Raw genomic sequence first — 72,089 nt, forward strand, 5'->3', positions numbered from 1 at the left:
TAAATAAAATGTGTCTCAGACAACGGGTGCATTTCATGTGGTGTGGTCCAAAGACGTGTTTTAGATGACGTTGACATCTTCCTTAAAATAATTAAAAGCAGTTTCAAAGTTTAAAATTACACCATAGGCTAAAACATGTACTAAAATCAGATAATAGACCAATTATAATACTTGAGCGACCATGCTAGAACCACGGAATCCGGGAATGCCTAACACCTTCTCCCGGGTTAACAGAATTCCTTACTCGGATTTCGGTGTTCGCGGGCTGTAAAACAGAGTCAATCTTTCCTCGATTCGGGATTTAAAACTGGTGACTTGGGACACCATAAATATCCCAAGTGACGACTCTGAATTTAAAATAGATAATCCCATTTCGGTTGTCACTTTAATTAGAAAAAACTCCCTTATATACCCCTTTCTAGGGGTGTAGTAAAAAGGAGGTGTGACAAGCATAACTCTTTTTCCTCGACACCACTGTACGAAGCCTCTCCTGAATCGCCTTCACCTTCTCCAAAGCATCCTGTACCAAATCAGTCCCCAATAGCCTAGCCTCTCTGGGCTCAAACCAACTAACATGAGATCTACACCGCCTCCCATACAAAGCCTTATATGGAGCCATCCGAATACTCGACTGGTAGCTGTTGTTGTAGGCAAACTCTGTGAGCGGTAGAAACTCATCCTAGATTCCTCCGAAATCAATGATACAAGCATGCAACATGTCCTCCAATATCTGAATAGTACGCTTGGACTGCCCGTCCGTCTGAGGATGAAAGGCTATGCTCAACTCCACCTGAGTACCTAACTCTCGCTGAACAGATGTAATGACCCGACTGGTCATTTAGAGCTCCGGCATGTCATTCAGCAGTTTGAGGCCATGAGCGGCTTCATATCAGGTATATTGACTTGTGTGTATGGTCAGAATTAAAATTCAGGAAGTTTGGAGTCAAATCTAAATGGAAATTCTCATTTTGAAAGCTTAAAATTGAAGAAATGAACTAGGATTGGAATTTTGAGTAAACGACCTCGGAATTGGGATCCGAAGGTTCCAGCAGGTTCGTATGATGATTTCGGACTTGGGCGTATGCCCGGATCGGGTTTTGGATAACCCGGGAGCGTTTTGGCGCCTATTGTGGAAGATAGCATTTTAGAAGAAATTGCATCAGTTTGGTTTAAAATGCATTTCAGTGTTATTGATGTCCGTTTGGGATTCCGAGACTGGGAGTAGCTCCGTATGGTGATTCTGGATTTGGGAGCGCGATCGAAAGTGAATTCGGAGGTCCGCAGGTCATTTTGGAGCCGTTCGGCTAAAGATTGAAAATTGAAGGTTTTTGAGAAAATTTGGCCGGAAGTGGAAATTTTGATATCGGATTCGAAATGCGAATTTTATGGTTTGGATAGCTTCGTTAGGTTATTTGAGACTTAGGAGTGTGTCCGGAATATCTTTGTGTTGAAATATATGAATTATGGAAAAAATTTGAAAAATTTTGATATTTAATATTGTTAAAGTTGACTTTGGTCAACATTTTTGGTAGACCGGACCCGGACCCGTGCTTTTTCGGTCTCGAAAGGTCCATAGAAAAATATGGGAGTTGAAAGTGTTTCCGGAATCGAATTCCGAGGTCCCAGGCCCGAGAAATGAATTTTTTCGTGAAATTATTTTCTGAAAATGTTTAAGGAAAATGAAAATGAAATTTGATCAGAAAGTAATGGTATCGGGCTCGTATTTTGGTTCAGACACCCGATACAGGTCATATATGTTGGTTAAGCGTTTCCTGTAAAGTTTGGTTACAAACGGACGTTGTTTGACGGGTTTCGGCCTTAAATTGGAAAATTTGAAAGTTTATGAAATTTGAAAGAATTCTTGGATTTAAGGCTCAAATCATTGATTTGATGTTATTTTGGCGATTTGATCGCTCGAGTAAGTTCGTGTGATGTTTTAGAGTCAGTGTTCATATTTGGTTTGGAGCCCTGAGGGCTCGGGAGTGTTTCGGAGGTGTCTCGGAGTAATTTCGGACTTAGGAAAAATTGCAGAAAATTCTGTTGTGCCCAGAAAATTTTAGGTGCGAGTAGTCCAGTTTGGAAGCTCATATCTTGTAATCTATAAGAAATAAGAAAAAGTGCAAAACACGAAAGTTGTAGCCCATACATTCTAGTTTTCGGAAAGTTAAACCATTTGCGATTTGGTTATCATCTCAGAAAGTTACGATGGATCGAAAAGGGCTGCTGGAGCAATTTCGGCAGAATTTACGATGCACTTTAGAAGCTCATATCTCGGGATATATAAAGAGTTATATGGTGTTCAACCTATAAAATTAAAGATCTTTGGGTCTAGTTTCTAAATCTTCATACCGTTTGTCATTTGGATATTTATACAAGAAGTTATGGGTGTTTAAATAGAAGGTGTCCGACAAAGAACAATTTTAATAGGATGTACAACTTGTATAGCACAAGTGCAAGGTACAACTCGACGAAGCACAGGCAGATTCTTTTATACACGGATTTAGCTCACTTTTCTTCATTTCTTCAAAGTATGGACGATTTTTGGGGAGCTTCAAGAGGGAATTTTCATCATCAATGTGAAGGTAAGTTATCCCCACCTATTTTGAGTTAAGTACATCAAATTATGTATGGATTTGAGCATGAAAATTGTAGAAAAATTGAGGATTTAGGCCTAGGGATTTGAAAATAAGATTTGGTGATTTGAGGGGTCAAATGAACTCCGATTTTGGTAAATTTTATATGTACGGACTCGTGGAGAGACGAGGAATCCGGTGATGTGACTTTCGTAATTTTTCGAGAAGTGGGCCCGGGGCTCGGGTTTTGCAAATTTTGTGATTTTCGATATTTTTCGAGTCTTTTCGATTGGGTTATATTCCATTAGCCTATTGTAATATATTCCTTGTGGTTTTGGCAAGATTCGACATGCGAGGAGGTCGATTCGAAAGGAAAGGGCATCGCGGAGTAGACTTTTGGCCATCTTGAGGTGAGTAATAGATGTAAATGTTGTTCTGAGGGTTTGAAATCCCGGACTTTCACATCGTAACGCTATACTGAGGCGTGACACGTGCTCCATGGCGAGTGCGGGGTTGGATACTATTGGGAATTGTGACTTGGTCCATCCCGTGTGATGTTTATACTATACTGGTGATTGATACACATACTTCATTGATATTACTGGGCTTGATGCCATGTTTGGGGCCTTGTGCCGATTTGTAAAATCCTTCGAGGATTGATATTACTGCTTAGCATGATTTGCATATCATTTAATTTCAGTCCAAGGTTTTAAATGTTGTTTTGCAAATCCAGCCTCTAGGAGTATCGAGGTAGCTGCACGGCGTTCGCAGCCATTGATCTTCTCCCTCCTATCCTATCTCTTTATTTCCGCATTATCGGACTTTGGATATACCGTGTATTAGGATGATATTCTGTATTCTAGAGGCTCAGATTCGTGACACCGGGTCCTAGTGAGATTATATTGTGTATTTTGTTAAAATCTTCAGTACTTTAATCTTGCTTAATTGATATTTCTTTCCGCTATTTTTGATAAATTGGGTTAAGTGTTGAATAATGGTCGGGCTTGCCTAGTAGTGTGCTGGGCGCCATCAAGACCGGGATTTGGGTCGCTACAAGTTGGTATCTAAGCCTAGGTTACTTGGTCTCGTGAGTCATGAGCTAGTTTAGTAGAGTCTCGCGGATCGGTACGGAGACGTCTGTACTTATCCTCGAGAGGCTGCCGAACCTTTAGGAAAACTTCACATTCTTGAATTATTATCGTGCGTCCTTGATTCAGCTTGAAAAGAAACTTTTGAAATTCCTTCCGCGTGATCGTATACACCAACGGGCGCTCAGTATCAGATGTGTCTTGATGGCTTTTGATTCCCCGATCGAGGGGCGAGGTGTAATCTCTGTGAGTTTGAAGTTAGACCAGTCTGGAGGACTTGAGGCCAAATCTTTGCCAATGGCTTGAGCACCGAGGTGCTGATTTTGTGAGCAAGTGTTTTGAACTCATATGTTCATTATTGTCCTTGTTAGCCGGAATGGCGGTTGGATATCCACGTGATGAGTATGTTAGTGTTGCGAGGTGTATTTGTACGACTTGGTAGTGGCGAAGAAGCCTACTGGATAGTAGATGAACTGTTAAGTGATTCGTTTCTTATTGTGATTTGTTGAGTAGCCCGAGTTATGGGCGCGTGAAGAATATTTTTCGTGTCTCCTAGTTAGATAAGTCTGGGAGCTGAGATCGCTTCCGTAAATGTATTATGACGAAATCGTTGAGTCAAGGAGACCACCTTGAAGGTCGAAAATATTAAAGGAAGAATATGTTCCTACTTGGTTGAATAGCCCAATAATGGAGGGTTGAAGGGTATTTTCTATGTGTTATGATTCAAATAGGTGCAACGCATGTCCATGTATCAATTTAGATTTATGTAATTGATATGCATTGTGATGCTTTGTCAAGTTGTGGATGTGTTGTTAGGATGGTTTTGGTGATTCTCTGGCAGGTGGATAGGACCAATTACAAAGGAGGCTCTGCCGAAATTTTTGAAAAATTTAGGACTTAAAAGAAAAAAAAATATATTGGTCGCCTAGAGAGTGGGCTTAACTGTTGTATGAGTAAATTCAAGAATTGCAGAAGAGTTAAAATTCCAGATGATTCGTGTTTCCACGAGTTTATGATGGAGTGAGTTTAATCTCACCATGATATTACGACAACAATAGAGTATATGTGTTGTGATCTATGGCTTCGAGCCAAGTTGGGGAGCTTGCTGTTGATTAGCTGATTGCACGGTTTATTACCTGCGTGAATTCTGGTTATTGGCGTATTGGTGGGTTATTGCAGCTACGAAAAAGGACCATGAGTGGTAATTTGAGTAAATGAATTGTTGGATGCATGCTATGGTTAGCCTTATTGGCTCATGTTCAGACTTGAGGGAAGATTCATGATTTATGCCTCGTATAGGTGCAGGCTTCGAGGGAAGTGATCCCTCTAGGTGCTTTATCGAGAGGGTATTCATATGTTATAAAATTCAGTAGAGTTGGTTGCATTCGGGGCCAAGTCAGAGCTGGGTGGCTCTCAATAGCGGTCCTAGTTAATTCAAGAGGTAAAGTGTGGTGCCTAATGATTTTGAGTCTATAAGTACGGTTAAGAGTCAAGCTTTTGAAGCAGCTTATGAAGAAAGGCACAGAATGTTCTATGATGTTTTGACTTGCGGTGTAGCATTTGAGAGACATGAAATGGTCATGGTATTTGAGACAGCATGGTCTCGTGATTTAAGGTCACTCGGGGTGAGTTTGGTTGAAATAAGTTAGGTGTTAAAGGGAGATATTATTATTTCTAAGGCAATCAAGGATAAATTGGAAGGAAGTAGATTGATTAGCCATAGTTGAGTTGGTATACTGGTGTCAGTGATCGGTTCGTTCAGCGTGATCGAGTTATGCATGTGAGGCTTGTCGGCCGCAGTGATTGATGTTATTCTGAAGCATTCTTTTGTTAGGGCCTATTATGAGTAGGCGGATCCCAGAAAGTGTTATGGTGGCTTGGACAACTACTTAGAGATTGGCATATTCGACGATTATGAGGATTCGCCTGTATGCTGCTATAGTTCTCCTGAAGTGAGTTAAATGGAAAGTCTTATGTGATGAAGTATTAGCCTATCGGCGGTTCCAGAGTTGTGATGGAAATCGCGTCTATCGTATATTGGCACGTGAGGTGCAGTGAGTGGTATGGAATTTGAAGTAAGGACCAAGGTTGCAGTTTGGTCAATGACTGTGATGTCACGATCTCGGATGAGCAGTATATGAGTTTCAGTGTTTTGAGTAAGATGGGTATTGACGTCAGTATCACCTGAGGTCGGTGTTCTGTGAGAAAGGCTTTGCATCCTGGTTAGGGATTCTTGATCGCTTTTCAGCGTTAGTGCAGCCGGTGGTTTGGATGTGCAGACCCGTTAATTATTTCGGAAGATGGTGGGAGCTTGTCCCACAGGAATATTGTATAAGTGTGACATGTAGTCACTTGATTAGTTAGAAATTTAAACCAAGTATGAGGATTTTGGTAATATCATCCATTTGAGAATTTATGCCTAGAGGGCACTCTGTTTATTGGGTTATGGACCTATGAAAGATTATTGGCCTAGCTTGACACGATCCGGATCGACTTGAGGTCGGTGGATAGATTTAAATGTGGAAGTGAGCCTTACGTCAGGCCAGTTGTGTTTATTTCAGCAATGCGCTCTTTATAGAAGGATAGTCGCGGTCTATTATTTCGTGGTCAGTTAATTCATGTAAAGATATATTGCACCGTATGAGTTGTGAGACGGTTTGGTAAATTCCTTATGTGTTGAGGTTTCACTCAGCGGTGATGTTATATGAGCAGGATGAGACTTAGATCATGTATCACACCTCAGTTGTGCTTGAGTTTGTAGCCTATAGCGCTATATGTTTCCTTGGGAATGATATTATGCACCTTAGTGTGTTTATGACCGATATTCGGTATTTTGATGTGATGAGCTATTCAGCTCGACGTATATCTCCTTATGTGAGTTCTATATGTGGATCGGGTGGCACACCGCCATGGGTATGTTGTTTGGATCGGGTTGCACGCCGCAACAGTGTGATGTTCAGTTCAGTGCCCATATTTGCTTTTGTGTGTTCTGTTTCCCTGTTTTCTGAGGAAGTCTATGTTAGTGTGCGAGTTGAGTAGTTCCTTATAGAGTTCGCCTTCCTTTTCTATCACGTTCGAATTGATAGCATACTGGCACATTGTGGCGTCTTGTGGGATTTTTGATTATGTCTGAGGTGGCTTATTTCCTGAGCAGTTCGTACTGGGTGAGACGAGGTTACTAGATTTGGGGTCAGTGCAAACTGATTATATGAAGTATATTATAGAGCAAAGATCATTCTTTGGTTTGGGACAAGGTAATGGAACTTGTCAGGAGTGTAGATCCAATGAATTGTTGATTCAGCAGTTGGTTGTGAATTTCGGCACATCTCTTCAGTCGTATCGGTGTTGAAAAAAAAACTAGAGCAAGACCTGTGTAGATCATGAGATGCAATGGGAGCATCAGATTCGTGGAATTTCGACTATTATGTTTAAAGAATGTTATTGTGGTTCTATGAGTAAAGTGATGCAAAGTGTGAATTCAGCAAAGTTATGCAGTCATGTTTGGGTACAGCGTGTGGAGATTGATATGGTGGTCGTATGATGGAAACAGGCTTGGCAGGGAAATTCAGGATGTTGGAATTGGGCCTAATGGCTTATTTGCTTGAATAAATAAGTATATCTACAGAATTATCGAGCTAATGTGCTCAACGGAGTAGTGGTAGCATGGGAAGGTGCATGATGTGTTAAACAAGTGATTTCAGACTACTTCAGTGTAGTTCTCAGCACGTTCGAGGACGAACGTATGTTTAAGTGGGGGAGATTGTAACGACCCGACCGGTCATTTTGAGCTCCGGCGCGTCATTCAGCAGTTTGAGGCCATGAGCGGCTTCATCTCAGGTATATTGACTTGTGTGTATGGTCAGAATTAAAATTCAGGAAGTTTGGAGTCAAATCTAAATGGAAATTCTCATTTTGAAAGCTTAAAATTGAAGAAATGAACTAGGATTGGAATTTTGAGTAAACGACCTCGGAATTGGGATCCGAAGGTTCCAGCAGGTTCGTATGATGATTTCGGACTTGGGCGTATGCCCGGATCGGGTTTTGGATAACCCGGGAGCGTTTTGGCGCCTATTGTGGAAGATAGCATTTTAGAAGAAATTGCATCAGTTTAGTTTAAAATGCATTTCAGTGTTACTGATGTCCGTTTGGGATTCCGAGACTGGGAGTAGCTCCGTATGGTGATTCTGGATTTGGGAGAGCGATCGGAAGTGAATTCGGAGGTCCGTAGGTCATTTTGGAGCCGTTCGGCTAAAGATGGAAAATTGAAGGTTTTTGAGAAAATTTGGCCGGAAGTGAAAATTTTGATATCTGATTCGAAATGCGAATTTTATGCTTTGGATAGCTTCATTAGGTTATTTGAGACTTAGTAGTGTGTCCGGAATATCTTTGTGTTGAAATATATGAATTATGGGAAATATTTGAAATTTTTTGATATTTAATATTGTTAAAGTTGACTTTGGTCAATATTTTTGGTAAACGGACCCGGACCCATGATTTTTCGGTCTCGAAATGTCCATAGAAAAATATGGGAGTTGAACGTGTTTCCAGAATCGAATTCCGAGATCCCAGGCCTAAGAAATGAATTTTTTCGTGAAATTGTTTTCTGAAAATGTTTAAGGAAAATGAAAATGAAATTTGATCAGAAAGTAATGGTATCGGGCTCGTATTTTGGTTCCGACGCCCGGTACAAGTCATATATGTTGGTTAAGCGCTTCCTGTAAAGTTTGGTTACAAACGGATGTTGTTTGACGGGTTTCGGCCTTAAATTGGAAAATTTGAAAGTTTATGAAATTTGAAAGAATTCTTGGATTTAAGGCCCAAATCATTGATTTTGATGTTATTTTGGCGATTTGATCGCTCGAGTAAGTTCGTGTGATGTTTTAGAGTCAGTGTTCATATTTGGTTTGGAGCCCTGAGGGCTCGGGAGTGTTTCAGAGGTGTCTCGGAGTGATTTCGGACTTGGGAAAAATTGCAGAAATTCTACTGTGCCCAGAAAATTTTAGGTGCGAGTAGTCCAGTTTGGAAGCTCATATCGTGTAATCTATAAGAAATCCGAAAATGTGCAAAACACAAAATTTGTAGCCCATACTTTCTATTTTTCGGAAAGTTAAACCATTCGCGATTTGGATATCATCTCAGAAAGTTACGATGGATCGAAAAGGGCTGCTGGAGCAATTTCGGCAGAATTTACGATGCACTTTAGAAGCTCATATCTCGGGATATATAAAGAGTTATATGGTGTACAACCTATCAAATTAAATAACTTTGAGTCTAGTTTCTAAATCTTCAAACATTTTGTCATTTGGATATTTATACAGGACGTTATGGATGTTTAAACAGAAGGTGTCCGACAAAGAAAAATTTTAATAGGATGTACAACTTGTATAGCACAAGTGCAAGGTACAACTCGACGAAGCACAGGCAGATTCTTTTATACACGGATTTAGCTCACTTTTCTTCATTTCTTCAAAGTATGGACGATTTTTGGGGAGCTTCAAGAGGGGATTTTCATCATCAATGTGAAGGTAAGTTATCCCCACCTATTTTGAGTTAAGTACATCAATTATGTATGGATTTGAGCATGAAAATTGTAGAAAAATTGAGGATTTAGGCCTAGGGATTTGAAAATAAGATTTGGTGATTTGAGGGGTCAAATGAACTCCGATTTTGGTAAATTTTATATGTACGTACTCGTGACGAGACGAGGAATCCGGTGATGTGACTTTCGTAATTTTTCGAGAAGTGGGCCTGGGGCTCGGGTTTTGCAAATTTCGTGATTTTCGGTATTTTTCGAGTCTTTTCGATTGGGTTATATTCCCTTAGCCTATTGTAATATATTCCTTGTGGTTTTGGCAATATTCGACGTGCGAGGAGGTCGATTCGAAAGGAAAGGGCATCGCGGAGTAGACTTTTGGCCATCTTGAGGTGAGTAATAGATGTAAATGTTGTTCTGAGGGTTTGAAACCCCGGAATTTCACATTGCAACGCTATACTGAGGCGTGACACGCACTCCATGGAGAGTGCGTGGTTGGATACTATTGGGGATTGTGACTTGGTCCATCCCGTGTGATGTTTATACTATACTGGTGATTGATTCACATACTTCATTGATATTACTGGGCTTGATGCCATGTTTGGGGCCTTGTGCCGATTTGTAAAATCCTTCGAGGATTGATATTACTGCTTAGCATGATTTGCATATCATTTAATTTCAGTCCAAGGTTTTAAATGCTGTTTTGCAAACTCAGCCATAATTCTAAGTGTTGAAAACTTAAATGATATTTTTAAATGTATTCCGGGCTGGGAACTTCTGTTTTGTAAATGCCCAAGGGGCTTATTATATTATTTTCTGGACTGATTATAAAGTGACTTGAAACAGTGGTAACAATGACACTGTGTGATATACTTGAAACAGTGGTAACAATGACACTATGTGATATACTTGAAATAGTGGTAACAATGACACTGGATGACATACTTGAACAGTGGTAACAATGGCACTGTATGATATAAATTGGTCAGGTAACAATGGCTGACCGGTCATGTAACAATGACTGACCAAGATATTGCGCTTGGGCTGTAGGAGTCCCTCCGGAGTCTGTACACACCTCCAGTGAGTGCCGTCGACGATAAATAAATATGGATGCCTCGGGCTGCACGCCGCAGTGGGTACTAGAATGTACCATCATATGCATTGCATTGCATTCATGTATTTGTATTTATACTAGTGTTTAGCTGCTCAGTTCCATATGTTGCTGTATATTCGGATTGTAGCTTACTTTGTGTATTTAGTGGATTTTCTTATCTTCGGAATGTAGTTACTTTTATTACTCACTGGGTCGGAGTACTCACTTTACTCCCTGCACCTTGTGTGCAGATCCAGGGCAGTCTCAGGCTCAGTAGATCCAGTTGGTCAGCAGATCCAGCCTCTGGGAGTATCGAGGTAGCTGCACGGCGTTCGCAACCATTGATCTTCTCCCTCCTATCCTATCTCTTTATTTCCGCATTATCGGACTTTGGATATACCGTGTATTAGGATAATATTCTGTATTCTAGAGGCTCAGATTCATGACACCGGGTCCTAGTGAGATTATATTGTGTATTTTGTTAAAATCTTCAGTACTTTAATCTTGCTTAATTGATATTTCTTTCCGCTATTTTTGATAAATTGGGTTAAGTGTTGAATAATGGTCGGGCTTGCCTAGTAGTGTGCTGGGCGCCATCACGACCGGGATTTGGGTCGCGACAACAGACTTCCAAAACTAGTAAGTAAATTGAGTACCCTGATCTAAAATGATAGAAACTGGTACACCATGCAGCCGAACAATCTCCCGAATGTATAACTCTTCTAACCGCTCTGAAGAATAAGTAGTACACACATGAATGAAGTGCACGGACTTGGTCAGATGATCCACAATCACCCAAATAGCATCGAACTTCTTCAAAGTCCGTGGAAGTCCAACAACAAAGTCCATAGTGATCCTCTCCCACTTCCACCCGGGAATGACCATCTGCTGAAGCAAGCCACCCGGTCTCTAATGCTCATATTTCACTTGTTGACAATTGAGACACCGAGCTACAAATCCCACAATATCTTTCTTCATTCTGCTCCACCAATAATGTTGCCTCAAATCCTGATACATCTTTGCAGCACCCGGATGAATAGAATACCACGAGCTATGGGTCTCCTCCAAAATCAACTCTCTAAGCCCATCCACATTGGGCATACAAATTCGGCCCTGCATCCTCAACACTCCATCATCACCGATGGTCGCATCTCTGGCATCATCATGCTGAACTCTATATCTAAGGACAAGCAAATGCGGATCATCATATTGGTGCTCTCTGATGCGATCATATAAGGAAGACCGAGAAACCACACACGCCAATACCCGACTGGGCTCCAAATATCCAACATCACAAACCGATTGGCCAAGGTCTGACATCAACTACAAGAAGTCTCTCCCCTACTGGAATATATGCCAAACTCCCCATACTCACTACCTTTCGGCTCAAAGCATCGGCCACCACATTGGCCTATCCTGGATGGTACAATATAGTGATATCATAATCCTTAAGCAACTCCAACCATTTCCGCTACCTCAAATTAAGATCCTTTTGCTTGAACAAATGCTGAAGACTACGATGATCAGTGAACATCTCACAAGATACGCCATAAAGTAGTGCCTCCAAATCTTCAATGCATGAACTATGGCAGCCAACTCCAAATCATGAACGAGGTAGTTCTTCTTATGGGGCTTCAACTGACGAGAAGCATAAGCTATAACTCTACCCTTCTGCATCAACACACAACTAATTCCAACTCTCGAAGCATCACAATACATGGTATATGAACCTGAAACTAATGGCAAAACCAACACTAGAGCTGAGGTCAAAGCTGTCTTGAGATTTTGAAAGCTCTTCTCACACTCGTCCAACCATACAAATGTAGCACCCTTCTGAGTCAACTTGGTCAAGGGCGATGCGATAGATGAGAATCCCTGAACAAACCGGCGATAATAGCGTGCCAAACCAAGAAAACTGCGAATCTCTATGGCTGAGGACGGTCTGGGCCAACTCTGAACCGCCTTTATCTTCTTCGGATCAACCTGAATACCCTCGCTGGATACCACGTGCCCCAAGAAAGCCACTGAACCAAGCCAAAACTCATACTTTGAGAATTTTGCATAAAGCTTCTCCTCCCTCAATCTCTGCAATACAACTCTCAAATGCTCCGCGTGCTCCTTCTGACTACACGAATGCACTAGAATATCATTGATGAAGACTATGATGAATGAATCGAGATAAGGCCGGAACACGTTGTTCATCAAATGCATGAAAGCTGCTGGGGCATTGGTCAGCCCAAAAGACATCACCAAGAACTCATAATGACCATATCGGGTCCTAAAGGCCATCTTAAGAATATCTGAGTCCCTGATCTTCAACTGGTGATAACCTGAATGGAGATCAATCTTGGAGAACACCCTTGCTTCCTGAAGCTGGTCAAATAAATCATCAATGTGAGGCAAATGATACTTGTTCTTAATTGTTACCTTGTTCAATTGCCTATAATCAATGCACATTCTCATTGTGCCATCCTTCTTCTTCACAAACAGAACCGGTGCACCCAAGGTGACACACTAGGCCGAATGAACCCCTATCTAGGAGCTCCTGAAGTTGCTCCTTCAATTCTTTCAACTCCACTGGTGCCATACGATAAGGTGGAATAGAAATGGGCTGAGTGCCCGGCACCAGGTCAATACTAAAATCAATATCTTTATCCGGTGGCATGCCTGGCAGGTCTGCAGGAAACACATCGGAGAATCCCTCACAACTGGAACAGAATTAATACTAGGAGTCTCAACTCCGACATCCCTTACAAATGCTAGGAATGAAAGACAACCCTTCCTAACCATATGCTGGGCTCTCAAGAAAGAGATGACTCTACTAGGAACGTAATAAGTCACACCTCGCCACTCTATCCGTGGCACACCCGGCATAGCCAATGTGACTGTCTTAGCATGACAGTCCAGAATAACACGACACAGAGATAACCAATCCATGCGAAAAATGACATCAAAATCCACCATGCTCAATAGTAATAGATCCACTCGGGTCTCCAGACCCCCAATAGTCACCACACATGACTGGTACACACGGTCTACAACAACAATATCACCCACCGGGGTAGATACATGAATAGGTAAAGCAAGAAACTCACGGGGCGTACCCAAATAACAAGCAAAATATGATGACACATAAGAAAAGGTGGAACCAGGATCAAATAATACAGAGGCATCTCCGTGGCAGCCTGAAACAATACCTATGATAACAATATCTGAAGCAACAACATCGGGTCTGCCTAGGAGAGCATAGAAACGAGCCTGGCCACCGACTGATCGACCTCCCCCTCTGGGGCGACCCCTGGCTTCCTAACCTCCACCCCTAGCTGGCTGGGCGGGTGGTGAAGTAACTGGAGCAGAAGTCGAGGGCTGACCCCTCTGCTAGGACGAACTAGCAACACGACGAGGACACTGCCTCCACACATGCCCAAACTCTCCACACTCAAAATAACTCCCAGGTGCTGGAGAAGGAGACTGAAGGGAACCCCTCGCACTGGAGTGACTAGCTGATGCACTCGGCATAGAAGAAGCCTGAGCTGACGGGGCACGAGATGAACTCTGAGCTGGAAGGGCGCTAAGTGAAGGCTGGCCCTGCTGAGACCCATGATAACCACGACCTGAAGATGCCCTGCGATACTCTAGACGGGTTGACTGAGCAGACCTGAAAGAACGACCTCTACCATGCTGGCCCCTCGAAAGAGCACTACTATAACTACCTAGTCCTCGAGGCCTATTAGCCTCCCTCTCCTCTCGCTCCTAACTGCGAACCGTCTCACTCTCACGGGCGATATCAACCACCTCCTCGAACGTAGCACCCATCACTCTCTGTGTGGTCATAAGAATACGAAGATGATAAGTAAGGCCATCAACAAATCTCCTAATCATCTGACGATCTGTCGGAACCATTCAGACGGCATGACGAGCCAACTCAATAAACCTCGACTCATATTGTGACACAGTCATATCCTCCTGTCGTAACCACTCAAACTGCCTATGTAGCTCCTCTCTGCGAGACTGCGGCACATACTTCTCCAGGAAGAGAATGGAGAACTCCTGCCAAGTGAGGGGTGCTGCTCCCACAGGCCTACGCCTCTCATATGCCTCCCACCAAGTGAAGGCAGCCCCAAAAAAGTGAAAGGTTGTAAATGCCACACCACTAGACTCGAGAATCCCTACTGTATGGAGCATCCGCTGGCACTTATCCAAGAAACCCTGGGCATCTTCGCCTTCTGCTCCGCTAAACGTTGGAGGCTCGAGTCTGCCAAACCTCTTAAGATGACGCTGCTCATCATCCGGCATAGATGGCACAACAAACTCCTGAGCTAGTGCAACCAACTGGGCTAGAGGTGCCCATGGCATATGAAGTCCCTGCACTACCTGCTCAGGTGTGCGAGTAGTGGGGGTCTGACTGCCTCCCCCGTCCTGTGAAGTAGCTACTGCTGTGGTGGCTAAAACTGCCTGAGCCAGGCCAGTGCAAATTGATAAGATCTGTGCCAAGGACTCCTGAAGACCTGGAATCATGATGGGCATAGCTGGTGCCTGAACTGGTGCTGCTAGAGCATCCATAGCTGGAGTCTGATCCGGAGCTAGGGAGGCTGGTGGATCCATAGGTGCTGCCCTCGCTGCTCTACCTCTGCCACTACCATGACCGCATCCACGGCCTCTGGTGGTTTCAGCTGGTGGCGTTGGTGGTCGTCCACCTCGTCCGGTAGCTTGCGTCCACACCATCTATGAGAGAATAGAATAACAGAAGTTTAGTACTCGGACCAACAAATTCGCACGACAAGAATTTCAAGAATATGAAGTTTTTCCTAAAGGTTCTGCAGGCTCTCTAGGATAAATACAAACGTCTCCGTACCGATCCAAGAGACTCTACTAAACTTACTCATGACTCGTGAGACCTATGTAACCTACGCTCTGATAAAAACTTATCATGACCCCAACCCCGAACCCGGTCGTGATGGAGCCTCTCGTGAAGACAAAGACAGCCAGTCTAAGCCAATTCGTCCTTTTAAGCGGTTAAATAGCATAAGAATTATTTAAACATGATTTAATAGCACAATTAGCGGAAATAGAGATAACAAGGCGATAATACAACCCGACACAGCCTTAACCCAGGGTGTCACAAGTCATGAGCAACTAAGGAACCTGATACGAGTTTACTAAATACAATATCTGGTACAACTGTTTGAAGAACATAAAAGTAATAAGATAAGGGAGACACGGGGGCTGCGGACGCCAACAACTACCTTGTAGTCTCCGAAACACCGCCTGGACTGGAGGGATCAACACTTAGGAGTGGGACCTGCTGTGCCTGAATCTGCACATAGGGGTGCAGGGAGTAAAGTGAGTACTCCAACTCAGTGAGTAATAAATATAAATAATGGCTGAAAGCAAGAAAACACGTGAAAACAAAAAACAATCTATACCGAAGCAGTACAATCACTTTAAACAGTAAATCAGTGAAATATCAAGTAAACTTCCTTTTTCGACCAGTAAAACAAGTAATTTGGTAGGTAATTAACAAATAGAAATCTTCCCCTCGGGAAACAACTCAGAACGGTACCAGCCCCTCGGGCTCACTCTCAGAACAATATCAGCCCCTCGGGCTCACTCTCAGAACCGTATCAACCCTTTGGGCTCACTCTCAGAATAGTATCAGCCCCTCGGGTTCACTCTCAGAACAGTATCAGCCCCTCGGGCTCACTCTAAGATCACAATGGGTACCCGCGCTCACTGGGGGTGTGCAAACTCCGTAGGGGCCCCTTACGGCCCAAGTGCAATATCAAGCCATCTCATGGCATCAACTCTCGGCTCTCGGCCTCACATCACTCAAGCCACCTTGTGGCGTATAAATGTATCTCAGGCCCTCAGCCTCATATCACTCAGTGTATCCTCACCTCTGGCCCTCGGCCGCACTCAGTCCAAAAAATCATCACAAGCCCCTCGGGCATTAGTAAAACAGTAGATCTCTCGGTGGGAAGTATGATAAGAGCATGACGGACTAAGTCGATGAATCTGGTCTCATATTGAGTAACAGTTATAGAACCCTGCTGGAGACGCTCAAACTACCTCTCATAGATCTCTCTCTGAGCGATGGGGAGAAACTTCTCCAGAAATAGCTGAGTAAACTGCTCCCAAGTCAAAGTTGGTGATCTGCCTGGTCTAGCCAAACAACAATCCCTCCACCAAGTTTTAGCGGAACCAGACAAGCGAAAAATAGCAAAATTGACCCCATTGGTCTCCACTATCCCCATGTTCCTGAGAACCTCATGATATCTGTCTAAATAATCCTGGAGATCCTCAGAAGATGCACCGCTGAAAGTAGTAGTGAAAAGCATGGTGAACCTGTCCAACCTCCACAAAGCATCGGAAGACATAGCTGCTCCATCACCGATCTGAGCTACCACACCCGGCTGAACTGCTCTAACTGGCTGAGTTGTTGGAGTCTGAAACTGGAGAGCCATCTGCTCCGGAGTATGAGTATCAAGAGTTTGGGCTCCTCCTTTATCCTGAGAGACGGCTGGTACTACAGGAAGCAAGCCTGCCCGGGTGACACTCTCCATAAGGCCCACTAGACAGACCAGAGCATCCTGGAGTATGGGGTAGCAATAAACCCCTTGGGGACCAGAGCTGGGCCTCGTCATCAAAGTCAACTTGAGGGTCCGTCACTGGTGTCGCTACTCTGGGCTTAGCTCTGCCCCTACCTTGGCCTCGCCCTCTGCCCCTCGTGAGAGCTGATGCTGGGGGCTCGGGCTGCTGGTCAGTGGATGAGGAAGCACGTGTTCTCGCCATCTGCAAAAGAACAAAGTAGAAATCCAATTAACATTGAGAAACCAAATCGCACGACAGGAAAGAATAAATGTGAAGTTTTTCCTAACTCTGTAGCCTATGGAGGATAAATACAGACGTCTCCGTACCAATCCCTCAGACTCTACTAAGCTTGTCTGTGAACTGTGAGACCCATGTAACCTAGAGCTCTGATACCAACTTGTCACGGCCCGGATTTCCCACCTACGAGAGTCGTGATGGCACCTATTGGTGAAAGCTAAGCAAGCTAAATTATTCTAATTACTTAACCTTTTCTAGTTTTAAACCATTATCAGTGATGAGTAGATATCATACAAATATCGAAAATAATTAAGCAGAAGACAAAATTTGATAATTTATCTTAATACAAGCTGTGGAAGTCTAAATACAACTCTACCCAGAATTTGGTGTCACAAGTTCACAGACTGTCTAAGATACTACAAATAAAGTCCGAATAAAAGTACACGAATCTGTCTCTGAATAAGTAAAAAAATAGAAAGAGGAAAGATAGAAGGAGACGCCAAGGCCCACGGACGCCTGCAGGACTACCTCAGGCCGCCTGTTGGACTGAAGGCAGCAACCTCACTGCGGTCCAAACGCTTCGGTACCAATATCTGCACACACTGCAGCGTGTAGTATTAGCACAACCGACCCCATGTTTTGGACCGGAGGGAGTACCTTTTAGTTTTATGAGATTTTATTGTTGTTAAATTTTTTTGCTTAAATCTCACATGCAATTTCCTTTTCTTTTAGGTTAGGAGTCTTTATTATTTGATGAAATTCACAGTACCTCTTATACGCATGTACCTAATCTCAATATGTAAATATACTTACTACAAGTTATATTTAATTATAAAATAAAAAATTTAAATTTTTGAATTTGATGAATGTTGATCATGTATATAGCTAACTCAATAAAGGAAGAAATTGTACCCCATAAATTTCCACAACCATCATTCAATATGTTCAAATTAAACTTAGTTCCAATTCTATATGTTTAACTTTTCAGTTTTAGCAAGAATACATAGCTTTTGAAGATCTAAGAGTTTTTCAACAAAAAAAAAATGAAAAGCGATTTTCAAGTTCATTTTAATAGACAAAAGACAATCTTCTTTCTTTCTTGCGCGCAAAGTATATGTTGTTATATTTATTTAATCAATAAAAATATATATGAACTATTATAAGAGCATATGCCTCAGAGCTAAATATTAGTAACACCTTTAGCATTTAAAAATAAATTTTAAATAGGATAAAATTAACATTTAATTATTTTTCTCAATATTAAATGATTAAAGTATTAACTTAATTGTCCATTTTTATTGATTACTACATAACGAATCATTATATACATGGTTATTAAGACAAAAGCAATATTCATAAGATATTCTAATTTCAAATTACTAACATATTTTCTTTTGTATACATTAATTTAATTTGTTACTTCAATAAATATTATGAGACACGATCATGAATAAATGAATATAATTCATTATATGAGTGTCAATTTCATGATCAATATTTATTATTTTTGAGAAGTCAAAGTTTTACTTAATATTTATTTTGTGAGTAAAATCATGCTTTGAGTGTTATTTATATATTTTTGTATAATTATTGTCATTAATATAGGGTACACCCGCAACACGGGTAACCTAAGATTAGTTCTATAAACTTTCAACTGATGGAATTAATTGTATGGGCCAACCCAGCATGCATAAAGGCCCAAGTAAGAAGATATGGACTTGATTGTCGTTACAGTCTTCATTTCTAGAAGATTATGAATTATGTTCGAGAAAGTTACAGAACCAAACATTCTTCCACAAAATTTGATATTCAAGAAAAGATCAGAAAAATCTTGAAGTTGCCGGACTCTTTTATTTCCTCCTATATATAACTCACTTCTCTTGCGTTCCAAATCAGCAAACATCTAATAACAATCGAAGCAATCTCCGACTCTCAAAAGCTCTCTCAGTCAAGAATGTCTCTTATCCCAAGCATTTTAGGCGGTCGACGAAGCAACGTCTTTGATCCATTCTCTTTTGACATGTGGGATCCCTTTGAAGGTTTCCCCCTTTCCAGCAATTTGGCCAATGTCCCCAGCTCGGCTCGCGAAACCTCTGCCTTCGCCAACGCTAGGATTGATTGGAAAGAAACTCCAGAAGCGCACGTTTTCAAAGCTGATCTTCCGGGGTTGAAGAAGGAAGAGGTGAAGGTGGAGGTGGAAGAAGGCAAAGTGCTGCAGATTAGCGGAGAGAGAAGCAAAGAGCAAGAAGAGAAGAATGACCAGTGGAACCGTGTTGAAAGGAGCAGCGGCAAATTCCTTAGGCGATTTAGGTTGCCGGAGAATGTCAAGATGGATCAGGTGAAGGCTAGTATGGAAAATGGTGTGCTCACCGTTACAGTTCCCAAAGAGGAAGTGAAGAAGCCTGAGGTCAAAGCCATTGAGATATCTGGTTAAATCTTTCTTTCCTTACACATTGCAAGTGTCTCTCCTCTGTTATAGATTCATAATGTATAATCTGTGTCTCTGTGAGCTATGCTCCTTATAATGTAATCTGGTTGGTGATCGGGTGTCAAGTTTGTTTGTGAAAGATGGTTGTAATGTTACTATAATAACACTTCTTATTTTATTGTTGTATCAATTAATTTGTCTATCATTCACATATGAGATTGCTTCGTGAGTTGTGCTTCGTGGCTGCGCCTGAATCATCATCATCAAATGCGCTGCAGCATCGATTGCAAACTACAATTCGAGTTTGTCGAGTCTGAAACAGAAGCACCATTACAAATCGTACATGAAGCTAGTGATTTTTCTACTATATAGAAAAGCCTTGATGGTCGGCCAAGGACAAAGTGGTAATTTTACATTGCTAATTTTAATTTTAATTTTTATTGATCTGATAATAGTCGTGTCCTTCCTCACTGCAAGCTTCTTTCAATTGTACTTTGTTAATCATCCACCATTGCTAATCAGTTCTTGATGCAATCATCCTCCATCAGCATTAGACATTTCTAGCCTTTTCTTATCCTTCGTATCCTCTTTTAGGAATTCGCATTTCCTTATCTCCAATTAGACTTGGAATACAACTCTGTGTTTCCCAATTTGGGATAAACTTCATCTGCTACTTCTTTCTGAACGAACCCTTTGAGCATCAAGTACTGACATGTCATAAAAGGCTTGTTGGTCGGTCACGGGCATAAATGTTATTTTACTTTGCCATTTATTTTTATGTATAAACTGTGTGGCTTTTGCCCCCAAATTGAATTGCCACATACCCCTCTCTTTTTTTTGTGGCTCTAAATCTTCTACAGTTTTTCCGTCCATCGTGTCTGGGTTTGTTATTTGTCATTTAATTTCAAATAGATAGTATTTTAGATATTTTATCTATTTCTCTCTTTTGCCTTCTCTTTCTCTATTCCTATATCTGTATGTTTCTTTCTTCAATCTCAAATTCTAGCTTCTTCCTATGGCGTTCATCTTTCAAAGTGTAAGCTCTTTATTTTGGTGGGTTTTTCTGCAATTCATTTTTTGCTAACAGGATGTTTACATTGGATTTTTTACATACATGTGAATATTTTTTTCGTCAATTTTATACTATATTTCACTCTCAGATTGAATTTCCCCCATTGAGCAATACTCACAAACGCTATATTGCGAGGTATTTGGATGCTTTTTTTTTCTGCGTAGGCTCGTGCTGAAAGATATACTAAAGTTGAAGCTGCTCCAAGTTTTGAGATTCAGTATAGTCTATACTTTTTGTCACGGTAATTAAATTATGTGGTCTTTTTGGTTCTATTAATGTTGTCTTTTGAGGTTTATTGTTCTCTTTGTATTAAATAAACAAAGTATGTTTTCTGCTTTAGCGCTACAAGAAAAAGAATTGGAACTATTTTTCCTTAATGATGTGGTCATCAAAGTATATATTTTTAAACTCCTTCAAATTGCTCTTCATATAAGGGGCAGAGATGCATTAGGTACTACGTGTATGCTTTTGGGTTTTATTCTCTTTTAGATCAGATTAAGTTATAAGCGTTTGATTTTTTAAACATTCAAATTCACTTTAGGACCATGCATTATATATCGTAAATGGTAGAATGTATTTTCAGTACCATCTCATACTTTTGATGTCGGATAGTCGTGCAACAACATATATTATCTTGGCATTTTTAGATTGTGTCTCCTAATACAAAGAATTTATTTGTATTGTCTGTCGATTTCTGTTTTGTGTTTCATTTTATGTGAGGATGAGGCTGTAACATTGCCTCACAGTCAAATTAGCGATTGATTAATCTATTTTCTGTACAAACATTACACATATGAATAGTCCTCCACATGCCTAGGAGGTAGCAATATGGTGCTCTATTACATGCAGCATTAGCTACCAGATTTCTCTCCTTATCTGCATTCTTCCTGTGTTTCTCCCTGTCCTTGCCCCTTATTTTGTCCCATCGTTTATGCACTTTCTGTTTAATAAGAACATTAGAGAAGGCATCGTTGTAGAGTTCTTTTTATCCAGAGAATAAAGTTGGCTTTTGGTGAATATTGACAGAGAATGTGAATTGCAGGAAAGTTGGATGAAAGGCAGACTCTAGAAGAAGCTTGTTGGATTTTTTGAAGAAGTTGGGGACCTTCCGTTCTATGCGATGCAAAGGTTGCCACTGTTGTTTTCTGTATTAGGTATGTGGTCTCTTTTTGTCCAGTACAAGGTACTTTTTTTCGTGTTCCTGTAGTCATTTTTCCTCATCTTATTTCTCATTCTTGAGGAAGCTTATTTTTAAGATAAGAAGTTGAAACTTGGAGACATTCTAAAAGATGACATGATAAATTAATCTGAAGATAACTAATAAGGTGGAAATCCAAAAAATAAAATATTAAACATTCCATATAGATGTTGCTTCCCACTGCTTACTTTGCTTATTTGAATTTTTATTGCTGCCTTTTTGTGAATTTTCTAATGTGTAGCCATTTTAGTATTTTCTGCACGAACTTATGGAATTGTTTAAGCCTTTTAACATTATTGAACTACCTGACCAGCTGTGAAATAATGACCTTAACTTTAGGAAAGACCAAGCAAGATTTGTTGTATGAGGAAAAAGACTAAATAGTAGAATTGATGGCACTGACCAATGAATCAAAATGAGGGATATGTTAGAGATATAACATAGCCCCCGCATAAATGATATACATGTATTAATCAAGACACTAAGCACGCAACAATATTAAGTTCTATCTATTATGCTTAAGGTGAGTATTGATATTCTAAGTACCTCGATACAAAGCTGATAAACAATTTAGGACTCCCAAAAAATTGTAAATCAACCATTATGGGGTGCTCAAATGTGGTTGATAGTGTCTTATAGCTATTGGTGATTTACCTTAGGTCAAAAAAACAAAAAATCTTGAAATAGATTCGGTGCGCAGAAGTTGAGCGATGAATTGATCGTTAATTTGGTAAAATTTTAGATGTTTGAAGCATTATATGAGTAGTAGAAAATGATTGCATGTCGTGGATTTGTTTATGTTGTTTCTTGAATATACTAATAAAAGAAGAGAAACAAATGTTGCTATAATAAAGTATCATGCTGAATTATTTATTTGGTTTCTTTGAGTTGGAAATGAAAACGAGAAATGGCTGAAGTAGTTTGGTTGGTATTAGTGTATCAGGTAAATTGAATATATAAGATGATTGCTTTTTCTTGATTGAAATGTTATTTGAGCAATTTTGAACAACTCAAGTGGGTAATCATTATTAGACCTCTGTTATACATTAGGTTATTCTTGTTCGAAGTGGGGTTCATGCTAAGCTAATAATTCAAGATGTGTATTGTAGTATTAATTTTCATGGTTATCAGCTTCAGGCAAGCAGCAAAAGATTAATTAACAAGAATTCCAAGTGCAGTACTTAAGGAACTTCTTATCATTTTTCTCATACTTATGCCTCTATAAACTGGTATTTTCTTATATTAATTGTATGGCTTTATTCTTACTTGCTATTGCAGCAGAGCTATAGTGTGGTCTTTCTATCACGTGTTACTAACCAATATTTAATATGAATATCTTTTTACTAAAAAATCAAATTTGGAATCAGCTAACATAGGTTTCTTTGGCAGGGACACAACAATGATGTTGAGATTGTATGGTCTTGTGGGTGAAGTATTCACATTTGAGAGGAGAAAATATCACCGGCTATATTATTATTTTTGTTGGAAATTCATTTTGTGGGACAAAATATTTATGGGTGAATTGTGTTAGATGCAGAGAATTTGCATGAAGAGCTTGTAACATAGAACATGCTTACCAATTATAGTTTTAACATATAATTTTTTCATGTGCCAATAGTTTTATTGTAGACTAAAAAAAATCAAATTACAGTACAGGGAACACATCTTATCTTGTCATTGTATAGATCGTATATATGTAAAAAGATTACTTTATGTCATTTTGCGAGCACACAACACCCACTGAATCGATGTTTTGTTAAATTTTGTACAACTTGGATAACTTTTTCCGTTTCCTAAATGTATGTGCTATATAGTCTGAAGCAATGACTGTGCAATATTATTTATATATGAATTATTACCATGTACATCTTTCTGTTTCTTCTTTTGTCGTTCTGCAAATTTGTCTGCCCAATATCAGTACAAAAGTTATCAAGATTAATTAACTCTGTTATATAAACAATCAAAATAAGAATAAGTATTCCAGCTATTATAATATGCGGGCCATAATCTGTCTAGTCTGCATTATAAAACCTCTAAGCGATCTGCACAACCACCCAAGCCAAGGTTCGCACCTTCCTCTTTGTAGCTGATTTGCATATTGAAAATTCCTTGAATAATTAGGTAACTAAATCCTTGCGCCATCCAGGGATCTTAGCTGTATTATTATTACCAATTTCCAAAGAATTAATATGATTATAGCCTTCGAAGACAAACGATTAAGATTCAAGACAATTAGCAAACATTCTTTACTCCAGATTATAGCCACAATCAGAAAAACTGAACATTTTAATGCTATCATGTTGTGCATTGTGATTTATGCATAACTCTCACTCAAACGTGGAGGATTGGCACTTCACTAGTCCCAATTCTGACGTCCGCTTTACCAATGAATTGCTAGCGCTATCATTTTTTTTTTTTTTCAGTACGATTATGTTCGGACCAGCTTGTGTGCCTCTCGATTAATTCTATGGGACATATATTACCTCCCACCAACCACTACCAATAGGTGGCAGAAAATTTTATCCACCAAAACTTAAATACTAGATAGGAAGAAATCAGCTCGTATTTTGCCTTCATTGGAATTTGAACTTGATATCCCATTGTTTTCACTTAACAATGTATAATTCTTTTAAGTCGACATACAGTATCCACCAAAGACTCTGAAAGGATGTACTCTTCTGGATAGCAATTTTGAATTTTCTAGGTAAATAATTACATCAGTAGCTTTTCAAATTTGATACAATTTATAAGTTACATACTTCATTAATTTTGGTAGTGATTATTTGAATATCTTTATTTTGACAGGGAATGTCTTGTATATTCGGCTCAATAAAAATTAAAATTATTAAAAAATCCTTAAACTTATATTGTTAAATTTATACAATAATATGACACATAAGAAACCTTGTGACTTTGGTCTAGTGGTAAAAGCAAGTGCATATTGTGTGGATTAGGCACTCAAATTCTTTCATAAAATCATTAAAATGAAATGAGTACATAAATAGAAGAGGAAAAATTAGAATTAAAAAGAACGGTAAGTATTACTTTAACGAGAAAGAAAATTTATTTATTTACTCACTTTTTAAATATCAAAAAGTTATGATCTTTTATTAATAATAATTAAAATATATATTATATATAATAATATGTTACTTCATTTTTTGGGGGACATACAATTGGTGTTCAATTTTCGCCGTCTCTCTAATTTTTTCCCTTATCTCTTGCGAGTATTAGAATTGTAAAAAAAAAAAAAAAAAAAAAAAAAAAAAAGGACTCTTAAGAAAGCAAAAAGTTATTAGGGAAATTGCAAATTTGTTTTATTTTTCTCTTGTGAAATAGGAACTATTTCCATCATTTAAAAATGAGAAATTTTCACAAACCACTATTGTTTAGTGGTTATTAGCTAGTTGTAGCTACCATTTACTATATTACTTTATATAGCTATGTTTTCAGGATTTTTCGAGTGTATTTGATGTATTTAAGCTACTGTATTCATGAATACAGTAGTATTTCTTGGCGTGAAATAGGGGATTACAACTAGACAGATTATTGTATTCGACTATATTCGCGATATGTATTTGTGAATACAGTAACGTAAATGACGCGACTTAGGATTACTGAGGACATGGCCCTTGATAGGGATTTATGGAGGTCGAGCATTAGGGTTGTAGGTTAGGGGAGAGTGTGAATATTTCTACAACACAATAGAGGGAGACTATCCAGTTAGGAGTTAGACTAGGAATGTCATTGGTCGTCTATTGAGGCAGGGCTTTACCTTCTAGTTGTACTATACCAGCCATCTATTTCGTATTTTCGTATTTAATATCCTATATTTCATATTTCATATCTCTTATATATTGTTGTTATTTTTATTACGCATTTTTATGGTACTAATATATCATCTCCTATTGTTTTTTGAGCCGAGGGTCTCCTGGAAACAGCCTCCCTACCCTTCGGGGTAGGGGTAAGGTCTGCGTACATATTACCCTCCCCAGACCCCACTTGTGGGATTATACTGGGTCGTTGTTGTTGTTGTTGTTGTTTGTAGTAACGTAAATGACGCAATTCATGGTCTATTCAGCTGTTTTTAAACAGATAGTGAATCAATTAACATAATAGACTCCTAATATAACTCAACAAACACAATTATAACACACAAAATTTGTATTTCCAGTTATAAAAAAGATTCTCAACCGAAAAACACCTCAAAAATATAGCAATCTTCAAAGAAATTATATAATTACATTGAATACAGTTAAATATATAAAAATACATTGAATACATGAAGTATAGCAGGTCATCTATAGTGCAAAAACATATGAATACATACTGCAGATACATTTGAATACATATATACATCTGAATACATAAACTATATTAATTAAAAAATATATATGAATATATTCATGGAATATAGCGAGACAGTGAATACAATAAAATACATGGAATACAGCGAGATACATTGAAATACAATGAAAAAAAGATAACGAATACAATGAAATACATAGAATACAACGAGATACATTGAAATGCAATGAAAAAAAAGGTAACAGACTCTTCAAGTTGCTCATCCCCAAACTCTGTCCTCTTTGTTCATATTGTAATGATGATTGTGGAAACAGATTTGGCAAAGCAACTGGATAATGGAAAAGGCTTGGCCGGGACAGTGGCAGATGTGAAGGATGCTAACAAAAGAGGGGCATTGTTTTTGCTGCTAGAGAAGGCCAGACTGAGTTCTGCGAGTTCTTGGTAGAAGAGTTGAAGATTGATGTCAACACAAAAGATCTGGAAGGTATTTTCTACTGAGCAACGACAATCAAAATGGGGTGGATCTTCGTGATTTCCTTTCAGATTTCCCTCAATTTACCTTTCAATAGCAGATTTCAAACTTCCATATTTCTCTCTAGGGCTTGATTTCGACATTGATTCAGAACCCCAGCCCACTGACAATGAAAATTTTGCGAGACAATGGAGATGAATCAGTGGAGAATCGTGGTTGTATTCATAGAGAAAGACTGGCGTTGAGAGAGAGGGTGGAGAAAAATCTGAAAGAATTAGAGAGAAAAATAATACAAAAAGTATTTTATGGCTTAAGGGTAGGAGGTAATCTTAAATAGATATTTGCCTATAAAAAGTAAAAGGTAGCTATGGAATATAATTTTTTAAAAGGGTATTTATTTAAAATAAATAAGGTATCAACCTTTGCTATAGGAGGTAAAAATTCCTTTAAAAATTTAGGTTCAAATAGTAGGGGTGGGCATAGTTTGGGCAAACCCGAAATCTGAATTTTTTGGATTTTCGGATTTAATTTATAAAAAAATTGGATTTTGGATAGGATATTGGATTTGGTACTGCAGATTTTTGGATATCCGAAAATCTGAAATTTTATAGTTTATATTTAATTCATTATTCATATGCCAATAGGAACAAGTCCAATATCCTAACCATGAGACACAATCTCGTATATTGATTACTAAGTTACTATCACAATACTTTCTATCTGGACATGATTTTACTATTGGTACTTCTTATCGGCCTTAGTAATATCTTTGTTATTTTTCCTTGAAGTTGATTTTATTTGAATACTTTATTTTGAAGATTGCGATGGAAATAAAGATTTTTTAGGCAATTTAATATGAATACCTCATTTGGATATTCATTATAGTAGAAACAAGAAACATTACAACTTATAAGCTCAAAACCGAAAATTCAAATTATCCAAACTGATTAATTCGAATCCAAATTTAAAAAATTCGATCCAATTCAAGTTTATTTGAATTGGATTTGGATCGTCATTTCTTCCATTTGAGAACCAAAAATTCAAATCGAAATTTTTATATCTAATTAGAATTGCCCGAACACTCGTCCCTATCAATATTCCGCCCATTCTTGGTCTTTCACTCATTTGGATTTTTCCTTTTTATATTCCCCCTCCTATATCCATTAACTATAAATTGTAATCCCTTAATAGGAAGAACATAGAACGCTCTGGAAGTCTAGAGAGATCTCACTTGTTCCAATATCAATAGTTATATCGAGAATATCCTAGATTGCGCTCGAAACTCGATAAGTTCCTTGGTCCATTTCTTTTTCCTTCCAAAACTCCCACCTATAAATAACACTGGGCAACGTTTTGGTTGTCGTCAAACAATTCGAATACAACAATCAAGTACCTTATAATTTCCAGCCTTAAGCATCATCCGATTATCATCAGTCAAGTCCTCGTTCAGATAAAAAAATGTCTCTGATTCCAAGCTTCTTTGATGGCCGCAGGAGCAACATCTTCGATCCATTCTCCCTCAACATATGGGATCCTTTCGAGGGCTTCCCTTTCTCCGGCACGGTCGCCAACATTCCAACCTCTACTCGTGAAACCGCTGCTTTCGCGAGTGCTCGAATTGATTGGAAAGAGACCCCAGAATCCCATGTCTTTAAGGTGGATCTTCCTGGAATTAAGAAAGAGGAGGTGAAGGTGGAGGTAGAAGAAGGAAGAGTTCTACAAATTAGTGGCGAGAGAAGCAGAGAGCAAGAGGAGAAGAACGATAAATGGCACAGCATGGAGAGGAGCAGCGGAAAGTTCCTTAGGAGGTTTAGGTTGCCGGAGAATATCAAAATGGAAGAGATTAAGGCAACTATGGAGAATGGGGTGCTCACTGTGACTGTCCCAAAAATGGAGGAAAAGAAACCTGAGGTGAAGGCCATTGACATCTCTGGTTAAATAACAGAGGGCGCGCGCTCGGTGGCTGCTGATCTACTTGTACTTTCGGAAGTGTACAGTGTCTTGTTTTCTAGAAGTCTTGTTTTTAGGAGCTTTTAGCTCAAAAATGTGTCTGTATCATCATATTTGTATGCTTGTGGGTGTTTTACATATACACTTCTACTCTATGAATGTAGTAATTTGTGTGCCTTTTCTGTTAACCGCTTATTTACTGTTTCGCTCTCTATACGTATACTTGTCATTTTTAGTCCGTGCAAAGCTAGACCCAATTCCAGAAATTGAAGGTTGCAAGAGTATTTGAAACTCGACGAAATAATTATTTCTTACTTCTGACTTCTATTTTACTTTTATTAACGAGGTGACTAACGCACAAACAAAAACGTAAATATATAAAACTTTACCGAGCAATTATATTAGGTAAATGGTATTGGATAGATCTTTGCACATTGCAACAATATTTTCATTTCATAAATAAACTTTATTGTAATGTATTTAAAATGTGACTTTAATGGTCTTTTCGTCGAACATTTACGGCCACGCAATGTCATCTTTTAAGACCCTTAAATTAAATTACCTAAAATATGAATCCATGATCATAGATAAATAAGTTAGTTAGAAGTGCAAAGACAAAATTTAACTTAGTAGCGTATCTTTGTCTTTTCCAGGCCACCTTTATTTAAAAGAAAAAAACTATTAAGAAATTTCAATTATATCATATTGGCTACACCTGTATTATAGTATAAGACATAAAGATTCTCGTAATTAACGACATTATATAAAATAGAATAATGAGGAATTCTATACTAATGTTTGTAGATATTTATTCAAAATTGAATACCAATGAATTGAAAAAGTTTCTCAGGTCTTCTTTTTATGCGATACTCTTTTTTTATTTACTTTGTACCAAATAAAATGGCATTTTTCTTTAGAAAAAAAAAACTAATTTTAAACTTCTCAATTTAACTTTAATATGATTATTTATATCCACACAAATATGTATATATATAATATGTTTTGACACAAATTTCTTTACTTACATATTTTATTTTATTAAGCGTTTATTTTGGTAAGATATCTAATTTATATGTTTGATAAGAATACAAGACAACATCAAAATACTCCCCCATATAATAAATTTCCATGTTAATTGTGTTGAAGCAAAGCTCAATCCAAATTAAGCATACCAAAAAACTGAAAAAGTTTACTCACATTCCCTTTTATGTCATACTCTTTTTTATTTACTTTATACAAAACAGAACACTACAAGAAAGTGGAGATATGACGACATTTAATAAATGTCGTATTAAGCTGTTTAAATGTCACAAATTTATTTACCGACATTTAATTTATATTTAGATCGAATGTCGTTAATTTCAATGTCGGTAATTTTCCAACATTTAGGTAAATATCGGTAAGAAATTATGACACTTATTTTATAACATTTAGGTAAATGTTGATAAGAAATTTACGACACTTACTTTGCAACATTTATGTAAATGTCAATAAGAAATTTATGACAATTAATTTATGACATTTAGGTAAATATCAGTAAGAATGTTACGATATTTAGTTTACAACATATAAGAAATGTCACTTAAAATTTTCGACAATTAGATTAATGTTACTAAAAAAATACGACATTTACGTATGATCTTTACAAAATGTCGTATTGAAATTTCTGACATTTTGGTAAATGTCACTAAGAATTGTCACGACCCGGATTTTCCACCCTCGGGAGTCGTGATGGTGCCTACTAATGTGAGCTAGGCAAGCCAATTCTTAACTGCTACTTCATTAACAAATTACTTCTTTTGACAATTATCAGTAATATCATGAAAACAACGGAATTAAATAAATATGCAGAAGACGTAAATTAAAGAAACTGAACAATAATGCGGAAATCAATATATGCCTCTACCCAAGAACTGGTGTCACATTACTCACGAACTTTTAAGAGTACTAAATACAACCGTTTGAAAGAAGAATATAAACTGTTTGTCTCGGAAACATGAGATAACAGACTGAAATAAAAGAGAGAGGAGACGTCGGGCCTGCGGATGCCTGCAAGGCTACCTCGGTGTCTCACTGGACTGAAGGTTGGCTCCCACGCTACTGCTGCTATCCAAGACCTGGATGTGTGCAAAACAGCACAAAGTGTAGTATCAGCACAACCGACCCCATGTGCTAGTAAATGTCCAACCTAACCTCGGCGAAGTAGTGACGAGGCTAGGACCAGACTCCAAATAAACCTGTGTAGTTCATATATATATATATATATATAGCGGGAAAAGATACAGGAATAACCAGTCAATGCGGGTAGGGAAAACATGCTGTGGGGGTGAATATAGTTCCGAATAGAAAGGCATCAAGTAAGTAAGGAAATAACATAACTAGAATATCAACAAGGAAGCAGAAATCAACAATTTGCACGGCATCACCCTTCGTGCTTTACTCTCGTTCTCACCAAAACAATACACGGCATAACCCTTCGTGCTTTACGCTCTTCCTCACCCAAACAACAATCACAAGGCAAATAGGGTAAGGAAATCTAATACCTCGAAATATTCAAATAACAGCAGGTAATGAAAGAAACAACATAACTCGGATATCAACAAGGAAATCAGAAATCAACAAATCCACGGCATCACCCTTCGTGCTTTTACTCTCTTTCCTATCATATAATCAATAAAATCGGTACGGAATGGTATATCGTGCGGCATGGCATCACACTTAGTGCTTTACACTCTTTCCTCACCAAATAATCAATAAATATCTATACGGAATGGTACATCGTACGGTACGACATCACCTTTCGTGCTTTACACTCTTTCCTCACAATAACAAACAATGCACGGTATCACCCTCCGTGCTTTATCGCTCTTCCTCACCCAAACAACAATCACAAACAAGGGGCAAGGGATTAAACAAATAATAATAATAGAAATCCCGGCAAGGGAATACAATTAAACAGCTAAGTCCCGGCAAGGGAACAATATCAATAAATCTCACACCCCGGCAAGGGAGATAATCAACAAAGCAACAAACATCCCGGCAAGGGAACAATTCAATAACTCTTTCTCTTTCTTTCACTTCTTACTTTATAACTCACTTTACCACTTGAGCCAATGCTCCAAAGGGTTTCATTTTCTCATATACTTTCACAATTCGTATTACCACTTGAGCCAATGCTTCTCGAAGTTCAAAGATCACTATTTCTTTCACATGCTTTCTAAAACATATAGAAATCATCATTTAGGCAAGAAAGATACCACAAGATCAGAATATCCGCAATATAAAGACTCACGGTCATGCTAGACACCAACGTATAGATACTCGTCACCATGCCTATACGTCGTACTCGACAATTATCACATAGCAAATAAGACTCAACTCCTAATCCCTCAAGCTAAGGTTAGACCAAACACTTACCTCGAAGCTTTGAACACCATTCAAGCCTCAATTATAGCTTTACCCCCTTGATTCCACCACAAATCTGCTCGAATCTAGTCACAAGTTACTTAATTACATCAATAAGTGCTAAATGAATCAACCCCAATGCATGCAAATAAGTTTTCCCAAAGTTTTACCCAAAAAGTCAAAAATCACCCCCGGGCCCACGTGGTCGAAACCCGAGGTTCGGACCAAAATCCGATTACCCATTTCCCCACGAATCCAAATGTATAATTTGTTTTCAAATTCGACCCCAAAACGAGGTCTAAATCAAGAAAAAATCAAAAAGCCCTAACTCTACCCAAATCCCAATTTTCTACCCTAAATTACATGTTTTAGGATTAGGAATTCATGAGATGTTGAAGGAAATGGAAGGAAACAAGCAAGGATTACTAACTAACGAAGTCTTTGGTGAAAGATAGCTTCAATGGACGCCTAAGGACCATGGAGAAGAAGGAGTTCGTGAAAACTTAATGAAATCCCGTAGCTACTGTTTCTGAAAATTAAAATATAACTTGGCGAAATTGCCCTTCGCGTTCGCGATAGGCTGGTCGCGTTCGCGAAGGGTAAGGCTTAACAGAACCTTGCGTTTGCGGAAGGAGGCACGTGAACGCGGAGAGTACAATGGTGAGGCCCTGAAATTGGTCTATGCGAACGCGGAAAGAGGCACGTGAACGCGAAGAGGAAATCCTGCAAAGCTATACGAATGCGAGTAGGCTTACGCGAACGCGATGAAGAAAAGGAGACTCAGCTCTCAGAGTTAAATAACCCTACTCGAACGCAAGGGTAGGGACGCGAACGCGAAGGAGGAAAAATTAGAGCATCGCAAACGCGAGAGGAACAATGCGAACGCGTAGAAGAAACTGGGTCTGCAACAACTGCAACAAATCTGCAATTTTTCAAAGTTTGAAATCACTCCGAAACACTCCCGAGCCCTCGGGGCTCCTAGCCAAATACATGCACTAACTCAACAACATTCTACGAACTTAACTGTGCGATCAAATCACCAAAATAACATCAAAACAACGAATCAAACCTCAAAATTACTAGTTTATCTTCAAACTTCATAAACTTTCAAATTTAGAGTTTTAAGTCCGAAACACGTCAAACGACGTCCAATTCAACCAAACTTCACAGACATATCTTAAACCACATATAAGACCTGCACCGGGCGCCGGAACCAAAATATGGGCCCGATACCAACACGTTCTAACCAATTTTCATTTCAATTTTCTTTATAAATTTCAAAAAAACAATTTTACTCAAAAATTCATTTCTCGGGCTTGGGACCTCGGAATTCGATTCCGGGCATACGCCCAAGTCCCATATTTTCCTACGGACCCACTAGGACCGTCAAATCACGGGTCCGAGTCCGTTTACCCAAAATGTTGACCAGAGTCAAATTTACTCATTTTAATATCAAATTTTAACTTTTTTCATAGAATTTCATATTTAAGCTTTTCGGCTACATGCCCAGACTGCGCACGCAAATCAAGGCAACTAAAAATGAGGGTTTCAAGGCCTCAGAAGCACAAAATGGGTAAGAAAACAGGTGATGACCCCTTTGGGTCGTCACATTCTCCACCTCTAATACAACCGTTTGTCCTCGAACGGACAAAAGAAAGAAGTACATGAGTCGGGGAATAGATGGGGATAACAGCTCCGCATATTGGACTAAGACACTCAGGTCGATGCCTTAGGAGGCTGACCTCTCCACTGAACACGAACAAAAGGGAAACTCTTGGATCTCAACTGACGAACCTGCCGGTCTAGAATAGCTTCCAACTCCTCCTCATAAGACAAATCCTTGTCTAACTGAACAGTGCTGAAATCTAACATGTGGGATAGATCGCCGTGATATTTTCGGAGCATGGACGCATGAAAAACTGGATGCACGGCTGATAAGCTAGGCGGCAATGCAAGTCTATAAGCCACCTCTCCTACTCAATCAAGAATCTCAAACGGGCCAATGAACCTAGGGATAAGCTTGCCCTTCTTCCCGAATCTCATCATGCCCTTCATAGGCGACACTTGGAGCAATACCCGCTCACCAACCATGAACGCCACATCTCGAACCTTGCGGTATGCATAACTCTTTTGCCTAGACTGGGCTATACGAAGCCTATCCTGAATGATCCTGACCTTGTCCAAGGCCTCCTGAACCAAATCTGTACCCAACAACCGAGCCTCTCCCGGCTCAAACCATCCAACCGAAGATCGACACCGCCTACCATATAAAGCCTCATAAGGAGCCATCTGGATACTCGACTGGTAGCTGTTGTTGTTGGCAAACTCTGCTAAAGGCAAGAACTGATCCCACGAACCTCCAAAGTCAATAACACAAGCTCGGAGCATATCCTTCAATATCTGAATAGTCCGCTCGGACTGCCCGTCCGTCTGAGGATGAAATGTTGTACTCAACTCAACTTAGGTGCCCAACTCTCGCTGAATTGCTCTCCAGAAATGCAAAGTAAACTACGTACGTCGGTCCGAAATGATAGATACCGGCACACCATGAAGGCGAATAATCTCCCGGATATAGATCTCAACTAACCTCTCGGATGAATAAGAGACTACCACAAGAATGAAATGCGCTGACTTGGTCAGCCTATCAACAATGACCCAAACTGCATCGAACTTCTTCCGAGTCAACGGAAGTCCAGTAACGAAGTCCATAGTGATCCGCTACCACTTCCACTCGAGAAGATCAATCCTCTGAAACAGTCCACCAGGCCTCTGATGCTCGTACTTACCCTGCTGACAATTCAAACACCGTGCCACATATGCCACAATATCCTTCTTCATTCTACGCCACTAATAATGCTGCCGCAAATCCTAATACATCTTCGCGGCACCCGGATGAATAGAGTACCAGGAACTATGGGCCTCCTCTAAAATCAACTCTCGAAACTCATCCACATTAGGCATACAAACACTCCCCTGCAGTCTCAAAACTCCATCAACATCTAAGGTAACCTGCTTGGCACCTCCACGCTGCACCGTATCTCTAAGGACACACAAATGGAGATCATCAAATTGTCGATCATGGATACGCTCCAATAATAAAGAACGAGCGACTGTGCAAGATAATACCCGACTAGGCTCAAAAATATCCAACCTCACGAATCGAATGGCTAAGGCCTGAACATCCAAATCAAGCGGCCTCTAACTGACCGGAATAAAAGCAAGACTGCCCATACTAGCTGACTTCCTACTCAAAGCATCGACCACCACATTGGCTTTCCCCGGGTGATATAAGATAGTGATATCATAATCCTTCAACAACTCCAACCACCTACTCTGCCTCAAATTCAACTCCTTTTGCTTGAACAAGTACTGAACACCTCACACGCCACGCCATACAGATAGTGCCTCCAAATCTTCAATGCGTGAACAATGGCTGCCAACTCCAAATCATGCACTGGATAGTTCTTCTCATGAATCTTTAACTGCCTCGAAGCATAAGCAATGACCTTGCCATCCGGCATCAACACTGCACTAAGCCCAATACGGGAAGCATCACAATAGACTGTATAAGGCCCTGAACCTGTGGGCAAAGCCAATACCGATGTCGTAGTCAGAGATATCTTGAGCCTCTGAAAGCTCCCCTCACACTCGTCCGACCATATGAACTGGGCACCCTTCTGGGTCAACCTGGTCATCGGGGCTATAATAGATGAGAACCCCTTCACGAACCGACGATAGTAGCCTGCCAACCCCAAGAAACTCCGAATCTCTGTAGCTGATGCTGGTCTAGGCCAGTTCTTGACTGCCTTAATCTTCTTCAGGTCAACCTGAATACCTTTTGTTGATATGACATGACCTAGGAATGCAACTGAACTCAACCAGAACTCACACTTCAAGAACTTCGCATATACTTATTATTGACGGTGACCTTGTTCAACTGCCGGTAATCAATGCACATTCTCATTGAACCATCCTTTTTCTTGACAAACAACACCGGCACACCCCAAGGTGAAATGCTGGGTCTAATGAAACCCTTCTCAAGCAAGTCTTGTAACTGCTCCTTCAACTCTTTCAACTCTGGCGGGGCCATGCGATATGGCGGAATAGAAATGGGCTGAGTGCCCGGAACCAAATCGATGCAGAAATCAATATCCCTATCGGGTGGCATACCCGGAAGGTCTGAAGGGAGAACATCAGGAAACTCACGAACCACGGGCACCGAATCAACAAAGGGAACCTCAGCACTAGAATCGCGAACATAAGCAAAATAGGCCAAACACTCCTTCTCGACCATACACCGAGCCTTCACGTATGAGATAATACTTCGGGTAGAATGACCAGGAGTCCCTCTCCACTCTAAACGGGGCAAATCCGGTAAGGCTAAGGTCACAGTCTTGGCGTGTGAGTCCAAGATGGCGTGGTACAGGGATAACCAGTCCATCCCCAATATAACATCGAAGTCGACCATGTCTAATAACAATAAATCAACACGGGTTTCAAGACCCCCAATCACCACAATACAGGAACGATGAACTCGATCGACCACAATAGAATCACCCACCGGTGTAGACACATGAACAAGAATACTCAATGAATCACTAGGCATGACCAGGTACGGTGCAAAATAAGATGACACATACGAATACGTAGACACTGGATCAAATAGTACTGAAGCATCTCTATCATAAACCAAAATGGTACCTGTAATGACTGCATCTGAAGCCTCAGCCTCGGGCCTAGCTGGAAGGGCGTAACATCGGGGCTGTGCCCCACCACCCTAAACCACCTCTCTGGGATGGCCTGCTGCTGGCTGGCCTCCATCTCTGGCGGCCTGAGCTCCACCTCTAGGAACTTTACCTCCATCTCTAGCACCTCTACCCCCACCTCTAATTGGCTGGGCGAGCTGTGTAACGCCTGGTGCCTGTACTATAGCACGAGAACCCTGATGCTGAAAGCTACCTGGTGCTCAAGGGCAAAACCTGGCAATGTGACCGGTATCATCACAAGTGTACCAAGCCCTCGGCTGCTGAAGCTGCTGGCCCTGTCGACCTGAATGACCACCTCAGAAACTCTGAAGCGGTGGTGCACTGATGGGAGCTGGTGGTGCACTGTAAGGTTGCTGATCAGAATAGTGCGTTTGAGAACCACGACCACCTGAAGTACCTTGAGAGACCTGGAGAGTTGACTTAAAGGGCCTAGGAGGATGGCCTCTACCATATGAATCTCTACCTCTACACGAGGTACCACTGAATCTGCCTGAATGACGGGGCCTCTTATCTGAACCATGACCACCTCCCTTTGACAGAAGCATCTCAACTCTACGGGCCAGATTGGCCGCCTCCTAGAAAGTGATCTCCCTCCTAGCCTCCTTGGCCATCTGAAGACGAATCGGCTGAATAAGACCATTAATAAACCTCCTCACCCTCTCTCTCTCGGTGGGAAGTATGACAAGAGCATGACGAGCTAGATCGATGAACCTGGTCTCATACTGGGTGAACATCATGGAACCCTGCTGGAGGCGCTCAAACTACCTCCGAAAGGCCTCTCTTTGAGTCACAGGGAGAAACTTCTCCAAAAACAACGTTGTGAACTGCTCCCAAGTCAAAGATGGAGAACCGGCCGGTCTAGCTAAGCAATAATCCCTCCACCAAGTCTTGGCGGATCTAGACAGACGAAAGGTAGCAAAATCAACTCCATTGGTCTCAACGATCCCCATGTTCCAAAGAACCTCGTGACAACTATCCAGATAATCCTGGGGATCCTCAGTAAATGCACCGCTAAATGTAGAACTGAAGAGCTTGGTGAACCTATCCAGCCTCCACAAAGCATCGACGGACATAACCGCTCCATCGCCAGTCTGAGCTACTATACCTAGCAGAACTTCCACAGTTGGTTGAACCGCTGGAACCTGAACTTGGGGAACTACTTGCTCTGGAGTGCGCGTAGCAGGAGTCCGAGCCCCTCCTCCAGCCTGAGAAGTGGCTGGTGCTACGGGAAGCAAACCAGCTCGGGTGACACTTTCCATGAGGCCCACCAATCGGACTAGCGCGTCCTGAATAACTGGGGTGGCAATGAACCCCTCTAGGACCTAAGCTGGGCCTACCGGAACTGCTAGGGCCGGAACCTCCTCCTCAAAATCAACCTGAGGCTCCGCCACTGGTGATGCTGCTCGGGGCTGAGCTCTGCCCCTACCTCGGCCTCTAGCACGACCTCGGGCTCGCCCTCTGCCCCTGATGGAAGCTGTTGCTGGGGGCTCGGGCTGCTGAGCGGTAGATGAGGAAGCGCGTGTTCTTACCATCTGCGAAAGAATAAAGTAGAAATTCAATCAGTATTTGAGAAACAAAACCGCACGACAGGAAAGAACAAATGTGAAGTTTTCCTAACTCCGTAGCCTCTGAGGGATAAATACAGACGTCTCCGTATAGATCCCTCAGACTCTACTAAGTTTGTCTATGAGTTGTGATACCTATGTAACCTAGAGCTCTAATACCAACTTGTCACGACCCGAGTTTTCCACCGTCGGGAGTCGTGATGGCGCCTACTAATGTGAGCTAGGCAAGCCAATTCTTAACTGCTACTTCTTTAAAAAATTACTTCTTTTGACAATTATCAGTAATATCATGAAAACAACGGAATTAATTAAATATGCGGAAGACGTAAATTAAAGAAACTGAACAATAATGCGGAAATCAACATATGCCTCTACCCAAGAACTGGTGTCACATTACTCACGAACTTCTAAGAGTACTAAATACAACCGTTTGAAAAAAGAATATAAATTGTTTGTCTCAGAAACTTGAGATAACATACTGAAATAAAAGATAGAGGAGACGTCGGGCCTGCGGACACCTGCAAGGCTACCTCGGTGTCTCACTGGACTGAAGGCTGGCTCCAGCACTACTACTGCTATCAAAGACCCGGATTTGTGCAAAAGAGCACATAGTGTAGTATCAGCACAACCGACCCCATGTACTGGTAAGTATCTAGCATAATCTCGGCGAAGTAGTGACGGCTAGGACTAGAATCCAAATAAACCTGTGTAGTTCATATATATATATATATATATATATATATATATATATATATATACAACGGGAAAAAATACAGGAATAACCAGCCAATGCGAGTAGGGGAAACATGATGTGGGGGTGAATATAGTTCCGAATAGAAAGGCATCAAGTAAGGAAGGAAACAACATAACTAGAATATCAACAAGAAAGCAAAAAGCAACAATTTGCACGGCGTCACCCTTCGTGCGTTTACTTTCGTTCCCACCAAAACAATACACGGCATCACCATTTGTGCTTTACGCTCTTCCTCACCCAAACAACAATCACAAGGCAAACAGGGTAAGGAAATCTAATACCTCGAAATAATCAAATAACAGCAGGTAATGAAAGAAACAACAAAACTCGGATATCAACAAGGAAATCAGAAATCAACAAATGCACGACATCACCCTTCGTGCTTTTACTCTCTTTTCTCACCATATAATCAATAAAATCGACACGGAATGGTATATCGTGCGACACGGCATCACACTTCGTTCTTTACACTCTTTCCTCACAATAGCAAACAATGCACGGTATCACCCTTCGTGCTTTATCGCTCTTCCTCACCCAAACAACAATCACAAACAAGGGGCAAGGGATTAAAAAAATAATAATAATAGAAATCCCGGCAAGGGAATACAATTAAACAGCTAAGTCCCGGCAAGGGAACAATATCAATAAATCTCAACACCCCGGCAAGGGAGATAATCAACAAAGCAACAAGCATCCCGGCAAGGGAACAATTCAATAACTCTTTATTTTTCTTTCACTTCTTACTTTATAACTCACTTTACCACTTGAGCCAATGCTCCAAAGGGTTTCATTTTTCTCATATACTTTCACAATTCATATTACCACTTGAGCCAATGCTTCTCGAAGTTCAAAGATCACAATTTCTTTCACATGCTTTCTACAACATATAGAAATAATCATTTAGGCATGAAAGATACCACAAGATCAGAATATCCGCAATATAAAGACTAACGGTCATGCTGGACACCAACGTATAGATACTCATCACCATGACTATACGTCGTACTTGACAATTAGCACGTAGCAAATAAGACTCAACTCCTAATCCCTCAAGCTAAGGTTAGACCAAACACTTACCTCGAAGCTTTGAACACCACTCAAGCCTCAATTATAGCTTTACCCCCTTGATTCCACCACAAATCTGCTCGAATCTAATCACAAGTTACTTAATTACATCAATAAGTGCTAAATGAATCAACCCCAATGCATGCAAATGAGTTTTCCCAAAGTTTTACCCAAAAAGTAAAAAATCACCCCTGGACCCACGTGGTCGAAACCCGAGGTTCGAACCAAAACCCGATTACCCATTTTCCCACGAATCCAAATGTATAATTTGTTTTCAAATTCGACTCCAAAACGAGGTCTAAATCAAGAAAAAATCAAAAAGCCCTAACTCTACCCAAATCCCCAATTTTTTACCCTAAATTACATGTTTTAGGTTTAGGAATTCATGAGATGTTGAAGAAAATAGAAGGAAACAAGCAAGGATTACTAACCCACGAAGTCTTTGGTGAAGGATAGCTTCAATGGATGCCTAAGGACCTTGGAGAAGAAGGAGTTCGTGAAAATTTAATGAAATCCCGTAGCTACTGTTTCTGAAAATTAAAAATATAACTAGGCGAAATTGTCCTTCGCGTTCGCGACAGGCTGGTCGCGTTCGCGAAGGGTAGGGCTTAACAGACTATCGTGTTCGCGGAAGGAGGCACACCAACGCAGAGAGTAAAATGGTGAGGCCCTGAAATTGGTCTATGCGAACGCGGAAAGAGGCACGCAAACACGAAGAGGAAATCCTGCAAAGCTACGCGAAAGCAAGTAGGCTTACGCGAACGCGATGAAGAAAAGGAGACTCAGCCCCCAGAGTCAAATAACACTACATGAATGCGAGGGTAGGGACCCGAACGCGAAGGAGGAAAAATTAAAGCATCGCGAACGCAAGAGGAACAATGCGAACGCGTAGAAGAAACTGGGTCTGCAACAGCTGAAGCAAATCTGCATTTTTTCTAAGTTTAAAACCATTCCGAAGCACTCCCGAGCCCTCGGGGCTCCTAGCCAAACACATGCACTAACTCAACAACATTCTACGAACTTAACCGTGCGATCAAATCGCCAAAATAATATCAAAATAACGAATCAAACCTCAAAATCACTAATTTTTCTTCAAACTTCTTAAACTTTCAAATTTAGAGTTTTAAGTCCGAAACATGTCAAACGACGTCCAATTTCAACCAAACTTCACAGAAATATCTTAAACCACATATAAGACCTGTACCGGGTGCCGCAACCAAAATAAAGGCCCGATACCAACACGTTCTAACCAATTTTCATTTCAATTTTTTTTATAAATTTCAGAAAAATAATTTTACTCAAAAATTCATATCTCGGGCTTGGGACCTCGGAATTCGATTTCGGGCATACGCCCAAGTCCCATATTTTCCTACGGACCCTCCGAGACCGTCAAATCAAGGATCCGAGTCCGTTTACTCAAAATATTGACCGGAGTCAAATTTACTCGTTTTAATATCAAATTTTAGCATTTTTCATAGAATTTCATATTTAAGCTTTCTGGCTACACGCCTGGACTATACACGCAAATCGAGGCAACTAAAAATGAGATTTTTAAGGCCTCGGAAGCACGAAATGGGTAAGAAAACAGGTAAGACCCCTTTGGGTCGTCACAAGAATATTTACAACATATACAAAAATGTCATTTCCACTTTATGTGAATGTCTTTAAAAAAGTTTAGTGACATATCTTTTACAACATAGCAAAATGTCGCATTAAATGTTTGACACTTAAATTAATATCGGTATCCTATTTTTTAGAATGTAAATAATAATGCTTTGTTTAGTTTCATCATGAACACATTTACATTTACAAATATCAACTTATATAACAAATATGAAATAAATTTAAAACAAATATCTTTTAGCACAATAACCAAAGAACAAAGTAGCAATATAAAACGTACTTAGTACAAGATAAATAATGTCAAATCAAATGATTTGTTCTCATGTAAAACTTAAATCTAACTAAATAATAAAAGATAGTAATTTCAATGTGTAAGTACTTTAAGATCACTCCTAATTCGAATTAATTTTCCTCAACTTCTAGACTAAATCTTATAAAACCAACTCTCCACCGACAAGCTTTTCACTTCCAGTAATTGATATCACTTCCTTCAAGAATGTTGCAGAAGAGGTCACAAGAAAAAAAAAGAATTATCCCTTTATAATAAAGTTAATTCTTTCCTTCTCTAAAACAATTGGAATACAAAAAATAATAACATATTCAAGTTCTAAAAGAGAAACAAATTGATGATGAATGTAATACTAGCAACTGAAGAGAAAAAGAAACATACAACATAAATAAAAAAATCCAAGAAAGTAAAAATAACCGCCCAAACCGAACAATTGAAATGTTGTAGTAATATCATAATGCAGTTGATGATATTTTCTTGGTTGTGGGGGATGTGAGAGGAAGGGAGAAAATATAACTCCACCCGATGGAGGTTCTGCAAAATTTAAATAAATATAAACATGATCAGGCCTAAAAAGCTAAATACAAGTAAGCACACATAAAGCTACTTGCCCAAGAAAGGTTGAAACAAAATCTAAATGAGATAGCTCACTTAGGAGAATCTATTTACCTCTACGATAATAATGAATTTTCTGTAACAAATGCTATATTAATAGTCAATAATGCACATTCATATCAGAGTTCAACATCAATTTTGTACTAGAAAAATGGTGTTCAATAAAAACCACAATTTCACCCTTTACCAAGGAAAAGAAAATGCTCAGCTATTCTCCATTCATCTTGCACTTAAGAAAATCATTCCTTACTCTTTTAGTTTTTAATTTTCTTTGAAATTGAGGCAAAAACAGGGTGGGAGAGGGGAGGGTTAAATTCTGAAATATTAGTTTCCGTAAATGGTATATTGAGATGAAAACTAATAAATGTTATATAAGTTTTGCAAAGTATAATATGAAGGGTTTCTCCCTTTGAAAAGGAGGAACAAGAACCTTGTAATTTTTTTAAACTTACCCGCTTCTTTTTCTTTGTGCCAACTTCACTAATTCCAGTCTTCTTGATTATGTTAATCTGAGAAGAAATATTAGATTGGTTACTCTGTAGTTTACAAAATTTATAACTTAGAAAATTGTGAATACAAGATATATAAAAACAGGACAAAAGTCATATAATAATTTTTATTTCATAATATGCTGGCGTTTCAATCATAGATCTTTATTTCCCTCATCTAGGTAAGAGTTTTCAACTTACTCTTTCTTCCAGGTTCTACAAACGGCTAAATATCTTGTGTAGGAGGGTAAAATCATGCTTGATGGGAATCTTATTAATTAACAAAAAGAAAAAAAGAAGCTAACTTCTTCACAGCTGCAACAAGAATGCCACCATCATTGTCAAACATTAGTTTAAAAATGGAACTCCATCCTTAAGTGTAAGCTAGAGAAGAGCCTCAAGAGTTGCGATGCTTTTTCATAAGAACATGCATCAAAGATGAGAAAGCTCTTCAACCTTTCCAAGGAAGATGATATCAGGAAGTATGTCAATACCTACCACCAAAATTTCACTACCAAAAATGGAAAAAAGGCAAGGAAAGCTCATAAGATTTAGTTGCTTGTGACTAGGACAAAAACACAGATTATTTCTCAGCAACTCTCCACACAGACTCCTCAATTGTGATTCATCGGTTCGATATACTTCAATATTCAATCAAACCAACAATACTTATTGCTAAAATAATCATTCTAACTATTGTTTGTAAAGCACTAAAAACTAAATTTCAACCATTATTATTGCTCATTGGCTCAACTGCTGGTTCATTATTGTACACTTTGTGAATCTTGATCAACTCTTCATAAACAGCTTCACTTTCAATTAGAAATACTCATAATCGTTTTTACTGGAAAATACTCATAATCGTTTTTGAGAGGACATAACAGCTTCACTCTCAATTAGAAATACTCATAATCATTTTTACTGGAAAATACTCATAATCGTTTTTGAGAGGACATACTCATAATCGTTTTTACTGGAAAATAGCCTCTATACTTTAAAATGCTATTTTGAAGCTTTACGTAACTGAAGCGAAAATTGACATAGCTAAAACTATACTTTTCAAAAGTATGCAGAAAAATATATAGTTAAATGAGTTTACGAACTCGCCATCTTTGTGTGAACAAGTGAAACATGTGATAGTGATTGTTGGTGATCGTCCATTGAGTTATCAGAAACCTATCACAAAAGAGGAAAATTATTACAACTAAAAGAAAACTAAATTACAAGATTATCTTAAATACAATAAATTTTTGCTAAAGAGCATAATATTTTTTACCTGCTTATCACCACATAATTTCCTATTTGAGCCAATAATAATACCCAAAGATTAAAGATATGCCTTTATACCCAGCTTTACTTTATCGTCTATTTTTGCATCCATATCCTTTGTTGCTTCTAACATTTTTGCCCCATCACTTTTATTTCTTCTTTTTCTCCCTCTTCTCTATTTCTTCTTTTGCTTCAGCCAATTTTTCTTCCATCGCAATTCTCATAGCGGAGGTAGCTTTTTCAACTTCTATCTCAACTCTTATATCAAAATCTCTTTGCTAAGCCTGAAATCGCTTATATGCAGGGCCATAAACAAAACTTGGAGCTGCTCCTTTTCCTAAAGTTTGAACATTTTCATGAGTGTTTGGTCCCATAACCTGTGCATACACATCATTGGGAGCACTTTCAGGGACATTTAACTCAGGATACACCTTACCAAGTTCATCCACTTCTTTCTTTTGGAAAGAAAAGGCAAAACAATGAAAAGTTAATAAAATTTTATATTGCCAAAAAAAAGTAGTTTATATTCATAAAGAATGAGAATTTACCATAGTTTCATTAGCTATCTCATTTACTGGTTGTTTATTCTTTCTCATATGTGTTTCTTTGAATACTTTGATACGACTTGGTTTTACACCATTCATTTTTGTCATCTGTTTAAATAGTAAAAAATTTATAGCAAATATATTCAAGAAAATAAGTATTGATATATAAATTGCAGAAAGCTTATAGTAAATATGGCATACATCATCTATAATTTGAGAATGACTTATAGTAATATGGCATACTAGATCTTTTTGCTCCAAAAGAAATTTAGAAAAAGAACACAATTGGCTAATTGCATACTTAAGTACCAAAGTTAATTTCCAAAAACAATTAACAATTTGCTGTTGAAAAGTAATCAAAACATTAAACAACAGTGAAACATTCAATTTCTTTTTCCTAGATAAGAAATGAACTACTGAAAAGTCTTTACAATTAGAATCTTCACCCAACTAACATCTCTTTCTTATTTCTTTTTTCCTTTTTTGGTCAAAAAAAGTAATTGTACATGACACTCTTAAATAGCATTTAAATAATCCTGGACAGATTACATTGTAGTATATCCATAGTGTAAAGTACAACACTTCAATTATTAACAACCAGAAATAGTGGAGCGCAACACACAGAATAAGCGTATTATACACTCAGTTATACAGAATAAGTACCTAGGAAATTTTCTGTTTCATATGAATCATTTCTTGATTTACCAGATCGGATAGCTTGTCCTTCATTTTATGGCCAATTTTGAGGTGGTTGAGGCAACGCCGCACCGCCCATTTGTTCTTCTTGTTGCTCCGAAAAATCAGGCAAAAGCATTTCTTGACTGGAATTTCTCAGTTTTTTTCTTGCCATCACAACAAAGTTGCTCAAAAACTATAGTTCCTACAAAATTAAAAAATATTTTCTACTATCCAGACGTATAAAATAATATCAAACTAGCACGTCAAACAAAAAGACATATACGCATGTGAGATTTAAACAACTAAAAAGCATAATAAGAATTCTCGAACTCGATGATCTATGTTTAATAACAATCTTTACTAAAATAGTGACAAAAATAATAAAAGTAACTAAGATATGTCATCTTCTTCATCATATGTTTCAATACTTTCCAAAGTAAGTGGGTCAATTTCTATTCCCGGCAACCTTCTCTAACCCATTTAATATCCTCTTCATTTTCAAACCAATCTAACAATCGATATCTAAAAGATATTTTGTATAAAGTGACATAACTGTATAGACCGCAGAAACTTTTACTTGATAAATTAATATTAATATATTTATTAAAAACAGCAAAATGAGGTACTCCTCACAAGATTAACACCAAACTTTTTCTCTCTCTCTCACACACAAAAGAAAAATACAAGATCCAATTTTTTCAACCAAAGCAGACAACAAAATAAATAACCAATATGTTACTATACAATAATCAACCCTTTAATCACCAAGAAACCAATAATTTAATTAATCTAAGCATAATCTACCATTAAATAATGAAAATCTTATATCCAACTTTATAAATGTACTAAACAACAAACGTCCAAAAATACACTGTTTGACCACCAAAAAAATCAAAATCAATCTACCAATCAATACCTAAAAGAGAAAATTATTAACCCAAATTCGAACAAATAAGAAAAAGAAAGAAATCTGTTAACCCAAATCCGAACAACCAAGAAAAATAAAGATATTTGTTAACTAAATTGGGTACCTTGAATTTATAGAAAACAAGCTTTGTGGATCTCAGCAGCAAAAGCCTTAGCGATTTTCATCTCCAAGTATCTATTATAGTACAGTGAAATGCAAAAGATTAGGTTTTTCGTATAAGGAAAAGATTTGGCGATAAGAATTTTGCTTCCCTCCTCCCAATTCTTAAATTAGGTTTTTCGTAGAATTCTAACTAAGGAAGAAAAACTAAATTTAAGAATTGGGAGGAGGGAAGCAAAATTCTTATCGCCAAAATCTTTTCCTTCTAAATCTCCGATACTTTCCATACATAGCTCCTTTTGAGTCTTGGGGAAGAAGGAGCAGACTTGAGAAAATTTGGCAAACCCAATTTGAGATTTTGACCCAAAATTGATTTTGAGATAAGAGAGGGGATGACTTATAGCCTGTTTGGCCAAGCCTTTTTTTTGGGCCAATAGTGTTTTTTTTTTTTGCTTTTGGCCAAAAATTGAGGTGTTTGGCCAAGCTTTTGGAAGGAAAAAAATGCTTTTGAGGAGAAGCAGAAGCAGTTTTGGAGAAGCAGAAAAAAATAGCTTCTCTCCAAAAGCACTTTTCTAAGAAACACTTTTGAGAAAAATACAATTAGAAGCAGTTTTCAAAAGCTTGGCCAAACACTAATTACTGCTCAAAAGTGTTTTTCAAATTAATTAGCCAAACACATACTCTTTCTCACCAAAAGCACTTTTTTAAAAAGTACTTTTGAGAAAAGAACTTCTCAAAATAAACTGCTTTTGGAAGCTTGGCCAAACAGGCTATTAATTAGCTTTCTCAATTGTGGTCAATAAATGTTTGGTTCCTTGGTTTCATATATATTTTTGTTTTTTTTTTTTAAATATTTCATCTTTAAATCCAACATCTAACAAGTAGTAGTAATATAATAATATATATTTTAACTAAACATTGATATTTTAATTAAAAATTTTAAATTGGCAAAATTTATTAAAAGGCGAGGCATATGGCTTGGGCATTTCACTGAATATCGGGGGGGGGGGCGTAAGCCTCATCGATCTTTAAATTTTTTAGTTCAAGAAATCAAAATTTTTGCCGATTTAAAACTTTTAATTAAAATATTATATATATATATATATATATATATATATATATATATATATATATATATATATATATATATATATATATATATATATATATATATATGAGCTTTTGGTGCTTGTAACTTTTTCTTCTCACTCAAAAATTCAGCTTGTCTTGTAGCACCACTAACACTATCTTTTGTCACATCTTCTTTTCTTCTTTATGTTACATCTTCTTTTCTTTATGTCACGTCTTCTTTTCTTTAATTGTCTTTCGCATTGGCACGCCTAGTGAGATACCATCATTATATATATATATATATATATATATATATATATCTAACATATTTTACAAGTATAAACAATGCAATAGTGTTACAATTGTTATCAAACTACATATATTTGATTGCTTCCCTAAAAGGCTCGAAGTTATAAATTAAACTATTATCGAACTACACATTTAATTACCTTCCTAAAAGTAATAATCAATAAACTTTATCAATATTATAATTCAAAATATTACCCCTTCAGGAATAAATACAAAGTATTAAAGTCTCTTTTGGTAGAAATAAATCTAAGAACTACAAATCAATAGCGAGTGAGGATATACAGTTCGACAATCTATATATTCAGAGAAAATGATCAAATAACATTAACCCTCACGATGTTCTCACTTAGTAAATATACAATACTATGACTCATTATTTGAGTTAAGATCATTCATTTGTTAATGTATTTTGAGGGTCAACACTATTAATTAGAAAATTTAACAGATGATTTACCTAGTACTTATTGAGCGAACCCGAGCGCCGAGCAATAGACGTGTAGAGTGCATAATTTTATGTTTGGGGTGCATATAAGCCTCACAAATTAAGCCCTACACTTGAGCCGCCTCAAGACATTGTGCAAATGACTCGCCCAGGAGCTAGTCTTGGACGGGCCTTTTAAATTATTATGCAACAAGAAACAAAATCGTCTATATTGTAGGTAATTATCATAATATTTGAACAAATTAAATATTAAATATAAAGGGCGTGATATTTTTTTAAGACAAAGAATGATTTAAAATTTAGAAACTATAGAGAAATTTTCAATCGTAGATGTTAATGTTTGTAATTACCGGCAAATAATATGACATTTAAAGTAAGGTCATATTTTTTTTGTCATTTGTATCAAAAGTTTTTACAACATTTGTTAAAGTGTCGTATTTTTACTACAGTTTGGACCAAATGTCATTGTTTTTATGATATTTTATACCAAATGTCGTCCTTTTTATGCCATTTTGTATCAAATGTCTAATTTTTACGATATTTTGTAGAAGATGTTGCACTTTTTACGACATTTCTTAAAAAATGTCATTATGTTGACGACATTTTGTATCAAATATCGTTGTTTTAATGATATTTCCTATCAAATGTCATTTTTACGATATTTAGTATCAAATGTCATTGTTTCTATGACAATTAATATTAAATGTCATAGTTTTTACGATATTTTGTCATAAATGTCAAAAAAGGAAATTTCCGACATTTATTTCAATAATCACTAAATAAATGTCGTTGTATCCTCAATTTCCTGTAGTTGAATGATAATTTTCTTTAGAATAAAAATAATTTAAAGCTGTCACGATCTCAAGTTCTCACCTTAGGATGTCGTGATGGCACCTAGTCCCTAAGACTAGGTAAGCCTAGCACATTCTGAGTTAATAACAGAATTGCACTATTTAATCATGTAATGACCCGATCGGTTATTTTGAGTGTTATAGCCCCGTTCTCCCATTTACTGCTTATTCAATGATCAATTGTTGATATGTAACTTACCTGGGTAGTTGATTTGGTTCTGAGGATGTTTCAGAGTAAATTGGGATACTTAGTCCCAAGGTTGGAAGCTTAACTTGAAAGAGTTGAGCGGATATTGACTTATGTGTAAACGACTCCGGAATGGAGTTTTGATGGTTCCGATAACTCTGTATGATAATTTTGGACTTAGGAGTTTGTTCGGATAGTGATTTGGAGGTCCATAGGTATTTTGGCTTGAAATGGTGAAAGTTGGAAAAATAAAAGTTTGGAGAGTTGAGAGGTTTGAACAAGAGTTGACTTTGTTGTTACCCAACTCAAAATTTGATTCCAAAAGTTGAAATTGGTTTTTTGTGTCATTTATGACTTGTGTGCAAAATTTGAGGTCAATCGAACTTGATTTGATAGGTTTCGACATCGAACATAAAAGTTAGAAGTTCATAAGTTTATTAGGCTTGAATCGATGAGCAATTCATGGTTTAGTGTTGTTTGATGTGATTTGACGCTTCAAGCGAGTTTGTATGATATTATTAGGACTTGTTGGTATGTTTGGTTGAGGTCCAGAGGGCCTCGGGTGTGATTAGGATCATGTTCGGTGCATTTGGAACCTTGGAGAAACTCCTGATTTCTGATACTGTATTCTTATATGCAATCACGAGTATGATGTCGCAATCACGAAGGTTTGTGGATCACTCATGTATTTGATTTCAGCATGGTTCAATTGGATGGTGATTTGACTTATGATGTGGAGCCGGTGGCCATTTTGGGTCAGCAGGTTCGAAAGTTGAGGTCAAAGGACATAGCTTCAGTGAAGGTGCAGCGGAGAAGTCATCCAGTTGAGGAGGCTACTTGGGAGACCAGGGGAGATTTAGAGCATATATCCACGCCTATTTGAGACTCCAGGTACGTTTCTAGACACGTTCAAGGACGAACGTTTGTTTAGGGGGGAGGATGTAAAGACCTGGCCGGCTATTTTGAGAGTTGTCACCCCATTTTCCTATTTTTACTGCTCATCTTATGCTTATTAGTTGCTATGTGACTTGTTGGGGTAGTTGGTTCGGGTGCAGAGAGGTTTCAGAATGAGTTGAGACACTTAATCTCAAGGTTGGAAGCTTAAGTTGAAATGGTTGACAGAATGTTGACTTGTGTGTGAATGGCTCCGGAATGGCGTTTTGATGGTTCTGTTAGCTCCATTGGGTGATTCTTGACTTAGGAGTGTGTTTGATTAGTGATTTGGAGGTCCGTAGGTGATTTTCGCTTGAAATGGTGAAAGTTGAAAAAATAAAAGTTTGGAAAATTGAGACGTTTGACCGAGAGTTGAGTTTGTCGTTACCGGACTTGGAATTTGATTTCGAAAGTTGGAATAGGTTTGTTGTATCATTTATGACTTGTGTGCAAAATTTGAGGTCAATCGGACTTGATTTGATAGGTTTCAGCATCGAATATGGAAGTTAGAAGTTCATAAGTTCATTAGGCTTGAATCGATGTACGATTCGTGGTTTTATTATTGTTTGATGTGATTTGGCGCTTCAAGCAAGTTTGTATGATATTTTTAGGATTTGTTGGTTTATTTGGTTGAGGTCTAGAGGGCCTCGGGTGTGATTCAGATCATGATCGGTGCATTTGGAACCTTGGAGGAATTGCTGATTTCTGCTACTGGTTTTCTTATATGCGATCGCGAGTGTGATGTCGCGATCACGAAGGGTTGTTGATCATTGATGGAAAATTGTTCTATGCGATCGTGTGGTGAGGTCCGCGATCGCATAGCTTGAGCATTTGATGTATCGCGAATACGTGGGTAAGGTCGTGTTCGCATAGAGGAAAAAGGGAAGGCTGGGACTCACGCACATTTGTTCATCGCGAACTCGTGAAGTCGTTCGCGACCGCGTAGGTCTGTTGAGTCACTGCATCGCGTTCATGTGGATATTTATGTGTTTGCATAGAGTAAAGTTTTGGGCAGCTGAGTTTGTGCTTCGGAACGCGAGGCACATTCCGCGTTCGCGAAGAAGGGACATTTGGTAGATTCTCAAGGGAGTGATTTGGGTAAGTGCTTCTAACTTGGTTTTGGTTAAATTACATGAATATATCATTAATTTTATCATTTAATTAGTGACTTGGATTGAAAAATTTAAAAAAATTATAGAAACCTCCTAGGCTTTAATTTGAGGATGTGAAGGCCGAGTTATGATCGGATTTGAGTAATTTTAGTATGGTTGGACTCATGGTTGAATGTGTGTTCGAATTTTGTTAATTTTGTCGGATTCCAAGACGTGGGCTCGGGGGCTGACTTTTTGAGTTGGTTTTTTGACTTTTGACTAAGAACTTAACATTTTCATATGGAATTGATTCGTATGACTCGTGTTGATTGTATCGAATTATTTATGGCTAGATTCGAGGCCTTCAAAGGCCGATTCGCGAGGCAAGGGCTTGTTGGAGTAGGGATTTATACCGTTTGAGGTAAGTAACACTTCTAAACTTGGTTCTGAGGGTATAAATCCCTGGATTACGTGTTATGTGGTTGGTGTTGAGGTGAAGCACATGCTAGGTGACAGGCGTGTGGGTGTGCACCGTAAGAATTGTGACTCGGTCGATTCCGTGGAACTGTGTAGTTAAATAATCTTGTTGTTGTCACACCTCCTTTTTCCGCCCCCGCGGGGGCGCAAGGAGTTTTCTCCAATTAAAGGACAGTCGAAACGGGATTTGTTTATTTATTTCAGAGTCGCCACCTGGGAATTTTATGGCGTCCCAAGTCACCGGTTTTAATCCCGAATCGAGGAGAATATGACTCTGTTTGTCATTCTGCGAACTAGAAATCCGAGTAAGGAATTCTGTTAATTCGGGAGAAGGTGTTAGGCATTCCCGAATTCCGTGGTTCTAGCACGGTCGCTTAACCATTTTTATACTTGGCTTAATTATCTTGATTTACTAAATACATTTTTTGTTGTTATATGATTTCGTTACCGCCTTAGATTGTTTATAATTATAGACCCTTAAACGAATCACGCGTACGTATATTCGTGTTATATATATATAAATATATATATTTTATAAACGTGAAGAATCGTGTCACGCATACGTGTACACAATAAGATTGATAATATTATTTTTTTGTATATTTTTATTAAAAAAAACTTATGTTCGAAATTGTGCTTAAAAAATAAAATTAAGAACATCGTCGCTTTTGTATGATTAAATAGTGAACTGCACATCTCGAGTTTAATTTAACATCCTCTGAAGAACCTCTTTTATTAAAAGTTTGCTCGAAGTTGCGCGAACGCATAATCCGAATTGCCTTTAGAAATATAATCAGGTCACGCGAACGCATCCCTAATTACACAAAATATTCTTTATAAATTCTCTACAAATGTTTATTATGTCCATTTATTTTTAACGTGAAAGTAATTGGAAATCATTGATTTGGATGCCTCCAAATTTCTAAAAAAAAAGAATTCAAAATTTATTTGATGTTGACCGAGTTATATTTTACACGTATGGATTATATATCTCAAAGACTATTCAAATTTAAAGAATTAATGATATGAAAAATAAATAATGTGCAACTACATTTACCATTTTATTAGTTAATACGGTATTAGTATACCTAAAAAGCAAATTACATGCAAAATTCGGAAAGATTTAATTGGATAAACAAACTAATATTTTTCGAAGAATTTTCATTATTCTATTTGGAGCGAATACTATTTATACATTTTGACATAAAATGTTACAATTTGTATTTATAAATCTCACCTCCTTCTCATCAACTTGTTCTTAATCTAAAATTATAATCATTTGGTTAATTTGTTTACGATGATAGATAAAATCAAGTTGATAAGAAAGAGAACTATTATACAAATTGATTCAATAAAATGGCATCACATGCAACGTAGTTGTACGTCTGAACCATTCATAATATATTCTAACATCGTAACAGATTATATCAACTCACCTTTCACCTATGGTTATACACGTAACCATTATCACGCCATATACGAACCACACACAACTTACATCAATCTAGCTTTAAACAAAATCGGATTTTTTGACAAGATATGCTAGTAATGTAATTTCTTGATACTTCCATACTATTTTATACTTAGCCAACAATATCATAAGATTTAATTAATGGCTAGCTTACTGCCATGTTCTCTATATATAATTCGAATATAGCTATACTTAGTGAGATTCTGAAATAAATAACATTATTACAAAGCTTATGCGAATTTCAAAAGAAGATGATTAACTAACAGTTCTCACTTCAAGTGTAAGCTAATAGTCAAATAAAAATAAAATAAACTCAGCTAATGCTTTAAGATGAACATCACATATTTGAAATTTTAAATTTCATTTTTTTCTTTTTCTTGCAATATTGAAGCTTTTCATGGCATAGACCTACAAATATGTACCTGAAATGAGGATAAGAGAGGTAAATTTCAGCAGTAGCAGCAGCAACAAAATCAGCAGAATATACAGGACCCGTGAAACCCAGACGCACAGTAGCAGGACTCTTTAAGAAATTTCAGATTTTAAACCAAACAATAGGATCAAACAAATCCGGACAGATTTAAGGGAAACAGTATTTCTGATATTTAAGACTTAGGAAAAGGCAAACTGAAAAGCTCTCAATTTCAAAACAAAGAATCAGCCTCAATACTAGTTTCTGATGTAGAATTCTGTTTTACTGTTTCTGGTTTTTCTTTCTTTCTATCTTCTTCTTGTTTCAGATTTTCTTTCTTTTCTTTCTTCTGTTTTTATTCTCTCTATTATTCTCTGTCCGTTTTTTTTCTGTTTCTCCTCTGTTATCTCTCCCTCTTTCAGATTCGTTCCTTTTTTCTTATTCCTCTCTGTGTGTTCAAGACTTCCTATATATAATCCCAACCCTTTAATCAATTAAAATCAATAACTTTCTCCTACCAAACCCATTATCTTCCCACTCACCCCATTACATTAAATAAATATATCACCCCACCCCATTATATTTTGTCCCCCATGCCTAACATAAACAAATACAAGATTCCCCCACACTAAAATTTGTCTTGTCCCCCCTTTATATTAAACAACCATATCACAACCCACCCCATTACATTTTGTCCCCCATGCTTCACATAAAAAATTACAAAAATATACAATTCCTAAACTACCCCTCCGACCTTACTGAAATTACTAACTACCCCTGAACGTACTGCAAATTACTAAATTACCCCCATCAGCTATAACAAATCAATTAATCAAACTCAACCAAAATATAGCCAATATGACCAATTTCTACATAAATTCAAACAACAAATCACATGAACATGATTTTTTCAACATTTCAACAACAAATCACATGAACACAAATTGAACAACAAAGAACAACTAAAATTTGATTGAACAATATCAACAACAAACCTATTTTCAGATTCAACAACAACAACAATCAAACAAGTATATTTAGATTTCTAAATTCAATAATATTGAACTTAAAATTAACTCTAACAACATTACAACCAACAATTCCTATATTAAACTTAAACAAGATTATGAGACAAATTCAAGAAATAATCATAAATGATAAACAAGAAATCAAACTATACAAATTTCGGATTCAAGATCAACCAAACAAAGTATGAACATGAATGAAAATATTCAATAACAATAACAAACAAACTTTATTCAAACTTCGAATTAAACTTAAACAAAACAAATAAACATATTCAATTTTTATCTAGAAATAAACAAGAAAAATGAAACAAAACAAACTGAAAAAAATAAAAAATAAAACGATGAACATGAAATTAATATCAAACATATTTGATTTCAAATCCGAAAAATATCAAACAAATTAACGGAAAGAAACGAAACTTACAACTAACCGGAAATGAGCAACGATGAACTCGAACGGACACGGACAACTCGAACAAAGCTTGAATAAACGGGGTCTGTTTGGTGATAATAGAAGCTGGACGAAGCAGCAAATAGCAACGTCCATGGCGGGCAGCAGCAGCGATCGCGAGCAGCAAGTGAAGGAGCAGCGACGTGTTTGGTTACGTGAAGAAGCTGGCGCGGGCAACAGCCATGAAAGCAGACGCAGCTTGATATTTTAGTTGGTGCCGAAGAAAGACGACGAAGCAGCAAAAGCAGCGATGAAGCAACAGTGACGACTCCAAACAGCAGCAGCGCGACGAAGAGGAAAGGACGCAGCAGCAGTAAAACGATGCGACATGACGAGGAAGATGAAGCAGAAACAGTCATGAACTTATTTGAACGTGCGGGGCTGCTGGAGGTCGACGAACCATTCGTCGTCGATGAATGGATGTAGCAGCTGGTCGTTTGGACTTGAGGTTGAAGGCAACCATGGACGCCGAGCTCAAGCTTGAGCTCGACGAGCTTCATCAATGGCGGATAGGACTGGGGTCGTTTAGTCGAGCCGGGGTCGTGAGGGTGACGTGAGTGTGTGTGTGTCGAGGGGATAGGCAGGGCGGCCATGGATGATGCTTGGAGAAGCTGCAAGGGGCAGCCATGGGAGGTGGGGTTTAGAAGGTTTGGAGAAGAAGAAACCAAAGTGGGGGGGGGGGATGGCTTAGCTCTTAGGGTTTTTTTTTTGTTTTGTTTTTTTTGTAAAATGTAAGATAATAGGATGTTGGGTTATGGGCTGGGTCGACCCAGTTCGAAATGGACTGGGTCGTTTGGGAAGATTGGGCCATTTTTTGGGTCTGTGGCTTGAAATCGAAGAAAAGGCCCAATTCCGACTTTCTTTATATTTTCGCTCTCTTTTCTTCTTTTATTTCTCTAAAACTAAATTATAAAAATACTTAAATTATTATTAAGAACTAAATTAAGTTATAGAAGCTCAAATTAACTCCAAATAACAATTAACGCACAATTAAGTAATAATTAAGCATAAAATTGTATATTTGGACATTAAATGCTAAAAATGCAAACGATGCCTATTTTTGTAAATTTTTATTTTTTGTAAACAAACTTAATTACTAACAAATTGTAGAATTAAATCCTACATGCAAAATGCGACATATTTTTGTATTTTTTATTAATTTAGCAAATAAACATGCACAGACCAATACAAATAATTATTCAAAATATCACAAAATATCACAAAATTGCACACCAAGGAAAATTATTTTATTTTTTGAATTTTTTGGGAGTAATTCTCATATAGGGCAAAAATCACGTGCTTACAGTTGTTATCCATATATTCTCCATGTGATAGAGAAATTGAGATATGATTCTTGTTAGAAATCATGCTTATGTCATATGCTGGTACTGTTGGGATCCACAGAGGTTGTATTGCTCTTAAATTTACTTTTTTAATTTGCAATTATGTACTCAATCACAACTATAATTTGCATATCATATCTTAGTCTCTGTTGCCATTTATTGATACATCATATCATCATTTTTGGGTTGATTATCATGATACTCGTGAGTCCGAGAGACTGGAGAGATTGATGGCTTAGTGGGGTCGAGGGCTTGATTGTGAGGATGTTTATGGGATCGGGATGCACGCCACAACATGCTTTATTGATTCATGCCATGATTAGCTTATTATAGCACTTGGGCAGGATCCGCCCCTTCGGAGTCTGACTAATCAGCAGTGAGCGCAGGTACCTATTAAGTGCGAGTGCGAGTGCCGAGCGATTGGGAGGATTGAGTTATTATGAGGATGGAGTGAATGTGAGGAATGAGTGTCTATGAGGATGGAGTGAATAGGAGGACTGAGTGATTAATACTCTGAGAGTATGCATATGATTTGATTATTGTTTTGTATTATAGTTGGCATACATAACTGGAATATAGATATCGAGATGTATCATTTCTCATTTCAGATACACTTGACATATCTTACCTATTTGAGCTTTAATTGTTGAACTTGAAAGCATGTCTACATATCTATACTGTTATTTCTGTATTTGGATTGTACCTGTTGTTCTACTGTCCTAGACAGTGTTTCAGACTATGTTATTGTATAGATGCTCATGTACTCAGTAACATCCGTATTTTGGGAGTTGTGTAATGAGTCGAGGTATTTTTCATATTAGCTAATTTAAAGGATTTTACTCTTAAGCTTAATTTATTATAATTATAACTTGGGACCTTCAATACAACAAAAACCACAAATATACCATAACACACCCAATCAACAAGTGATAAATTAGCCTTAAACTGCAACGACGAGCGACCAACTTACTACCCTACCACATATGGCATTTATCAATGCCCTTTTATCCCTCTAAACTCCATAAATCAGCAGCACAATAGGCCAACACGAGGGGACTACAAAATAGTCCACTAAAAGTGGAATAAATCGAACACCACTCGTTCTCGTTTGAGCTTCCTGTAAACATCGAGAAGCCTGCCCGAAAGAGAGTACAGGAAGAAATAACTCAAAGAGTGAAAAGATTAGAACAACGGTCCCAATGGAGGCAAGGAACTAATTACGACTCCATTAGAAGGAGATGTAGAAGAGGAGAGAAACAAACATCGTCCCGTGAGTTCTAATTATTAGGTGTGATGACTCAAAAGGTCATCACTCATTTTGAAAGTAAATTCTGTATTTCGAGGCCATAAAAACCTCTTTTTATCTCACCTCGATTTGCGTGTTCTGTCTGGGTGCATTTCCAGAAAGCTTTTATGTGAAAACTAAGTAAAATAAGGAAATTGACTTTTAAAATTGAATAAATTTGACTTTGGTCAACATTCTTGGTAAACGGACCCAGACCCGTGATCTGACGGTCTCTAGGGTCCGTAGTAAAATTTGGGACTTGGGCGTATGCATGGAATCGAATTTCGAGGTCCCAAGCTCGAGTAATGAATTTTTTTAAAGAAAATTGTTTTATGAAAATATAAAGGTTTTTAGACGTAAATTGATGCATTTTCTTGATAGTATCGGGCCTGTATCTTGGTTCCGAAGCCCGGTACAAGTTTGAAATAATAATTAAGTTGAATTTGTAAAATTTGGTAAAGATCGAAATTGGTTTGGTATAAAACGGACCTATAGTTGAGAAAATAGTAATTTTGATGTTCTTGAGTGATTTCATGGATTTGAGGTTTAATTCCTAGTTGTTGATATTATTTTGATGATTTGATTGTACTAGCAAGTCCGTATGATGTTTTTGGACTTGTGTGCATGTATGGTTTGGAGCTTCGAGGACTCGGGTGAGTTTTGGATAGGCCACAGAATGAAATTTGACTAGGAAAACTGCTGGTGTGTTGCAGGTCTGCAGGCTTCGCAATTGCGAGCTCGCATTTGTGACTAACCATCGCATTTGCAATGAATGGGTAGGGGTGACCTTCGCATTTGCGAAGCTCCACTCGCAAAAGCGACTGCAACAGTGTTCGCATTTGCGAACGATCGTTCTCATTTGCGAGGTTAATAGGGCAGGCCTTCCTTTGCAATTGCGAAGCCTTGGCCGCAATTGCTAGTTCGCATTTGTTAACATATCATCGCAAATGCGATATTTGCGCCTGTGTAAATCATGACTTAGCCGAAAATTTTTCATTTTTCAAACTCCCTCAAACCCTAAGCTCTCTTGGCCGATTTTCTAAAGAAAAGTTCTTTTCCAAATCGATTATAAGTCATTTCTAACTCATTTTCTTTAATCTAAAACATCTTTTTACATGATTTCAATTCAAAATCAAGGATTTTCATGGGGGAAATTGGGTGTTTTGGGTAGTACTTAGGATTTCTAAATTTTGGAGATTTGGGCATCGATTTGAGGTCCGATTTCAAAACAAATTATATATTTGAGTTCGTGGGTGAATGGATAATCGGGTTTGGGTTCGAACCTCGGGTTTTGACCATGTGGGCCTGGGGTCGATTTTTGACTTTTTGGGGAAATCTTTAGAAAACCTATTTCTATGCATTAGAATTGATTCATTTAACATTTATTGATATTGTTAAGTAAATTGTGGCTAGATACAAACAAATTGGTAATGGAAACAAGTGGTAAAGCGATAGTTGTGGCTTGAATTATGTTCTTGACATTGAGGTAAGTGTTTGGTCTAACCTTAGCTTGAGGGATTAAGAGTTGTGTCTTATTTGCTATGTGTTAATTGTTTAGTACGACGTATAGGCATGGTGACGAGTATCTATACGTCGGTGTCAAGCATGACCGTGAGTCTTATACTATGATTAATTTGACTCCATTTCGTATTGTTCATGCTTTATATGATGATTTCTATTGTTGAACAAGGCTTGTGGAAGTATTATTGGTAATTGAACATTGTAGAGCATTGGATCAAGTTGAGAATTGAGTTTTGAAGTAAATGTGAAAAAGAGAAGAGGTTTATGATATTGTCTCCCTTGCCGGGATGTTATTGCTTTTGATATTATCTCCCTTGCCGGGATGTTATTACTCATGATAGTGATTCCCTTGCCGGGATATTGTTGTTTTGCTATTGTTCCCTTGCCAGGATTTTATAGTGATAATATTGATTCCCTTGCCTAAATTGCTTTGCGATTGTTGCTTGGGTGAGGAAGAGTGTGAAGCACGAAAGGTGATGCCGTGCATGATTTGAGAGTGTTAATGCACGAAGGGTGATGGCGTGCCGATATTGTAAGGCAAAACCACAAAGGGTGATGGCGTGCCGCATGATGTAAAATGTCGTGCCATGATATGAGTGATAATGCACGAAGGATAATTCTGTGTCATGATTATGTGAGGTAAAAGCACGAAGGGTGATGCCGTGCCGATTATATTGATTCTTATGGTGAGGACGAGAGTAAAAACACGAAGGGTGATGCCGTGCACTTGTCTTTGATTTCCTTATTCTTGCTTACAGTTGAATTTTCATGTTCCTTTCACTTTTTTGTTGAGATTTTATTTGTACATGATATTCCCCGTAGCATTTTTTCCCTTCCCATCTTTAACTGCTAGTTTCTATCATTATTACTTGCTATATATGATATACCTACATAGGTGTATTTGGTAGTCTTGTCAGAGCCTCGTCACTACTTCACCGAGGTTAGGCTAGGCACTTACCAGCACATGGGATTGGTTGTGCTGATACTACTCTCTGCACTGTGCGTAGATCCCGGTGCTGCAGCTTTTAGACTATAGTGAGGTTGCTACCTTCAGTTCATCAGGCGACCCGAGGTAGTCCTGCAGGCGTCCGCAGGCCTTGGCGTCCCCTTCCTATCTAGTTTTTCTTCTGTTCTTTACTATTTCAGAGACAGACATGTATCTATTTTGTTCGGACCCTATTTGTAGTATTCTTAGATAGTCTGTGAGATTGTGACAGTAGTTTTGGGTAGCTTGTGTTTATGGATTTGTATCGGTATTATTTTAAATTATTACATTTCATTCTTCTACTTTATTATTTCCGCTATTTATAAAATATTAACTCACAATTGTTAAGGTATTAAAAATGAAAAGGGTTAAATAATTGGAATAATTAGCTTTCCTAGCTTTAACTAGTAGGCTCCATCACGACTCCCGAGGGTGGAAAATCCGGGTCGTGACAAGTTGGTATCAGAGCTCTAGGTTGCTTAGGTCTCACAATTCACGGACAAGCTTAGTAGAGTCTGAGGGATCGGTACAGAGACGTTTGTATTTATCTCCAGAGGCTATAGAGTTAGGAAAAAACTTCACATCTATTCTTTGTTGTCGTGCAACTTGATTTCTCAATGCTAATTGAACTTCCACTCTATTCTTTCACAGATGGTGAGAACACGTACCCCTTCATCAGTTGAGCAGCTGCCCGATCCCCTAGTAGCAGCTCTTGCGAGGGGAAGAGGTCGAGTCCTTGCTAGGGCCCGAGGTAGAGGTAGGGCTCAGCCTAGAGCTCGAGCAGCAGCACCAGCGGCGGAGCCTCAGGTTGAGTTTGACGATGGGGTTCCAACGCAGACAGTTCCAGCAGGACCAGCTCAGGTCCCAAAAGGGTTCATTGCCACTCTGGTACTTCAGGATGCTCTGGTACATCTAGTGGGACTTATGGAGGAGGAGCCCAGACTCATGTTACTCGCACTCCGGAGTAGATGGCTCCCCAGTTTCAAACCCCATCGGTTCAGTTAGTTGGGGTAGTTCAGCCTGGAGTTGTGGCCCAAGCTGGTGAGGGGCCAACTATGTCTACTGATGCCTTGTGGAGGTAGGACTGGTTCACCAAGCTCTTCACTACTACTTTTGGTAGTACATCTTCTGAGGATCCCCAGGATTATTTGGACAGCTATCATGAGGTTCTTTGGAACATGGGGATAGTGGAGACCAATGGGGTCGACTTTGCTACTTTCCATTTGTCTGGATCCGCCAAGACTTGGTGGAGAGATTATTGTTTGGCTAGACCAGTTGGGTCACCAGCGTTGACTTGGGATCAGTTCTCTCAGCTATTTCTGGAGAAGTTTCTTCCGATCACTTAGAGGGAGAACTATAGGAGGCACTTTTAGCGTCTCCAGCAGGGTTCTATGACTGTCATTCAGTACGAGACCAGATTCATTGACTTGGTCCGTTATACTCTTCTTATACTTCCCACTGAGAGAGAGAGAGAGTGAGGAGGTTGATTGAGGGACTCATTCAACCTATTCGATTGTAGATGGCTAAGAAGACAAGGAGCAAGATTTCTTTTCAGGATGCGGCCAATGTAGCCAGAAGAGTTGGGATGGTTCTATCACAGGGGGGTGGTCAGGGATCTGACAAGAGGCCTCGTCATTCGGGTAGGTTCAGTAGTGCCTCATCTGGAGGCAGGGATTCTTTTGGTAGGGGCCATCCTTCCAGGCTGTTTCATTCAGCACTTCAGGCTTCTCACGGTGCTCCAGGTGGTCGTGGTTCTCATATAAAATATTCATATTAGTTTTCTTAGAGTGCACCGCCAGCTCCTATCAGTGCACCTCCGCTACAGAGTTTTCAGAGTGGTTATTCAGGCTGTCAGGATCAGCAGTCTCAGTAGCCGAGGGCTTTTTATACTTGTGGCAATACGAGGCATATTGCTAGATTTTGCCCTCGAGCACCGAGCAACTCTCATCATTAGGGTTCCCGTTCCATGGTTCAAGCATCGAGTGTTCCACCACCCGCTCAGCCAGCTGGAGGTGGAGGTAGAGATTATAAAGGTAGAGGTAGAGGTATTAGAGGTGGAGGTCAGACCACTAGAGGTGTAGGCCAGCTAATAGGAGTCCGTGCGAGAGATGTAGTTTAGAGTGGTGGGGCCTAGCTCCGATGTTATGCTCTTCCAGCCAGGCCTAAGGCTGGGGCTTCTGATACAGTTATTACAAGTACTGTTCTGGTTTGTAGTAGAGATGCTTCAGTTCTATTTGATCCAGGATCTACATACTCCTATGTGTCATCTTATTTTGCACCGTATCTGGTCATGCCTAGTGATTCTTTGAGTGCTCCTGTATATGTGTCTACTGGTGAGTGATTCTATTGTGTTAGATGGTGTCCATCGTTCATGTATAGTTATGATTGGGGGTCTTGAGACTCGAGTAGATTTGTTACTTCTGAATATGGTTGATTTTGATGTCATATTGGGGATGGACTGGTTATCACCATACCATGCTATCTTGGACTGTCATGCTAAGACTGTGACCTTAGCATTGCTGGGTTTACCTAGTTTAGAGTGGAGAGGGACTCCTAGTTATTCTACCCGTAGGGTTATCTCATATATGAAGGCTCGGCGTATGGTCGAGAAGGGGTGTTTGGCCTATTTGGCATATGTTCGTGATTCTAGTGCCGAGGTTCCTTCTATGGATTCTGTGCCTGTTGTTCGTGAGTTTCCTGGGGTATTTCCTTCAGACCTACCGAGTATACCACCCTACAGGGATATTGACTTCTGCATTGATTTGGCTTCGGTAACTCAGCCCATTTCTATCCCGCCGTATCATATGGCCCTGCCTGAGTTGAAATAATTGAAAGAGCAGTTGCATGACTTGCTTGATAAAGGCTTTATTAACCTAGTGTCTCGCCTTGGGGTGCGCTGATGTTGTTTGTTAAGAGAAAGGACGGATCGATGAGGATGTGTATAGATTACCGACAGTTGAACAAAGTTACAATCAAAAATATGTATCCATTGCCGAGGATTGATAATTTGTTTGATCAGCTTCAGAGTGTCGAGGTATTTTTGAAGATTGACTTGAGATCTAGCTACCATCAGTTGAGGATTAGGGCATCCGATGTCCCTAAGATAGCTTTCTGCACTCGATACTGGCATTATGAGTTCTTGGTAATGTCATTTGGATTGACAAATGCCCCAACAACTTTTATGGATTTGATGAACCGAGTGTTGAAGCCTTACTTGGACTCATTCGTGATAGTCTCATTGATGATATTTTGATCTATTCCGCAGCCGGGAGCAGAATGAGCAACATCTGAGAGTTGTTCTTCAAACATTGAGAGATAGTCGGTTGTATGCTAAGTTTTCGAAGTATGAGTTATGGTTGAGTTTAGTTGCATTCTTGGGTCATGTCGTCTTAGTAGAGGGTATTTAGGTAGATCCAAAGAAGATTGAGGCAGTCAAGAACTGGCCTAGACCCACGTCAGCTACTGAGATCCAGAGTTTTTTGGGTTTGGCAGGCTATTACCGTTGGTTTGTGGAGGGGTTTTCATCTATTGCAGCCCCGATGACCAGGTTGACCCAGAAGAGTGACCAGTTCAGGTGGTTAGACGAGTGTGAGGAAAGCTTTCAGAAGCTCAAGACAGCTTTGACTACGACGCTGGTGTTGGTTTTGCCCACAGGTTCAAGGCCATATACAATTTATTGTGACGCATCTCGTATTAGACTTGGTGCAGTGTAAATGCAGGATGGCAAGGTCATTGCTTATTCTTCACGACAGTTGAAGATTCATGAGAAGAATTATCCAGTTCATGACTTGGAGTTAACATCCATTGTTCATGCATTGAAGATTTGGAGGTATTATTTGTATGACGTATCATGTGAGGTGTTCACGGATCACAAGAGTCTACAGTATTTGTTCAAGCAGAAGGAGATAAATTTGAGGCAGAGAAGGTGGTTGGAGCTATTGAAAGACTATGATATCACTATCTTATATCATCCGAGGAAGGCCAATGTGGTGGTCGATGCTTTGAGTAGAAAGTCAGCCAGTATAGGCAGTCTTGCGTTTATTCCGGTCGGTGAGAGACCACTTGCTTTGGATGTTCAGGCTTTGGCCAATCCGTTCGTGAGGTTGGATGTTTCTGAGCCCAGCCGTGTGTTAGCTTGCACAGTCACTCGTTTTTCATTATTTGAGCGTATTCGAGATCGACAATATGATGATCCTCATTTGTTTGTCCTTAGGGACATGGTGCAGCAAAGAGGTTCCAAGCAGGTTACATTGGAAGATGATGGGGTTTTGAGTATGCAGGGTTGTATTTGTGTGCCTAATGTGGATGGACTTTGAGAGTTGATTCTAGAGGAGGCCCATAGTTCCCGGTATTCCATTAATCCGAGCGCCGCCAAGATGTATCAGGACTTGCCGCAACATTATTGGTGGAGGAGGATAAAGAAGGATATTGTTGCATATGTGGCTCAGTGTTTGAATTGTCAGCAGGTGAAGTACGAGCATCACAGACCTGGTGGTTTGTTCCAGAAGATTGAGATTCCTGAGTGGAAGTGGGAGTGTATCACTATGGACTTTGTTGTTCGACTCTCATAGACTCAGAGGAAGTTTGATGCAGTGTGGGTTATTGTTGATAGGCTGACCAAGTCAGCACATTTCATTCCTATGGCAGTTTTCTATTCTTTTGAGAAGTTAGCCGAGATCTATAACCGGGAGATTGTTCGTCTTCATGGTATGCACGTGTCTATCATTTCGGACCGAGGTACGCAAATTACCTCACATTTCTGGAGGGCAGTTAAGCATGAGTTGGGCACACGGGTCAAGTTGGTCACAATATTTCATCCTCAGATGGACGGGCAGTCCGAGCATGTTATTTAGATTTTGGAGGATATGCTCCGAGCTTGTGTCATTGACTTTGGAGGTTCGTGGGATCAGTTCTTGCCTTTATCGGAGTTTGCCTACAACAACAACTACCAGTCGAGCATCCATTTGCCTCCTTATAAGGCTTTAAATGCTAGGCGATGTCGATCGCCGGTTGGATGGTTTGAGCCGGAAGAGGCTCGATTGTTGGGTACGGATCTAGTACAGGATGACTTGAACAAGGTCAGGATCATTCAGGATGGGCTTCGTACAACTCAGTCCAGGCAAAAAGTTATGCCGGCCGTAAGGTTCGTGATGTGGCATTCATGGTCGGCGAGCGGATGTTGCTTCGAGTATCGCCTATGAAGGTCATTATGAGATTTGGAAAGAAGGGAAAGCAAAGCCCTCGATTTATTGGCATTTTAGATTATTGATTGAGTGGGAGATGTGGCTTATAGACTTGCGTTGCTGCCGAGTTTATCAGTCGTGCATCCAGTGTTTCATGTGTCCATGCTTCGAAAGTATCACAACGATCCAGCCCACGTATTAGATTTCAGTACTGTCCAGTTGGACAAGGATTTGTCCTATGAGGAAGAGTCAGTAGCTATTCTAGACCGACAGGTTCGTCAGTTGATATCGAAGAGTTTCCCTTCTATTCGTGTTCAGTGCCTAGGTCAGCCTGTTGAGGCAACAACCTGGGAGTCTTAGTCCGATATGCGGAGCCGATATCCCCATCTTTTCTCCGACTTAGGTACTTTTCTTATATTCGTTCGAGGACGAACGATTGTTTTAGAGGTGGAGAATGTGATGACCCAAAAGGTTATCACTCGTTTTAAAAGTAAATTCTATGTTTCGAGGCCTTAAAACCCTCTTTTTGTCGCACCTCGATTTGCATGTGCAGTCTGGGCGCGTTTCCGAAAAGCGTTTTTGTGAAAACTAAGTAAAATAAGGAAATTGGCTTTTAAAATTAAATAAAGTTGACTTTGGTCAACATTCTTGGTAAATAGACCCGGACCCGTGATTCGATGGTCTCGTAGGGTCCGCAGTAAAATTTGGGACTTGGGCGTATGCCCAGAATCGAACTCCGAGGTCCCAAGCCAGAGAAATAAGTTTTTAAAGAATTTTTTTTCTATAAAATATAAAAGTTTTTAGAAGTGAATTGATGCATTTTCTTGATGGTATTGGGTCTGTATCTTGGTTCTGGAGCCCGATACAAGTATGAAATAATAATTAAGCCGAATCTGTAAAATTTGGTAAAGATCGAAATTCGTTTGGTACAAAACAGACCTATAGTTGAGAAAATAGTAATTTTGATGTTCTTGAGTGATTTCATGAATTTAAGGTTTAATTCCTAGTTGTTGATGTTATTTTGATGATTTGATTGCACGAGCAAGTCCGTATGATATTTTTGGACTTGCGTGCATATATGGTTTGGAGCCCTGAGGGCGGGGGTGATTTTTGGATAGGCCACGAAGTGAAATTTGACTTAGGAAAACTGCTGGTGTGTTGCAGGTTTGTAGGCTTCGCAATTGCGAGCTCGCATTTGCGACTAACCATCACATTTGCGAAGACTGGGTAGGGGGTGACCTTCGCATTTGCGAAGCATCAGTCACAAAAGTGACTCCAACAGTGTTCGCATTTGGGAACGGTCGTTCGCATTTGCGAGGTTAACAGGGCAGACCTCCTCCGCAATTGCGATGCCTTGGCCGCAGTTGCGAGTTCGCATTTGTGAACTGTCATGACCCTAACCCCGAACCCGGTCGTGATGGCACCTCTCGTGAAGACAAGGCCAGCCAGTCTAACCCTATTTGTCCTTTTAAGCGGTTAAATAACATAAGAATCATTCAAACATGATTTAATAGCACAATTAGCGGTAATAGAGATAACAAGGCGGAAATACAACCTGACACAGCCCTAACTCGGGGTGTCACAAGTCATGAGCAACTAAGGATCCTGTTACGAGTCTACTAAATACAATATTTGGTACAACTATTTGAAGAACATAAAAGTAATAAGATAAGGGAGACACATGGGCTGCGGACGCCAACAACTACCTCATAGTCTCCGAAACACCGCCTGGACTGGAGGGATCAACACTCAGGAGCGGGACCTACTGCGCCTGAATCTGCACACAGGGGTGCAGTGAGTAAAGTGAGTACTCCAACTCAGTGAGTAATAAATATAAATAATGGCTGAAAGCAAGAAAACACGTAGAAACACAAAGCAATCTATACCAAAGCAGTAAAATCACTTAAAGCAGTAAATCAGTGAAATATCAAGTAAACTTCCTTTTTCGACCAGTAAAACAAGTAATTTGGCAGGTAATTAACAATTAGAAATCCGCCCCTCAGGCAACAACTCAAAATGGTACCAGCCCCTCAGGCTCACTCTCAGAACAATATCAGCCCCTCGGGCTCACTCTCAAAACAGTATTAGCCCCTCGGGCTCACTCTCAGAACAGTATCAGCCCCTCGGGCTCATTCTCAGAACAATATCAGCCCCTCGTGTTCACTCTCAGATCACAATGGGTACCTGCGCTCACTGGGGGTGTGCAGACTCCGGAGGGCCCCTTACGGCCCAAGCACAATATCAAGCCATCTCGTGGCATCAACTCTTGGCCTCACATCACTCAAGCCACCTCGTGGCGTATAAATGTATCTCAGGCCCTCGGCCTCATATCACTTAGTGTATCCTCACCTCTGGCCCTCGGCCGTACTCAGTCCAAAAAATCATCACAAGCCCCTCGGGCATTAGTAAACAATAGTTCTCAGCCCAAAACATCATTTAGAAATATCATTTAAGCCTCAAAACTAAGTAAAAGTGGCTGAGTTGTAAAGCAGTAGGAAACCACAGGGCTGAGTTCAAGTAATAAATCAAAACAGTGAGGAAATAATGATAAAAATCCCCGGAGGGTTCAAATAGTTGGTACGAAGCTCAAATATGGCAATCACCCCAAACCATTATGATAACAAACAAGTTTCAATCAAATACGCGGTAAAAACATCAATCGGGACAAACCAAATCACAATCCCCAATAGTAAACGACCCCACGCTCATCATCAAACGCGTGTCTCACCTTAATATAGCACTACGATGTGCAAATCTGGGGTTTCAAACCCTCAAGACATTATTTATAATCGTTACTCACCTCGAACCGGCTAATTCTCTAGCTCGCGACGCCTTTGCCCCTCGAATTGGCCTCCACGCGCGTCGAATCTATCCAAAATCAGAACGAATACGTCACAATATGCTAAGGGAACAAAGCCCAAGCGAGAACAATTGAATTACCACAAAATTCCAGAAATTGGTCAAACCCGACCCCCGGGCCCACATCTCGGAATTTAACAAAATTCACAAAACTAGAATCCTTATACTCTCACGAGTCTATCCATACAAAAATTATCCAATTCCGATACCATTTGGTCCTTCAAATCATCATTTTTACATTTTTGAAAGATTTCACAATTTTCTTCCCAAATTCCATCTCAAATCATGAATTAAATGATGAATTCAATGATAGATTCATGTACTCTAGCCAAATATGAGTTAGAATCACTTACCCCGATGAATTTTTTGAAAAACCTTCGAAAAATCGTTAAAATCCGAGCTCTCTAGGTCAAAATTTCAAATAAAACCCAAAACCTCGTATTTATGGAATACCTCACAGATTTCCACCTCCGCGGGCCATACAAAATCGACCGTGGTCTGCACAAAACCATTGCGGTCCGCACAAAAATGACCGCGACCGCCCATTCTTTCCTTTGTAGTGATAGACTTTAGTATTTTGGCCATAACTTTCGCTACATATGTCCAAATTAGGATATCTTTACCTTTCTGGAAACTAGACACGAATGACTACAACTTTTGTTTTTCGCTTATCTCAAATTTCCTTGTAGAACAAAAGATATGAGCTTTCGAAGTAGGACCAGCAAAATGTTCTTTACCGCGGTCGCACACCATTTTGTGCGGTCCGCACAACACTCACCGTGGACGCACTTCATTTTGTGCGGACCGCGCTGGTGAGTTCCGAGGCCTGCAACCCTTCTGGACCTGCTACAACTATGATTTTTGGCCTAAAACATCCCGGAACCTGCCCGAAACTCGCCCGAATCCTTGGGATTTCAAACCAATTGTACCAACATATCCCATGACATCGTTCAAACTTGTTCAAAACCTCGGGATGCTCACAAAAACATCAAATCACCAATTTAACATGGGATTCAAGCCTAAGAACTCCAAGAACTCTTAAATTATGCTTTCGATCAAAAGTCTATCAAATCTCACCCGAATGACCTGAAATTTTGTACACACATCCCAAATGACACAACGAAGCTACTACCACTCTCAGAATTCTTTTCCGACCCCTATATCAAAATCTCGCCTATCAACCGGAAATCACCAAACTATCAATTTCGCCAATTCAAGCCTAAATCTTCTCTACAACTCCAAAACCCATTCCGATCGCTCTCCTAAGTCACAAATCCCGCATATCCCGCTCGGTATCCCAGGTAGCCTCCTCCATGGGCCGACCTCTCCACTGCACTTTCACTGAAGCTATATCCTTTGACCTCAACTTCCGAACCTGACGACCAAAAATAGCTACTGGCTCTACATCAAAGGTCAAATCATCATCCAACTGAACTGTGTTGAAGTCCAAAACATGAAACAGATCCCAAATATACTTTCGGAGCATAGAAACATGAAATACCGGATGTACACTCGACAAGCCGGATGACAAAGCAAGTTCATAAGCCACCTCCCCAATCCTCCGAAGCACCTCAAATGGCCCAATGAACCGAGGACTCAATTTCCCTTTCTTCTCAAATCTCATAACACCCTTCATAGGTGAAACCTTCAGCAGAACCTTCTCGCCAACCATGTGGGACACATCTCGAACCTTCCTATCAGCATTGTAAACATGTGATTTTGACCCTCCCCGAACTTTTGCCCATTTTTAGCGTAAAATATTTAGTTTAGGCCTAAAATCGATATTTCAACTAATTTTGACTCTTTTACTTTATTTCGTCACAAAAAAATGAAAATTACAAAAATATATTTTAGTTTACGTATCTTTCATAAATTTAAATAAAATATATACAAAAATAATACCTTATCTTTATTTTTATATAATCTTGAAAACACACAAAATAGTTTTATGTTGTATAGTTTAGTTCAATTAATTAAATTAGTTTTATATTTTTATATTATAATTGTACATAATTTTAGAAGGAGAAATTAGTTTTAGGTTAGTTTATCCCGTCTTTATAAATCTTGTAGTCCATTTCTCTAGTCTTTGGCCTAATTCCCTAGCTCATAATTCCTAGGCCCATACCTCCTAACCTAAAGATAACCCTAAAATCCTAAACCTATATAAAAAGAAGCTAGCCCCTACACCTGGGAGGATGAGCTGGAACTCAAAAAAAATCGGACCTTAGGAGACCACCCACCCCCACGTCGTCTTCTTCCCTAAGAGAAACAACCTGGACCTAATTTCTGAGACCTTTTCAGCAGTCATGTCCATTGATTTGAAGAAGGATCTCTGACTTCTCATTTGGAAAGAACAAAAACAGTAGCCCCTTTGAATTCCTAAACAAAAGGAGAGGAGAATGACACCCCCAATTCCAAAAAAGAAATACAACCGCAATTCAGCCCCAAAACTCATGCTCCTCCGCGTCTTGTAGCTCGAAAAACCCAGGTGAAGAATCATCCTTTAATTACCCAAAGACTCCCTATACTCCAATAAAACTCAGCCCCAAAGCTTAGCAAAATCCAACTGAAAAAAGGGAAGCAAAACCAGCTCAAAAAATAGCCGAAAATAACCTCAAAATCAGTCGGAGCTAAGCCTCGTCATTTTGGCATGGTTCGAGTTTTCCGGAGAGATTCGAGGCTGTCGGAGAGATGGTTCTGAGGTTGTTTGAGGCACTGAGGTCGTTGGAAAATGTTCTGGTCACGAGTTGTCTAATTTTCGAGTTGGTTGTAGCTTTGGCTCAAATTCAGCAAAAAGATTTTCCTTAGCAATATTGAAGTAAGTTTATCGCTTTGAGGTTCATTCTTAACTTCTTCTTTTTTTCAAGTTTTATTATCTTATATGTTTATAAGATTTTGTTTGGTTGCTGCTGAGTTGACAATTTTTCTGGCTTCTTTTGTTAAAACTTTCCAACATAAGCTTCAGTGGTTTACGTAAACTCATAAATTTGGTTCAAATGTGTTATGTAAAATTTGTCATACCCTTTTGTTTGTTACAATTGCTTGGGTGTGAATTATGTTGCTTTAACCCTGTTATTGTTTTTTGTATCTGTCACATTGAGTTGTATGAGATATTGGTACTAATATTTGTAACCGGGTCTATTAAGTTGATGAACCAAGTATTTTTGGCATTTTCTGCTGGGAAATTGGCCTGCTGTGTTTGATGGATGTTACTTAAAATGTTTTGGATAAAGTCTTGTTAATAAATTGGGTTAGGTTACGTGTTAGATACTATTGTTAGGTTAGTGTATTAGTCGTTTCTTTAAGTTTTCTTAGCTACTGTAGGAATGAATTTTAATGTTGAAAAAGAATATTGAGTTATACTAAGTAACTTATAAATAATAACTAAAATCTTACACTTCTTCTCCCAATAATTTCATAATTGATGACTTCGCAATAATCCCAAAGTAGTTTTAGGAAGAAACAATTAAATTATGAACTTGGTAGCTTGCTTTAGGCGCGTAATTTAAAATTACCTTCTTAAACTCGGTTGTGCATTTCATGTGACCAAAATCCAAA

The 72,089-nt window shown here is 39.0% G+C and overlaps 2 protein-coding genes and 1 long non-coding RNA gene across 3 annotated transcripts; 2 read left to right on the plus strand and 1 right to left on the minus strand.

Moving 5' to 3' along the window:
* The first annotated feature begins 18,856 nt into the window (after positions 1-18,856).
* On the plus strand, positions 18,857-19,733 carry LOC104223090 (18.2 kDa class I heat shock protein-like). The gene has a single exon (XM_009774444.2). It carries the CDS (start codon positions 19,070-19,072, stop codon positions 19,547-19,549), a length of 480 nt encoding a protein of 159 aa, XP_009772746.2. The 5' UTR covers positions 18,857-19,069; the 3' UTR covers positions 19,550-19,733.
* Positions 19,734-27,752: 8,019 nt separating this feature from the next.
* LOC138886405 (17.8 kDa class I heat shock protein-like) lies at positions 27,753-28,710 on the plus strand. Its single transcript, XM_070167507.1, has one exon. It carries the CDS (start codon positions 28,052-28,054, stop codon positions 28,529-28,531), a length of 480 nt encoding a protein of 159 aa, XP_070023608.1. The 5' UTR covers positions 27,753-28,051; the 3' UTR covers positions 28,532-28,710.
* A 15,508-nt stretch (positions 28,711-44,218) lies between these two features.
* LOC104243119 (uncharacterized) lies at positions 44,219-46,780 on the minus strand. The gene is made up of 4 exons (XR_011405126.1): positions 46,637-46,780; positions 45,591-45,807; positions 44,390-44,759; positions 44,219-44,289 (listed from the first exon to the last, which is right to left on the minus strand). It is a non-coding gene; the product is annotated as an uncharacterized lncRNA (long non-coding RNA).
* Between the last annotated feature and the right edge of the window lie 25,309 nt (positions 46,781-72,089).

Source organism: Nicotiana sylvestris, chromosome 2 (genome assembly GCF_000393655.2).
Source record: "Nicotiana sylvestris chromosome 2, ASM39365v2, whole genome shotgun sequence".
NCBI classification, from domain to species: domain Eukaryota; kingdom Viridiplantae; phylum Streptophyta; class Magnoliopsida; order Solanales; family Solanaceae; genus Nicotiana; species Nicotiana sylvestris.

Bases quoted from the DNA above. Each gene is read 5' to 3' on its own strand.
- LOC104223090 (XM_009774444.2), top strand. From the start codon at position 19,070: ATGTCTCTTATCCCAAGCATTTTAGGCGGTCGACGAAGCAACGTCTTT.
- LOC138886405 (XM_070167507.1), top strand. From the start codon at position 28,052: ATGTCTCTGATTCCAAGCTTCTTTGATGGCCGCAGGAGCAACATCTTC.